Here is a 72,089-nt window from a genome sequence, read left to right as displayed (position 1 = left end):
GCGAGACTTACATTTTTGGCAAAACATATGCTTAAAGAGGAACTGCAGTCTACTCACATAATTTGTAATAAAAACATCTTTGTCATTCTAAAGCTTCCCTCCAACCACTTTGCATATTATTTTATATATACTGTGATTCTATACTTGCCAAATATGCTGCAGCAATCTCCCCCCACTGAGTCTAGCTGCAGCCATTTTAACTGTGGGCAGCTGACGCTGCTACCTGTTCACTTCCTGGATTTACACAGACACACAGAGGCACACCTCCAGCTCTTCAGCTCTCATTGGCCCTCGTATGACTTATCCCCCCTCTCTTCCTGTCAAGCACTCACAAGGGTGAGAGAAAGAGAGAGCTGTGCATGATGTCCATGATGTCCTAAGCCTAGGCTTTTTACCAGACAAGAAACAGGAAATGAGTGTATAAGGTATTTAATGTCAGAAAAAAACATGTTTTACTATCCAAAGTTAAAGCAGAAAAGGCAGAAGATTTACTAGTTGGAAAGATGAAAAAATGACTGAAGGCCCGCTTTAATGGTGATAAAATAACTCTTTGTTGGATAAATAGGATAAACAACTCCTTAAAATAGGCTTTCACCAGCTAAATGACCATTGCATGTTTAAATAGTGGCCCCAAAGCTGATTGACTGTTAGTGAATTAAATATTTTTAGGTGAAATTTATGTCATTTTTCCTGGAGTGTGCCAACAACACCTTTATTTTAGCTGTGACTCAGTTGAGAAACCTTACCTTTATTTTTTTACGTCATGAAGGACATGCATCATCTGTATAATCATGTACGGCAGCCTGGGTTGACATAATACGCCTGGATTACATTACCCTGTCAACATATAATCATTCACAGCCATAAACAAAAGACACTGCTCTATGTGACAAGATCAAGTTCTTTACCCGCTGTATTTTGTTACTTTTCTAATGGTGTTAATATTAACCTACTAGTTCTATCTTGATATATCCTTGCATAGGGAAAATGCAGATCTTTTGTGTCTTACAAATAGTTTCTCATGAAGTGCAATAAACAGTTTAAAAAACAAAAAAATAATTGATTATGCTTTCCCTTAATGTTTTCCAAGATTTGGAACGGAAATGTATCTTAGACGTTAGCGGAGTAAAAATTCCATTCTCACAGAAGAATGATGCCGCGTACACGCGACCATTTTTAATGGTCTAGAAAAAAACAACGTTTTTTTCAACCCGATAATTGTTAAACCGGCCTTGCCTACAAACGATTGTGAAAAAAAAATGCTCTAGCAAAGCGCGGTGACGTACAACACGTACGATGGCACTATAAAGGGGAAGTTCCATTCGGATGGCGCCACCCTTGGGGCTGCCTTTGCTGATTTTGTGTTAGTAAAAGTTTGGTGAGAGACGATTCGCGCTTTTCAGTCTGTTTCAGCGTGATGAATGTGCTATCTCCATTATGAACGCTAGTTTTACCAGAACGAGTGCTCCCATCTCATAACTTGCTTCTGAGCATGCTCGTTATTTTCACGTCGTTAAAGCCTACACACGACCATTTTTTACGACTTTAAAAACGACAACGTTAAAAAAGTAGCAAAAATTTAGAGCATGTTCTAAATTTTAAAATTCCCCCTTCCTGCTCATCGAGCCTTAAAGGGTGACTCCACTTTCGTGGGGAAATAAAATAGCAAATAAAAAAAAATAATATAGCGTGTACAATTGTGATACAAATCATATTGTAATTGAATGTTATTAAAAATTACCTTTCCTTTTTAATCTGCAGCCGCTGTATTTTGTTATAAATGCAATGTTGTTCTGTACGCAGAGTGTGTACTGAACACTCCCCAGAAACATAATTTCCTGCTTGTGTGATTGGCTCACAAATTTTCCCAGAAGTCTGCCTAAGATACAAGTTAGATTTCAGGCATTCCCTGCAACAAAAAATAAATACATTTTGGTGAGATATTTCCTTTAGGAACACATCTAAAGGGATGCAGACCCAGCAGCTTTCCTCATTGGTGCTCTGCAGCTGCACACCTGACTGATAATTATGAAACCACTCCCATTAGTCCTACTCCACACAGAGGCACAGACAAACACACACATGTTTCTTTAGAATAACAAAAGGTAGGAATCTGCAACAAAGGTTGTTATAATCCTTGCAGTATACATAGATCACCCAAGGGGGAATGTTTTTTTCTCAACAAAAGTGGAGTTATGGTTTAATGACACAGAAACATTTTTAATGGAGAGTACATATGCTTGAAGAGATGCATGCAGCAGTGTGGGCATGAACCCATGTACAAACTACGTGAGGGGAGGACTTAGTGATCCGGTTCCAGAAAAAATAAACCCCCAGCTGTGGCTTGATCAGGAAACAGCTAGATGGATCATGGTGATAATGAGTATGATGAGGAGCACTGCTTTCAGGAAGCAGAGTAATGTGGTAATTTCTGTATTATACCTTCTGCTAATGTGATTTATGTAATGGATTAAAACATCAAGATCTATAACAGGTTTGAATCATCAAAACAATTATCACTGGATGCATTCTTGCAAAGCCTGATGTCAAGTCTGCAAATTACTAACTGCATGCTGTGTTGCTGCACAGTAGGGGGGCAATTGTGGAGGTTATTATGTATACATCTTCTAGTGTTCTGCCTGGGTGATGTATTTTCCCTTATGCTTGGCTTTATGACTCTGCTAGTGCAACTTCTTGTTCCACTTGCTTAGGTTTCTGACACAGAAATGCCTACTTTTGTCTGGGATCCTATATGAGTTTTGTTGTTGGATGCTAGTCTCTCCATTCTCTGCAGGAGGGGACCACACTGACTTAATTTTAGTAAGTGTTTTCTTTTTTTTCAATTGGGCTTTGACCATTTTCATTGAATATTCTCCTTTTCTTCATGGTCCCTACTGACAAAAAGTTTTAAGCAATTTCTTGTCCATTTGCTCCTTGGGGGGCTTTAACCCTCAACCAATGCTCGTCTCCACACTAATTTTCCAAACTTTATCTGACTGGGCTAAAGTAAGAACCTGGGAAAAACTTAAACCCTCTAACTAAAGGTTAAAGGTTATAAAGGCTATAAAGCTATAAAAACTTAAAACCTCTAACTAAAAGTTAGAGGTTATAAAGGCTATAAAGATGTGAAAATATAACAAACACCGTAAAATGGGACTTTTGAGGCACAACAATTGTTTTTTTTAATACATATTAAAGTTTTTTTATTATTAGGCCTCATGCACACTGGATGTTAAAATAACATTATAAAAACGCCAGTAGCTTTGCAGTGAGTCCTCGTTTTTAAGCGTTTTTTTTTTGTGGTCAGAAAAACAGCTCTTGTACATGATTTTAGGGTGTTCAGACAACAGCCCATAAACTCCACTGCTGATAAAGGTCCAAAAACGTCCATGTTTGCATGAACACATAGGATAACACAGAGGGAAGTTTTTAAGGGGTGTTAAAAAAAACGCCCAAACTCTCAAAAACGTCCGTTTATGAGCTTCAGTGTGCATGGAGCCTTAAACACTTTTTAAAAAGTTGTCAATTGTTCACTTAATTGCTCACAATATTACACAAACAGATTTAAAATAATACACAGCAAAACCTAATCATATATTAACAGGACAGTGCATTTTTCAAGGTCAGATGATCCATTGCACAGTTATATAGCTCAACATGTTTCCTGGACATGACCCACTTCTTCAGGAGCCAAAAGTATAGCACATGTCCACAACATTCCAAACAAAACTAATATAGATTAGACCAAATTTTAAACATGACATTTATTAACCCAGAAGGTAGATCGGGTAAAGATAAAAGCCTGTCAGCGCGCCGTAGGAAGGCCTTTTTTTCCAGGTAAGTCTTTCATAATGTGCTAATATGCAAAGCATATTGGTCTGCTGTGGTACAATTAGAAATCCAGCCATTTTATAACCTAGAATCAATAATGGATCACATTTCATTACATTGAGTTACTTCCTAGGTCAATGTTGTTGTAAGACAATCCATGACCAGATTTTTACAGAAATACTACAAACTAATGTCTATCAAAAATGAACTAACAACAAGCAAAAATTCAGCTGTTGTCTTAGGAAAGGATTAAAAGTTTTAGCATCAGATATCTTAACCTGACGGATGTGAGTGTTCTCAGTCCAAACTTCTTTGGGAGAAAATTCAGCAGAGAAAAGCACACATTGACCTCTATCGAGATGGCATCATTCCAAATATGTGTCCAGTCTTCTGCATGAAGGTTTCCTTTATTTGAACAGAAAAAAATGATTAGCTTGAAAGATAAATTAAAGCTTAATAAAAGATGGAAAGATGTAATTCCATGATGAGCTCCAGTGCTCTGGTAAGTAGGCATTATTATACATTTTTAATAAACTATCCAACATGTTATCAAATCAGGGATCATGTGTATCATGTGCCCTACAAGCTATTATTTAAAGCTGCACTATTACAAAGGATTACAGTGGAGGATTAGGATTTTCTTTCAAACGGAAGGATACATATTGGAAAAAGACGTAATGTTGTTTAAGCAAGATTATACTATTTTCAATTGTATAACCATGATAAATATTTACGATTTTGGCAATTATTAAAAAAATTAACTGTCATTATTTGAGAAAAGAATGATGATTTTTTTTAAACCTGACTGATAATGTGCGCTAAAGGTTTTGTCGTTGCTGCATTCCAACACATGTAAGTGCAAAATACTGTTTAAACAAATCAAGTTATGTTTTACATTTTCCACACTGTCTGCTTTTCATTGGGAGTAGCAATTGCAACAAATCCCATAGGCCCAAGTGACTGGTCTGCAGTTGCTTCGTTCTGCTTGGTTCAGTACTTGCAATAAGTAGGTAGTCGACGGGCGCTGTGTTGCTTCTTCAGGCTAGTAGGAATTCATAAGAGAAAAAATGTTTCCCCTCTCTTGGGCTCCAAGCAACAGGCTTAACCACTGCGTATTTTGCCGCGAGTGTGTATCTTCTTTTTTTTTTTTTTAAGATTCTTCCCATTGCTGTCAATGGGCGAACGCCAATGTCGCCTGAAAAAAAGGGTCCGGGACTTTTTTTCAGGCGACAGGCATTCGGCGTCTATGAGATGTGAACCATCTCCATAGACAGCAATGGGAATTCTCCCCTCTAGCGGCAGAAGCGTCCGGCGTCGGGCGTTTTGTCGCATAGATGTGAATGGAGCCTTAAGGGCCAAGCCTCTTTCTGAGATTTGGTGTTTACAAGTTAAAAACAGTTTTGTTTGCTAGAAAATGACTTAGAACCCCCAAACATTATATATATTTTTTCTAACACCCTAGAGAATAAAATGGCGGTCGTTGCAATACTTTTTGTCACACCGTATTTGCGCAGCGGTCCTGACTGGCTTAGAGCCACAAGTGTTAGAGACCTCCCTTTATAGGAGGTCTCAGGAGCTGGTAAGGGGCCAATTTATTAGGTGGAGGTGATCTCTTTTCTATTGGCACTATTATTTTGGTGAAGTTATCCACTATAAGGGATCCTTTGGAAACCTTGTCACTATATAGGCTTGTTTTGCATATTATGCACATAGACTTTTCATCACATTTTCAAGCACAGTTTATTTTTGATTTATTTGTTGTGTTGTGTGTGTCTTACAAGATAATTGCTGCTTTATATGGTCACATTTATTTATGATATTAATCATACACTAGATGTGATAGAGCTGTATTACCTTTTTGAATTTGAACTCTTTTGCAACTCCCTATACTTTAAAAGCATTTAAAGTGACACTAAGGCTCCTTTCACACAGGACAAACTCCATTCCAATCAGCAGGGAATCCACTCACAGATCCCCTGGTGATCAGAGGAGAGAGGGTTGATGACAGGTCCATGTCCGCTTCGTTTATGCAGAGCCGACACGGACATGGCCCACTCTGCTTGGCGGTTGGGTGTTAAAGGACTCCGGAACGTGTAGCCGATCCGATCTGCCTACAGAGAGGAGACTGGATCCCCTTAGGTTTGTTTTTAGGAGACCGGATTGGAGGTAAATGAGTGTAAATGGATACAAGTCTGTTTACACCCACTGGTCCATAGGGATGAATGGACTGTCCGATTAGGTCCATCTAAATAAAACTGACCTGATTGGAACTATCATGTGAAAGGGGCCTATACACTGGTTTAAAAAAAAATCTATTTAAGTATGTATCAGTATGTATGTATCATAAACGTATTGCTTTCCGCCTCCTCCAAATAAATTTTTTTGATGCTACGATCCAACTTTTTTGGTAGAGGATGGCTACATTCTTTCTCCTTGGTTCCACTTTATGTAGGAACGTAGTCACATAGCAACACTCTCTTGCTCACTGTAGTGTGTATATAGCGGAGCAGATTACCACAACCAACTTGCACTGCGTATGCCAAACAAACGGAAGTGCAGGAAAAAAGGAGATATTCAGGAACTCATGGAGGACGTTACAAAGACGCAACAGTAAGAGACAATTTCAAGAAAAATTAATTACAGGGCCATTAAGTAGTGGATATCTATGGATTATTTTGGAGAGTGAGGCCCTGTACACACAATCGGATATCTGATGGAATCTAATCCGATGGATTTTTTTCGTTGGATATCCGATGTAGCTGACTTTCATCAGTCTTGCCTACACACCATCCGTCAAAAATCCAACGCGATGACGTAAAACAGTACGACGTGCTGAGAAAAATGAAGTTCAATGCTTCCGAGTAGGGATGAGCCGAACACCCCCCCGTTCGGTTCACACCAGAACCTTCGAACGGACCGACCGTTCGCGCAAACATTTAGAACCCTATTGACGTCTATGGGACTCGAACGTTCAAATTCAAAAGTGCTAATTGTAAAGCCTAATATACAAGTTATTGTCGTAAAACGTCTTTGAGAACCCGGGTCTTGCCCCAGGGAACATGTATCAATGGAAAAAAAGTTTTAAAAACGGTCGTTTTTTTCTGGAGCAGTGATTTTAATGATGCTTAAATAAAAAAATAAATGAAAAATTCCTTTAAATATTGTACCTGCTGGGTGTCTATAGTATGCCTGTGAAAAAGTGTTTGAGAACCCGGGTCTTGCCCCAGGGAACATGTATCAATGGAAAAAAAGTTTTAAAAACTGTCTTTTTTTCAGGAGCAGTGATTTTAATGATGCTTAATTAAAAAAAAATTAAAAAAAAAATTAAAATTCCTTTAAATATTGTACCTGCTGAGTGTCTATAGTATGCCTGTGAAGTGGCACATGTTTATAACTGTCCCTGCACAAAATGAGATTACTATAAGAAAAAAGTAATTTAAAACTGCTTGCGGCTTTAATGTAATGTCTGGTCCCTGCAATATGGATGACAATCATTGAGAAAAATAGCACAGACACAGACAGTACACACACCACGTAGCTTTAGGTGCACACTGCAGAGGACACGGGCAGTACACACTACGTAGCTTTAGGTGTAATCTGCAGAGGACACGGGCAGTACACACCACGTAGCTTTAGGTGCAAACTGCAGAGGACACGGGCAGTACACACCAAGTAGCTTTAGGTGCAAACTGCAGAGGACAAAGGCAGTACACACACTACGTAGCTTTAGGTGCAAACTGCAGAGGACAAAGGCAGTACACACACTCTGTAGCTTTAGGTGCAAACTGCAGAGGAAACAGGCAGTACACACACACTACGTAGCTTTAGGTGCAAACTGCAGAGGACACAGGCAGTACAAACCACCGCTACACACTACACAAGGCCGACCTGCAGGCGGCCTTTTATAGTGTGGGGCGTATACTAAACCCCCTGAGCCATAATTGCCCAAAGCCACCCTGGCTTTGGCCAATTATGGCTCTCCGTTTTTTGCAAACTGTGATTGGCCAAGCATGCGGGTCATAGTGCATGCTTGGCCAATCATCAGCCAGCAATGCACTGCGATGCTGCAGTGAATTATGGACTGTGAAACATAACTCGAATTTGGTGCGAATGGCCCAAAACATTGTAATTCGACGAACGATCGAACATACGATGTTCGAGTCGAACATGAGTTTGACTCGAATACGAAGCTCATCCCTACTTCCGAGCATGCGTCGACTTGATTCTGAGCATGCGTGGATTTTTGACCGATGGACTTCCACACAGACGATCGTTTTTTATCCACAGGAAAATTTTAAAACATGTTCTATTTTTTTTCACCGATGGAAAACAAACCGATGGGGCCCACACATGATCGGTTTGTCCGATGAAAACGGTCCATCGGTCTGTTTTCATCAGACAAACCAATTGTGTGTACAGGGCTTAAAGGTTTCATTTAGTGTCAGAGCCCCAGTATAAGAGTTTTTTGTTGTGCCCCTATTTGGGCTTTAGCTTTACTGCCAATTAAAAACAAGGTCCAGTAGGAAGGTACACAACTTCTGCAACATAGATATGTGTAAATCTTTTTTTCAATAAATATAAGATAATTTTCGATAAAATCTTTATTATTATGATATAAAATTCCCGAGGGGTTCACAAAATGTATTTCTTAGCTGTATCTACATAGAAAAATAGCACTGAAATTTCTGTTGGCATACATAAGAGACAAAATAAATACGAAAGAAGCAACAATGAGTAGTTATCTATGAAGTGGGGAAGGAACATTTGGAAGGATTATGTGAAACAGTATCTATTCCAGATGTTATATACATGTCATTAAAAGTCAAAGCTACTGACATGTAAATAACCAGGTGGAAAAAATGTGACTGAAATGTTAATTATCCAAAGTCCTTGACAAGGATGAATGTCATTACATAAATACTGTGTGGGGAACAATCTATTATACATATGCCTATGAACAATTATTCTGTAAACACTTGTCAGTTTAGCAGTATTTTTCGATGGAAACTTTGAGCACAGAAGATTCCTTCATAATATTGGGCATAGAGTGTGCCTTTTGTCTGTTAATATCAATCATACACACACAGTCAACTTCAAGCTGATGAATATAAACTGAGTGAATACTGGAAAATCTGCTCCTCCAAACGCCTGCCAGATGATTCAGTGTAATTGATTATATAGTTCCATCAGCAAATAGCAGCAGGGCCTCACAGACAGGAAGCCCTTGCTCCAAATATACATCTTCCTCATTAGGTTGGTGATGTCGTAGGGGTTCTCAACCCATAAACCTCTAAGCTATTAAAACCTGAATCCCCTTTGTATTCTTTTCGGCAACTGGTGGTCACCCAGGGTAGAGAGAGCCTGATCTCTCTCATATTCAATCTTTGTACTGCTTTTGAACATTCGATTATACTTTAATCTAGGGTGACCGGACATCCCCGGTTTCTGGGAACAGTCCCCAGAATGAGGACACTATCCCCGGACCAAGTCTGTCCCCGGTTTTGATTTGAATAGGGGCTGGTGCAATTTCAAAGACAGTCAGTGCAGAATAAAAAGAAAATCTGAATTACACGCCCCGTTTCGTCGCTCCTACTAGCTTAGGGGGTGTATTTTTTTCCATTATCTGTGCCCCTTTTTGATGATCATATGCTGGTTGGAGTGGAGGGAATATTTTTTTAGTTTCGGCTGCATGCCCATTCAGCTCCGCTCGCATGTTCTTCTGCCTTGGCTCAAGTCCCGGCCAGCCACCTGCTTGTTTATCTCCTTGCCTGGCGGAGTGATCTTCCTCCGCTCCCCACGCAGTAGTGACCAGGCCCCGGAGAGTAAAGCCTCATACACACGATCAGTCCAAACCGATGAAAACGGACTGAAGTTCAGTTTCATCGGTTCACCGATGAAGCAGACTGATGGTCTGATGTGCCTACACACCATCAGTTCAAAAACCGATTGAGTCCAACGCGGTGGCGTAAAACACAACGACGTACTGAAAAAAATGAAGTTCAATGCTTCCAAGCATGTGTCGACTTGATTCTGAGCATGCCCAGGTTTGGAACCGATGCTTTTGCATACTAACCATCAGTTTTGACCGGTCAGGCGTCCATCGGTCCAATTTTAAAGAAAGTTCTCTGTTTCTGGACTGAAGGACTACAGACCGATGGGGCGTACACACGGTCGGTTTGGACCGATGAAACTGAACTTCAGTCCGTTCTCATCGGTTTGGACTGATCGTGTGTACGAGCCCTAAGACTTGACAGGCTGTGAGGCAGGCAGCAGCGGCGACAGGCATTGAGTCGCTGATTGCCGCCATTACTAGTAAAAAATATATGTCCCCGAAATTCATTTTAAAAATCTGGTCACCTTACTTTAAGCTGTTACACTTTTTGTATCCCATCATATATGCTAATAGATTGTACAATCTTTAAAAATCTGTATCACTTTTCTCTACCCCAGGGTTTAGACATGCAGCAAGTTTGAAAAACAATCCACAGTTGGATCAATTTTCAGAGGCATTTGACAGGCAGTGAGTGTGTTGCATTGAATGCAGTTGAGGGGCAGTAATGGCACGGCCTTTTCGCTTAAATATAGGTGCTGTTGGACGGCAGTACAGCCTGCCAAATGGAACACAGGGAATATTTTTTTGGCCACAGTGGCAGTATGTGAACACCCCTATCTGCTGCCTTTGAAGCTTAAGGGAGAAAAACTGCCCCCTAGCCGAAAGTCTAAAGCTGGTTGAATGAAAAAATATGAATAGATTCTTCCATCCACACATTGATTGATCAGCAAATGCAGCCCATTGATTGCAGTTACTGAATAAGGCTGGGTTCACACTGATGCGACACGACAGCTGTCCTACTTTGGATCCGACTTTGCCCTGCGACTTGAAGCCGACATATGTCCGACTTTCAATGAATGGGGATCCAAGTCAATACCAGGCACTGTGTTTGGTATGTATCTTGAGGGGAAACTCCACGCCAAATTTTAAATAAAAAACAGGCATGGGTGGGGAACCCTTGGGTCTGGTATGGATTTTTAGGGGAACCCCCTACGCTGAAAAAAGGTTGTGGGGGTCCCCCCAAAATCCATACCAGACCCTTATCCGAGCATGCAGCCCAACCGGCCAGGAAAGGGTGTGGGGACGAGCTAGCGCCCCCCCCTCCTGAACCGTACCAGGCCCCCCACCCCAAAGCACCTTGTCCCCATGTTGATGAGGACAAGGGCCTCTTCCCGACAACCCTGGCCGTTGGTTGTTGGGGTCTGCGTACGGGGGGCTTATCAGAATCCGGGAGCCCCCTTTAATAAGGGGGCCCCAGATCCCGGCCCCCCACCCTATGTGAATGAGTATGGGATACATTGTACCCCTACCCATTCACCTGGGGGGGGAAAAAGTGTCAATAAAAAAAAACAATAGACAGGTCTTTAAAGTCATTTATTGGCAGCTCCGGGGGTCTTCTTCCGACTTCGGGGGTATTCTTCTGACTTTGGGGGTCTCCTTGGCCTCTTTTCCCGCTCTCCAGTTCTTCTCCCGCTCTCCGGTGCCTTCTGCCGGGCTCCTCCTCTATAAGCCCCCCGCAGACCCTGAAAACCAACAGCCAGGGTTGAGGGAAGAGGTCCTTGTCCTCAACAACATGGGGACAATGTGCTTTGGGGTGGGGGGGGGGCGCTCGTCCCCACCCCCTTTCCTGGCCGGCCTGGTATGCTCATGGAGGGGGAACCATGACGTTTTTTTATTTAAAATTTGGCGTGGAGTTCCCCCTCAAGATCAGCAGAGCACAAGTCTCATGCCAAAGTCGGAGCATGCAAGACAGCATTCCGACTTTGATCCGACTTCAATGATATTCAATGGGCTGAAGTAGGATCAAAGTCGGACCAAAGTAGCACAGGGAGCATTTTCAAAGACGGATCGACATGTGTTGGAACAGTTAAGACAGCTCCCATAGGGAAACATTAATTTTCACACATCATGCGACATGAGCTCCCAATGTCGGAGCGTTTGTCGCACCAGTGTGAACCCGGCCTAAGAAACATTTTCCAACGAGCCCAATTTACAGAAGTCAATCATTAAATTGACTTTCATTGAGTGGGATCAGCCACACAAGAATTTAAATTTGGCTGGTCTCTACTAAATTAGGCAAATCTCGATCCATCTATGGCCAGCATGGTGCATTTTTGATTTCACAGACATCAATAGAACTACAGTTGTGCTCATAAGTTTATATACCCTGGCAGAATTTATGATTTCTTGCCCATTTTTCAGAGAATATGAATAACACAAAAACTTTTCTTTCACTCGTGGTTAGTATTTGTTTGAAGTCAACTGTGTTTACTCTTTTTAAATCATAATGGCAACAGAAACTAGCCAAATGACCCTGATCTAAAGTTTACATACCCCAGTTCTTAATACAGTGTATTGCCCACTTTACCATCAATGGCAGCTTGAAATATTTTGTTGTATTTGTGGATGAGGCTCTTTATTTTCTCAGATGTTAAAGCTGCCCATTCCTCTTGGCAAAAAGCCTCCAGTTCCTGTAAATTCTTGGGCTGTCTTGCATGAACTGCACATTTGAGATCTCCCCAGAGTGGCTCAATGATATTGAGGTCAGGAGACAGAGATGGCCACTCCAGAACCTTCACTTTATTCTGCTGTAGCCAATGACAGGTCAAACTTGGCCTTGTGTTTTGGATCATTGTCATGTTGAAATGTCCAAGTACATCCCATGCGCAGCTTCCTGGCTGATGAATGCAAATGTTCCTCCGGTATTTTTTGATAACATACTGCATTCATCTTGCCATCAATTTTGACCAAATTTCCTGTGCCTTTGTAACTCACACATCTCCAAAACATTAGCGATCCACCTCCGTGTTTCACAGTAGGAATGGTGTACTTTTTATCTAAGGCCTTATTGACTCCTCTCCAAATAAAGCGTTTATGGTTGTGGACAAAAAGCTAAATTTTAGGCTCATTGCTCCAAATGACTTTGTGACAGAAGGTTTGAGGCTTGTCTCTGTGCTGTTTGGTGTATTGTAAGTGGGATATTTTGTGGCATTTGCGTAGTAATGGCTTTCTTCTGGCCACTCGACCATGCAGCCCATCTTTCTTCAAGTGCGTCCTTATTGTGCATCCTGAAACAGCCACACAACATGTTTTCAGAGAGTCCTGTATTTCACCTGAAGTTATTTGTGGGTTTTCTTTGTATCCCAAACAATTTTCCTGGCAGTTGTGGCTGAAATTTTAGTTGGTCTACCTGACCGTGGTTTAGTTTCAACAGAACCCCGCAATTTTTCATTTCTTGGTTAGAGTTTGAACACTTTTAATTAGCATTCTCAATTCCTTGGATATCATTGTATATCTCTTTCCTGTTTTATACAGTTCAACTACCTGTTCCTGCAGATTCTTTTTTTTTATAAATTCTTTATTTTTACATATAGAAATATATCACATCAATTATATTTCTTGTCCTTATCGTAGTTAGTACTATTTTACATACTCATTATCTTATCTTAGAAAATGGTTCAGTAATCTTCTAATAGAAATCTATAACAAAATAAACACTGTTTCCCTTTTTCCTTTCCAAGAAAGAGTCTTTGTTCTATCTCTACAGGCAGATAGATACACAAAAAGCAAAAAGACAAAAAAGAAGAAAAAAGTGACGGAGAGAAAAAAAACAAAAAAAATGAGTTATTTTCTCTCTCACCCCATGTTCCCCCTCCCCCCTGAGCGAGCCCAGGTCAGCCGCACTCTACTGTCCAATCAATAACTTTGCCAGTATCTATCCAAGGATCCTCTATCGTTAAACAATTTGGAGGGTCTGTTCCCTATATTGTACATAGGGAGTCCAGATCTTCCGATATTTCTCTTCTTGCTCTTTCAATGTCATAGTCAGATCTTCCATTTGTTGGATTTCTGTTATCCTTGCCATCCAGTGTGATCTAGTTGGAGAGGTACTACTTTTCCACAGCGCTGGAATACAGCGGTAAGCAGATGTTTTAACAATGAATTTTTGTATTTTTCATTTGGCAATGGGGTGTCATGTAAAAGAAAGGCTGCCACATTCTCTCCAAGAGACACCCCTGTAATCGTTTCCACAGTTTCCTGCACCATCCTACAAAATTCCCTCAACATTGGGCATTCCCAGAAAATATGTATCATTCCTGCAGATTTTTTGAGGATTCTTTTTGCTTTCCCCATGACTCAGAATCCAGAAACTTCAGTGCAGCACTGGATGAAAGATGCAAGGGTCTGTCAGGAGTCCAGAACGACATTGACCTTTTATACACACACATTAAGTACAAGCAAACAGATCACAGGTGAGGATGGTTACCTTTAATAGCCATTCAAACCCCTTTGTGTCAACTTGTGTGCATGTTATCAGGCCAAAATCACCAGGGTATGTAAACTTTTGATCAGGGTCATTTGGGTAGTTACCATTACTACATGAGGTTTCCCCTTACTACATGAAGTGTAGGCACAACAAGAATTGAGAGCAAATCTGTCTTAGACAGTTGTCTCAGTTGGAAGATCCACCCCCAACTGTATTCCTGTTCTGGTGACAACTGAAAATAATGAATTTTCCATCACTTTCAACTTAGGTTGAATTAAACCAGACCCCTTTAAGCCATGTCCACTGCTTTGTAAAATGTAGCCATGGGTACCATTCACAAAAGCATTGCAGTTTATGTCTGCTCAAGGTTCCCAAGGTTTTCTACAACCAAAACAATGGCCCTGGAAGTTATATTGGGTTATCAGATGCTGTTCACACTGCCCTCCTACCTTCTAAACCTGTCAAAATTACAGGAACTAAACAGCAAGCATGTAATATGTATGAGTAACTTTTAAATAGGTCTTTAACTTGAGCCTTATTGTGTTAGGCTAGATGAAAGATCTACTAGCATAGCTCTTAGATAAAATCTCATACCAATATTCCTTTTATTAAGCTTTCAACATTTAAAGTTATTTAGTAGTTCATGTGATAATAGAACCTTTGTTCACTTGGCAGGGATTTCCCCATTACTATATTTACTTATACGATGAACAAAGCAATCGTAAATCATTTTCCATGCCACAATGAAGTGATAGCATAATTAACTGGTGATGTCATCTATGAACTTTTCTTTTTGATACGAACAATTAAAAGGAGAACAGAGGGCAAGCTGCCAACCATATCTTGCAGTAGAGTAAAATGAGAGAGACCGCAAAAAAACAATATAGGGTCACACATTGCTTTTGGTTGTATTCAATTACATACTTGAGGTTGCATCATTAGTAATTTGAGATTGGCTAACATGGATGGATTGTACAATAACAATTGAAGGATTCGGGGTAGACATCACCTAAAGTGATATTAAACCCAAACATTTATTATATTGCAGTTTACCAATCCATAAATGTTTTGGCTGCATCTGTTTTCTTTTTTCAGTTTGTTTTCACCTAGTGATCCAGCCAGTATCATACTTCTTATCTTAAGCCTCGTACACACGATCGGATTTTCCGCAGACAAAGCCTTGGACTTTTGTCCGAAGAGCGTTGGCCAGGAACTTGTCTTGCATACAAATGACACACATGAACGTAGTGACGTACTACGTGTTTTTTTAGCTCTTTAGCGCCACCATTTGGGCACCATCTGCTAATGCTGTGTTTGGGGAGCATTGCTTCCGAGCATGCGTGTTTGTACTTTGGACTTTTGTCTGACGGACTTGTGTACACACAATCGGAAAAATCTTGGTGTCCGCAGAAAATTTTAAAGCCTGCCATCCAACATTTGTCCGCAGAAAATCCAACAATTGTCCGATGGAGCGTGCAAACGGTTGGATTTTAGGCCAACAGTCTGTCAACACACAATTCCGTTGGAAAATCCAATCGTGTGTACGAGGCTTTAGGGTGACTACTCTATCTTTGGAGGAGCAATGTAGACACCCTTGGACAGCAGCATTGTCTGGAGAGGGTAGTGGTAGGTGATCTAGTGAATCACAGCTGTGGGGTATCCAGGGGGCAGAAGACTGAAAGTTTCAACAAGCAAAGCAGCCATTAGCAAGGAACCCCCAATCATCGGTACATCCCTTGTGAAAATTCACTAAAATATTTTTCCACTAAACCTAAGCTTCATAGCTCTGCTCATTACCTTTTAATTTCCTTTTTTCGCCCACACATGGTGTAATTTACCTGTTACCACGTCCACACCAGGGGTGTACACGGGTTTTGTAAATGTATCCCTAGATATAATTTTTTAATTTCCAAAATGCATTCTAGAGGCATTCTCTCTCTCAAGTTTGCTACACAAATTTGCTAAAAGTCCAAGATTTTTTATTTATTTATACATTTTTTAACCCTGGGACTGATTGGGGTTGATTTACTAAAATAGACTGTGCACCTTGAAAGCATATTTTCCCCAGAAATTTGTCAAATCTCCATCATCCTTTTACAAAGTGTTCATTTACAAAGTGAAGCTGCACCACATTCACTAAGCTTTGAGGAAAATTAGTGCAACTGCCCTTGCAAAGTGCACAGTCTATTTGCCTTTAGTAAATCAACCCCATTGTGTGATTATAGCAGGCAAACCCTTCTACTTATCCGTCTGTGGAAGTTACAACAATGGCAAGTCTTTACAGTTATGCCGGCCATACGTGGATCAAAAATCAACCGGTTCAGCAAGGATCAGCGGAGATTCAATCCATATCTGTTCAATCCATTCATTGACTTGGGTACAACAAGCCTGTCAGATTTGTCTACATGCAATTACTGTCAGTGGCTATAGCCGCTAGCAATGATTGTGTTCTTCTGGCTGGGAAGGCCCCCCTGCCAGCAGAACACAATTGCGCTGCAGGAGGCACTCCTTCATCAACACTGACTGTGTTAATTGGGGAATCAAGTGATTTTCTTTCCTTCCACCCGAAAGAGTAATCTATGGGCTGCTTTACAGAATACAAATGGGTAAAGTTCTAAAAATAGGTTTACTAACTTTCTTGTAAAGTGTAAAACTTGGCAGCAGATGGCCATTTTCATAAAGTGGAACTATAGGCCCGTCCCTGAGATCCCTCCATTGGCTGCCCATAAAGGACCGAGTCACTTTCAAGGCCTTATGCATAACGCACAAATGTGTACACGGAAGCGCGCCCCTATATTTAAGTGAGAAAATAAAACAACAAAACCCAAATCGAGCTCTTAGATCAACTAACCAAAAAACTATTACAAATTCCCAAAGCCCGATATAAGACCAAAGGAGAACGTTGTTTTTCAGTTTAAGGACCTCGACTGTGGAACGCTTTACCAACTAATATCCGAATGGAAATTGATCACCTGGCCTTCAGAAAAAAACTAAAGACCCATCTATTCTGAGGGTTAAACTGAAGGAAAATGGATGCCAAGGCGATTCAGTTCGCATTTGTAGCACTATATAAGTAATTCACTCACTCAAAATTAAGGATGGGCAAACAGACAGGAAATTTAATGCAGAAGAGACATGCTTTGCCTCTTCTTAAAGTTACTTACGCACCTGCCTGCTCTTGTACAGCGAACAGTGCAAGCGCAGCTTAACGTCCAAATTCAGTAATGCTAAATCTAACTGAACTCCAGTGAATGCGCTGGAGTGATGTCATCCCTGCTCAGCTAATAACAGTGGCCAGTAATGGAGACCTGGAAGCCGACCGCCCAAAAATCTCAACGGTCGGACAGGAAGCTCCGGGACGCCGCTTCACTGGAGCCGAGGTAAGCATAGTTCTGGATTAACAAAAGTGGAGTTTCTAAAAGGTGATATATCAGTAGTGTTGTATTTGGAACACCTTTGTTTTTATCCCTCCTCCTTACCTGTTATGTCTTTTTAGTACTTACCAGCCCATTGGATTCTGTGCTGTCCTGCTGAGATCAAGCCAAGGTCCCTTGCCATCATCTTGGTTCTCCTTAGGGACTGCAAGCTGGCAGCCTATTCCAGGAAGCTGACCATCAATGACACATCAGCTCTGCCCATGGCAGTTAATATTGCAAAGAAGGGGAGGAGTGATGGGACCCCAAGTCACTCAGGGGAGTGCAGGTCTGCAGAATTCCATAATTTGTAAGTATTCAAAATACAAATGTATTAAAGATGTATGGAGCTTACCATTACTGGCCTCCTTTAAAAAGTTAGCTGCCTAGACCTAGAACTGTACAAGAGTGTCAAAAAAAGTGTCATCAGTCTAAAGACCAATCATGTCTGTAACAAGTCAAAAACTCTGAAAATATTAAAGCCAAAAGCACCAGCATGACAATCAGAGAGCTAAAGTTGGCCAAAGATGTGCATTTTTTTCTATTTTGATTTTGCCGGCAGGCTGATTGAAAACAAAACAAAAACAAATGGGGGTGCCCCCATTCACACAAGCAAGGTGGATAGAGGGATTCTCCCTGCTGTGGTATTGTATTTTAACAGCTGTCAGAATACACTGATGTAGGCCCCGATTGTATGAATGTTTTCCATTAGTCCAGTTTGAGAGAATTCCATCATTGGATCAAATTCTTTCCAACGGGAACAGTCATACATGGATTGGAAATTGGCAGGTTCCTGCTGAACCCGTTGAATTTTGATCCATGTATGTCCAGCTTAACTCTCTCAAAAGAAGAGATCAGAGATGGCAGCCTACATTGTTCTGATGATAGGTGTACTTTCAAAATGAGTCTAAAGTAGCATGAGTCAAAGAACATGTTAGCACATGATACCAGTGTGAAAGGCTCTAGAAGCATATAAGATGGAAAGAAAAGCCCATGTCTTCATCCAGTCTTGTTCCTGTTCTGTTAATGAACATCTGCCAAAAGTGGCCCCCAGGCTTTTTACTCCTATCTCCCTGAATGCCAGGCCTTTTTTCCTCCCTGAGCTGCAACAGACATTCCCTCCTGCATCACAGCACCCCAGTGATCCCTGGTCTTCGCAGGATCTGGTCAGCTGTAGCCAGCATCGGTGCAAGCTGGGAGCTGTCCTGCAGCAAACGCCTTCACCTCTTGCAGGTGCCTTTGGCAAATTCTAGGCACCTCAAGCACATTTTTGCTAAATGTGCAGATATCCTGATCCCTGTGCTTCCTGTGACATGAGTCTCTGGTGTCAGACCCCTTTCACATTGGCACCTCCGTGAAGCGGAATCTGCTTGTTTAGCGGGGGATCTCTTTGCTGATCCTCGCTGAGCAGGCAGATGACAAGTTCCTGTCTGCTCTGCATAGCGGAGACACAGTCTTGCTCTCTTCTATGGAGCAATCAGATGGAAATGGATGCCAATTAAAATGATATCATATCACTTTTTGGTAGCTTCGCAGAATGGTAACATTTAAAGTAAATATTAGGAGAGCTTTATTCCTATTTGACATTGCATGGCAATGCATGCAGGGAAAAAGCAGTTTGTGTACTGACAGGAAGTGTCGTGATGTCACTTGTGACATCACATCCCTTCAAGTCTAAACAGTGTGGAAGGAATGTGTTTAAAGTAATTTGCTACAGGTTCTCCTCGCTGTGTGTAGAGATCAGAAAGGCGAATTTCAGCCCCTGAATAGAGACCCCTCTGTTTGGTTCTAACCAGAACTCCCAAACAGAGAAAAAGTTCTGACCCAAACGGTGAACCGTATTAAAGTCTATGGGACCCGAACCTGAAAACTAAAAAAAATGGGTGGAACTCCGCTTTACCAGCCAGATATTCACTGCACACAGCTTTACCCAATCAGGGCTTAGAAGGCACTGTGCAATGGATACAACAAATGATGAGACACCCCTTCAGTATTGTTATGTCATGCATTGAAAATACAGCGGGGAAAAATTATTATTTGATCCCGTGCAGAATTTGTAAGTTTGCCCACTTTAAGAAATAAAGAGTCTATCATTTTTTATTATAGGTGTATTTTAAATAATAGAGACAGAATATCAACCAAAAATCCAGAAAAAACACACGATACAAATGTTATAAATTGAGCTGTAGTTCAATAAGTAAAATAAGTATTTGATCCCCTACCAACCAACAATAATTCTGGCTCCCACATACTTGCTACAGTATGTTCTCATGTGGTACACAGATTAGTCCTGTCAATTTAAGAAGGTGCTCCAAAGGAAAACCTATGTGTATAAAAAACACCTGTCCACAGAATCTCTTTCTTCCATTCAAACCTCACCATCATGGGCAAGACCTAAGAGCTGTCAAAGGACATCAGGGACTAGATTGTAGACCTGCACAAGGCTACAAAGACCATCAGCAGCGTTTTAAATTTATGCATGAGGCTCAATTGCATGAAAAGGTGATCTGGGCGGCATAAAAGTTGTTTATATCTCTCAGATAAACTTCAGCAGTCTAAAACAAATATAAACTCAGGAGTGCAAGTGTGAATGAGGCCTAAGAATTTAGCATCGTACTAAAAGGTCATACTGTGCGTCACAGTGTCATTTATATTTGTTTTTACAAATTTGAATTACAGGCCAGCCAAAGAACAAAAACAAGTAGCCATGTAACAGTCATACATAAGCAGCCCCCCGTTCTTAAAAATAAGCAAGAAAGTTATTATTGCATTGTAGAGGTCAGTTACATTATAAAATAGGTACAATTAAAACATACATAATAAATAGTAAAAGTATCTCAAACATGAACTCAGTAGAAACAAGGCACATTGTTTCTATTACAAATGTGTACATCTTTTATTTCTTAGAAGCTGGTAAAAAAAAAAAATCAAGAAGAAATTCACTAAGCGGCAGTGGGTGGAGCATGAGTGAGGTAAGTAGGGTGTGCAAAAAAACACTGAACCTCTTTTTTTTTTAATCAATGTAGAGGCTTCAAGCTCCTAGTGAACCTGGGTGCTGGGAGACACGGGCCGATGGAATATGGGAACCGTTCAGACACCTATTAAGTGGAATTACCCTTTAAAAATGCCTCACTCATCCAGTGTGGTTTGTTCTACTTCCTGCTCTATCTGATGCAGTAATATTCATCAAGCTGTTCACTGGAATCATTACGCAGTGGTTGGTAGTCTCCACGGTTCTCTTGTGTATCACTGTACTGATCAAAATCTGGAGTACAATGTCCTGGAACAATATCTGCTAGAGTGTCCAAGTAGCTTCCCACCGATATCTCATCCATCCCATCACTGTAGCCATGCAAACTGGTATAACTTCCGTGTAATGAGGTGTCTCGGCTTTCCAATAGACTGCAGAGACTCCCGCTCAAGCTGCTTCCCTGGCTGGTGATGAGATCCTTCTCCTCCATCATCCATTTGATAGATTCAATGTTTTCATTGATAATGAGCAGCTGTCTCATCAGTTTAACATCAGTAGCTCGGAGATAGATCTGATGTGACAAAAAAAGTATATCTTAATTAGTATGCAAGTCAATTTACATTTGAAAATATTTTCCTGCAGAATTTTATTTCCCATTAACCATGTAAGGACCAGGCCTATTCTTCAAACTTGTTGTTTACAAGTTAAAATCAAGTTTTGTTTTGCTAGAAAATTACTTAGAATCCCAAACATTATATATATATATATATATATATATATATATATATATATATATATATATATATATATATACACAGTACAGTATATATAAATAAATAAACACCCTAGAGAATAAAATGGCGGTCATTGCAATACTTTGTCACACCGTCTTAGGCCCTTTTCACACTACAAAATAAATCCGTTTTAATAATCCGTTTTAAAATCCGTCAGATAATGTAAAAAAACTGAAGTTATACGTCCTTTATAAAATATCATTAAAGTCTATGGGATTTTTTTATGTTCCGTAAAGATCCGTAATAGTCCGTTATAACATACGGACGTTAGTTATAACGGAATATGTGACGGGTCTGGCACTATTTTTTGTCAATTTTTTGTCCGTTGCAAGTAACGGATATATTAACGTCCGTTATATTTTAACATTGAAGTCTATGGCACATGGACGTTAGTAAATGTCTCCGTAAATGTCCGTTATGTTAACGGACGTTAATTTTACTGAGCATGGATATTCAGGGGAACCCCGCTGTCAATTTAAAACAAAAATGACGTGCAGTTCCCGGTACATATCCATAACCAGACCCTTCAGGTCTGGTATGGATATTCAGGGGAACCCCGCCGTCAATTTAAAACAAAAGTGACGTGCGGTTCCCGGTAAATATCCATAACCAGATCCTTCAGGTCTGGTATGGATATTCAGGGGAACCCCGCCGTCAATTTAAAACAAAAATGACGTGCGGTTCCCCCTAAATATCCATAACCAGACCCATTATCCGAGCACGTTGACCTGTCCGGCCGCAGAAAAGAGGGGGGGACAGAGTGCGGCCCCCCCTCTCTCCTGAACCGCACCAGGCCACATGCCCTCAACATGGGGAGGATGTCCCCATGTTGATGGGGACAAGGGTCTCATCCCCACAACCCTTGCCCGGTGGTTGTGGGGGTCTGCGGGCGGGAGGTTTATCAGAATCTGGAAGACCCCTTTAACAAAGGGGACCCCCAGATCCTGACCCCCCCCTGTGTGAAATGGTAATGGGGTACACTGTACCTCTACCATTTCACGAAGGAAGTAAAAAGTATTGTAAAAAAAACACACTGACACAAAAGAATAAAGTCCTTTATTAAAAAAAAAAAAAAACTCCAGCGCTGAAAAATCCACTTGTTCCCGGCTTCCTGCGTTGTCCTGATCCAGCGACGGGTGCGGGTGATCTCCCGCGATGAGAAGATCCAGCGTCGGGTGATCTCCGCTCCGGCGATGTGAAGATCCATCCATCCGGCGCAGCAGCATCCCGGACCTCCTCTCACCGCTGGGCACAGCCCAGCGAATGAGCGGCTGAAGCTGTGACATTTCTTATATAGAGGAGGCAGAGCCACCCGTCACGTGACCCTGCCCCCTCTGACGTACCTCTGCTACGTCACTGGGGAAGACCAAGAAGAGGAAAGACCTTTCCTCTTCTTGGTCTTCCCCAGTGACGTAGCAGAGGTACGTCAGAGGGGGCAGGGTCACGTGACGGGTGGCTCTGCCTCCTCTATATAAGAAATGTCACAGCTTCAGCCGCTCATTCGCTGGGCTGTGCCCAGCGGTGAGAGGAGGTCCGGGATGCTGCTGCGCCGGATGGATGGATCTTCACATCGCCGGAGCGGAGATCACCCGACGCTGGATCTTTTCATCGCGGGAGATCACCCGCACCCGTCGCTGGATCAGGACAACGCAGGAAGCCGGGAACGAGTGGATTTTTCAGCGCTGGAGTTTTTTTTTTTTTTTTTTTAATAAAGGACTTTATTCTTTTGTGTCAGTGTGTTTTTTTTACAATACTTTTTACTTCCTTCGTGAAATGGTAGAGGCACAGTGTCCCCCATTACCATTTCACACAGGGGGGGGTCAGGATCTGGGGGTCCCCTTTGTTAAAGGGGTCTTCCAGATTCTGATAAACCTCCCGCCCGCAGACCCCCACAACCACCGGGCAAGGGTTGTGGGGATGAGACCCTTGTCCCCATCAACATGGGGACATCCTCCCCATGTTGAGGGCATGTGGCCTGGTGCGGTTCAGGAGAGAGGGGGGGCCGCACTCTGTCCCCCCCTCTTTTCTGCGGCCGGCTAGGTCAACGTGCTCGGATAATGGGTCTGGTTATGCATATTTAGGGGGAACCGCACGTCATTTTTGTTTTAAATTGACGGCGGGGTTCCCCTGAATATCCATACCAGACCTGAAGGGTCTGGTTATGGATATTTACCGGGAACCGCACGTCATTTTTGTTTTAAATTGACGGCGGGGTTCCCCTGAATATCCATACCAGACCTGAAGGGTCTGGTTATGGATATTTACCGGGAACCGCACGTCATTTTTGTTTTAAATTGACGGCGGGGTTCCCCTGAATATCCATACGACTTCTGGAGCTGGACTTCAAGAAAGGGTGAAATGTTTTTTATTAACGGACGTTAGAAAGGAATGATATAACGGATGTATACGGATATATACGGATAAACATTATCCGTTTTCAATAAAGGAAGAATGGTAAAATATTTATCCGTATGTATCCGTTATTAAATCCGTTAATAAACGTCCGTTAATAGGTGTAATACGGATATTATAAAACGGGCATACAATCCATAGTGTGAAAGAAGCCTTACAAGCACAGTTTTTTTGGAAAAAAATACACTTTTTTGAACAAAGTTAGCCCAAGTTTATATTGTGAAAGATGATGTTACGCCAAGTAAATTGATACCCAACATGTCACGCTTCAAAGTTGCGCCCGCTCTTGGAATGGCGACAAACGGTGCACGTTTAGGAAATATTTACAGTACCTATGGGTAAGCCTAGAATAATGCCGCGTACACACGATCAGTCCATCCGATGAAAATGGACCGATGGACCGTTTTCATCGGTTAACCGGTGAAGCTGACTGATGGTCCGTCGCGCCTACACACCATCGGTTAAAAAAGCGATCGTGTCAGAAAGCGGTGACGTAAAAACACAAGGACGTGCTGAAAAAAACTAAGCTCAATGCTTCCAAGCATGCTTAGACTTGATTCTGAACATGCGTGGATTTTTAAACCGATGGTTGTGCCTACTAACGATCGGTTTTGTCCTATCGGTTAGGAATCCATTGGTTAATTTTAAAACAAGTTGCCCTTTTTTTACCGATGGCCAACTAACCGATGACGCCCACACATGATCGGTTTTGACCGATGAAAACGGTCCATCAGACCATTCTCATCGGTTTAACCGATCGTGTGTACGCGGCATAAGGCTTACCTATAGGTACAACCTCTTTAAACCTGTGTTAATTTCATATACGGTATATATATATATATATATATATATATATATATATATATCTATATATATACACATATATATATAAAAACACACACACACACTGTGTGTGTGCGCGCATGTGTATAATTGTATATATATATATTTATATATATATATATATATTTTTTTTTTTTGTTACTTATTAATAGCAAAATATCTGCTTTGAACTGAAATGTCATAATCGTTTTAGATTATTGAACAAAATACTGAAAGTTAGCCTACCATACGCTGCACACAATCCTGCAGTTATGGCACATTTTCTGCATTTGTAGCATTGTTAGGAGTAACTGGTCCTTAAAAATTAAGCTTAGTTAAAAAAAATTGATGGGCACTTTTGACTATGCCTGCCCTATCCGCCCCACTCCCTCCATTCATAGAATGCAGCAGTGGCGGATTCAACAAACTGGGGGGAGCGCAAACAAACTGAAAAATATTGGGGAAAAAAAACAACAGCCTCACCGTGCCCGTCAAATGCAGACACTTGTGCCCGTCAAATGCAGACACTTGTGTCTGTCAAATGCAGACACTTGTGCCCGTCAAATGCAGACACTTGTGCCCGTCTGTGCAGTGATCATCAGCTGGGAACCAGAATGGGTCCACACATCACATTTGGGGAGGTTTAATAAAACTGGTGCACACAGAATGTGGTGCGGTTATGCATAGTAACCAATCAGTTCAAGATTTTGTCAAAGCTTAACGGAACAGATTGAAGTTAGTTGATTGGTTATTATGCACATCTGCACCAGATTCTGTGTGCACCAGTTTTAGTAAAGTAATCTGCCTTGTGCTTATGCTTCAATAGCATATAAGGGTTCTTTTACACCAGCCGTGCTGGGACTGCACTGGGTACCCATGCTCTGGGCAGTCCCAATGCAAGACAAGGTAAAAAGCCTTGCAGTCTATGAGGCCAGTTCACACCACGCACTGTGGTGGTGTGCTCTACAAAAAAATACGGCATGCATGGACAATGAAGGACAGCTGAAAACTATGTGGTTGTATCATATGTGTGCACATCCTATTGCATGTGTGCTGTTGGGGAACATTAAAACATACTGTATAGCATCATTAGTAAATTGGCACATTTACTGTAAGCCATAGTCACATTGTCCGCGCTGTATTGTCTATAGTACGTCAGTGAATATTGTTCTAAATGAAATCAGAGAGAACGTTTGTTTTTTGACATTCCACTCCACTAACTTGTAAATGCAGCTGGAGATCAGGTAATCAGCGATTATGAAACTAATCCTGAAGAAAACTATTTTTCAATTATGGTATCTTCAAGGTAATGAAAATCTGCATGTAGTCATTAAGGCTGAATACAGAATGGCTCAAGTGTTGGCAAACATTATTAAAGCAGCAGCAGCCACTGGGAATCGCAGTGCTTGTTCTAACATGCTTTAATTGCTGAGCAAAACCCTACAGATCTCTCACCAGTTAAAGATGTTGAGATTAAGGATACGGTAATTACAGTACACTCATTTTATATAACCTCCGTGCAGAAACAATTATTTCCCAAAGTAATTCTAGATGTGTCTTGCCATATATTTATAGACACGCCATTTTTTTTCTGTAAGTACATGGCTTTTCGTAGTTCCCAAAACAGAAGACTTTACAAAGAACAGGTCCTTGTTGTATATGTTCAATTATGCCAATAACCACAAATCTACAGCTGCTCGTAGGTCAAGAATGGATACATTTCTTACATAAACGGATGAAGAATGGGCATTTCTGAGAATATGAGGACATTTCCAAATAGACTTTGGCTAGATTCCGAGGATCTTATTTTGTCTTCGTATCTGCTAAGGAATGTGACTAAACCTGATTATGTTAAAAATAAGGATCCAAATTTAGATGCGTGATGCTAAGTTTTTCTTTAAAGTGGAATTCCACCATAAAAATCAAAATTTGCCTATGATTAGTATGTCAAATAACGTTAACTTTTATATTATGCATTTTCTGAATTACTGATTGTCTAGATTAGTAGTTTTAGCTAGACAATCAACAGTCTCCTGTTCTGTACTGACAACGGTCTGCTTGTTGAGCTAAATGTGGCAGGTTACAGGCACTTTAAAAGCAGAACTTTAACCAACCCCCCTAAAAATATTTGATGATGTGTTCTGCACAGGAAGGATACTTACCCATCCAGTGGATGCAGCATTGTCCTGTGGCCAAGCCCATTCTCTGTAGCCAGCACTTGGGTCCTGTGTCGCCATCTTATTCTGGGATGTCATCGGGAGGTACAGGCACCTCTCCTGATGATGTGCCACTAGGCTCGCTCCCTCCTGCTTTAGTGAATTGATGCTCCCGATGCCTCTCGAGATATCTACGTCACGAATTCTGAGAGGCACCGGGGAGTGCTGACGTCATTAGCCTAGGCGAATGACAGAAGAGGGGTTGGAAGAAATCAGTCTAGATCAGGGGTGTCAAACTCAATTTCATCGCGGGCCACATCAACATTATGATTGCCCTCAAAAGGGCCGGTTGTATCTGTAAGATTAGTTGTCCAGCGCATCCCCTCCCCTTAACATTGGATGTCAAGAGCCCCCCCACCATCAGAAGTTGAGTCCCCCACCCTCCCTTACATCACAGTGCACCCCCTTTCCTTATGCTGCTTCTGGGAAGAAGCTGGATGCATTTATTGAAAGCAGAAAGTAAGGGTCTGGAGTAGGACCAGAGGAGGGCTTGAGTTCTCCTGCAGCTGCAGGAGAGGTGTGAGGGCCACATTAAATGGCCTGGTGGGCCGGATTCGGCCCGCGGGCCTTGTGTTTGACACCTGTGGTCTAGATAATAAGTAAAAAAAGAAAACGTATTGGCTTTGCAAAGTGGGGGGGGGGGCATGATATAGAGGGGGAAACTAGTCAGGAAGAGTGAAGTTCTGCTTTAAACCTTTTTTAAACCTTTGTCAGCCTCTGTGTAATAAATTCAGCAAAGCTCTGAGGAGCCCTGCACTTATCCCACCCAGCCGTACCTGCCCAGCATCGCCCCCATCCCACCCAACCATCGGGCTATGAAAATGCTGCAAAACAGGCAGAGGGGTACACCGGAAGTGATGGCACTAGCTATGATTGTTCACACCTGCCAGATAGGTATGTCACTTTTGGTAGTGATGGGCCTAGGGAGGCAGAGAACATCTGCAACAACCACAGTAATCTACTAAACCTCAAAGCTTTGCGATCACGGGGAACTTTTTAACAGAAAAAAATAAAGTACAAAGAACCATATTTAAAAAATTTGAACCATGCAGATTTAATACTATCAGGATTAATGGTTGTTTCAGCTAAAATAGAGCCTCTCCTTCTATTTGAAATATTTTAGTCACACTGAACCATTTATTAAGGATTTGTCATAATACTATGACAAGTATGTACTAAAAAATAGACATTGGCGACTGAAGTTTGGCTCCAACATATACTGTCATTAAATAATCAGCTTACATTATCCTCAAATATTGGGAATGAGTAAGATAAGATGATTGATGACGATGGGTGGAGCAGGGAAGGAAAAAAAGTAGTTACGGGGGAGTCAGTTTTAATCATCTTGTAAGTGGATTCCTGCCTTTCCCACGTAAGGTATTATTATATTTGGGGAATGCATTTTCTAAATCAGTCTGAAGAATGTAGATAGATTTCACACTACTAAGAACTTGTCTGTAACTGAGACAGTAACCCAACTTCACTCCTAGATGCAGTCAGTGGGGCTCTTCACGCTATTCCCAATACTTATTATAACATTTGGATGTAGGCACCAACTGGGGGGAAACTACTACTTGAATTTATCTGTTCCTGAGCACCGCAAACCAATAATGCTAATAAATGTATTTTTAATATTTAAAGCAAACTCACCCATCCATGCCTCCATGCTTTCAAATCACTTTGAAAAACACCCCCGCCCCTGCATTTTTAGCCAAGGCCAGCTTGAGTAATCGTAGATAATTTATGTAGTATTTACGCCCTGGAATCTATCTGCCCTTAACTCAGGCATGCAGGGCGTGCTCAGCTGAGAAAACCCCTCCTCCAGATTAAAAGGAAAAAAAAAGTGCCCATGAAGACTGATGGGATGTATGAGGCCTCGTACACACGACCGAGTTTCTCGGCAAAAAACAGCAAGAAACTTGCTGGGATTTATTTTTTTTGCCGAGGAAACCGTTCGTGTGTACATTTTTCGACGAGGAAATTGTCGAGGATCCCGTCGAGCCAAAAAGAGAGCATGTCTTCTTTTTCCTCGACGGGAATGGAGAAACTTGCCTTGTCGAGTTCCTCGACAGCCTAACAAGGAACTCGACGAGGAAAACGATGTGTTTCACCCGTCGAGTTCCTCGGTCGTGTGTACGAGGCTTTACATAATTTTGGCCTAGACCAGAAACCAGAAAGCAAAAACAAAATAAAAATGGTTTAAACAAGTAAATATAATATACATTCCTATCTATTTACTAATGCTAGCAGTAAAAGGAAGAAACATAATGTTGATTCAGAGAGTAGAGTTCTGATTTACGAAAACCCTGATGTTTTTTAAAACTATCTACAACTTAATAATGTACCATAGGTCTAACAAGTTTAGTGGTGGTTTCCTGAGACTTGAAAACTATTTCAGGAGTTCCTCCATGGTAAATAAGTCTGATCTAAAAGGTATTGGCAGCAAAGGCACATATTTTTACAGCTTAGAGTAAACGTCTAGTTCTGATCGTGTTCATAGACTTGTTCTTCAAGTAATTTGACGCAGACAGTGTTTTTTGTCTAGAGGAATCAAAACTATATTTTTGTTTAGCTAAAAATACTGTTATTCTAGTCACGGTTCTAAAAAGGTGTCTGGTTTCTATTTTACGTGTGAACTCTTATAATAGGGCCATGTTTAGATAAGAGTATTACTTGTTAAAATCGTCAGACACAGCTGCTTACTAAAATCTGAAATGCTTGCAAAGCTTTGTCAGAGCTGGGTAGGAAAATACAGTAAACAGTGTACATCTAATAAAATACTGAAAGGATCCAGGGCTTCCACTACTTGGTATAAAACATGGCAGTTCCTTCTGCCAGCCCCTAGGTCACTACTGCGTCCTGTAGTGAGGAAGGAGCCGACAGAAGGACCATAGTGACTGGAAGAAAGAGCGAAAAGATCCCTGGTGCCGCACATCCATGGAGCCCTATGGTGGTATCAGAGAGACAACCTCAGCCTGGGCTCCCGCCAGACCATACCCCCGACGTGTTTCGCTCTGCTCCCTGTGAGCCCCATGACTAAGCTCTGGGGGTGGGAAACCAGGTTGAGGTTGTCTCTCTCATACTACCATAGGACGTGAATGTGCAGCACCATGGATCTTTCCTTTCTTTCCCGTGACTACAGAAGCTGGGACGAGCTTTATCCCTTGCTGGCACTCCTGCAGTGGTTTGCAGCATCACCCACACTACTCCCCATAGTGATCAAGCCTGAGCAGCACACTAAACAAACGGTGGGTCACAAAAGAACCATAGTGCATGGTGGCTGTGCTTACACCCAACAGTCATGGCTTTCTCGAAGGATCTAAAAATAAAAATAGTCGATTCTTACACTGAAGGTAGAAGCTAATAAAATATAACTCTTGCAATCTCCATTACCCTAAGGCCCCTTTCACACTAGGCGGACTCCGTCTCAGTGGAGTCCACCAGCTCCTGCCAACTCAGCAGGAGATCTCGCCGTGGATCTCCGCTGAGCCGGCGGATGACAAGTCCCTCTCTGCTCACTGAGCGAGGAAGGGCTTGTGCAGCGCCGTTGTCTCCTATGGAGAGATCTTATGAAAACGGACAGCGTGTTTACATCAGATCTCACCCGATCCGCCATGGACGGATGCGACGTATAGCCATCCGTTCGATTTTACTGGATTGGATGTCAGCGGACATGTCTCCGCTGACATCCGACGCTCCATAGAGATGTATGGAGCGGCCGTTTAGGTCTGCCGACAAATATGACAGGCGGACCTGAACGGTCCGACCATGTGAAAGGGGCCTTAATGTTATCATAAACTTAAATTGAGATTAGTTGTTGAAATGTAAAAGATTTAGAGATAGTTTTTGGTCTTCCAGAAGTACTGCTGTAGTACTGGTGCATCAGTCCACTGTGCAGCACTGCTTGCACAAATAAAATCCACATCAGAAGGAACTCCAACCTGAAATCTTGCAAATGTCAATATCTATAGTATGCAACAACACACTTAAGGCTCTTTCAAGTGGACTGGAGGACAGTAAAAACAGGCAGCTGAGCTATGGTTTTACGGCCCCTGCCTGCTCAACTAAATTCTAGCCATGCTGTTTACATGTCACGGTCAATGCTTTGCTTTGTCGCTGCAGAAATTTGAACTCAGCCTTCAGAATTTGGTGGAGGCACTACCTGGTCAAACTCGTCTATTGAATTTATTGGAAGCGCACCGCAACCGAGAACCAAACCCTTGTAATATTTTAATACCATTTCCACCACCCCCCTGGGAAAAAATAAATAAATAAGCAGACATTTAGGAGGCGACAGGATTGCCACCTGAATGTCTGCCAGACGCTGCGTCACCGCTCCATGTGGATTGCTTTTTCAGAGGGCGTTAAGCACTGGCACCAATCTAAAAGAGCCCTAAGATAGGCCAGATATTTTGCAATCAAGTGCAATCATCTGATGGGATGAAAACCGAACTCCTTTGCTGCAACTGCCAAAGATATTTGAGAGGTGACAAATGGAGAAGCATTTGTAGAAAATAATACCTGCTAAAGAAAGCCTGCACACGTGTAGACAATATTAATGGACGTGCTGAACTTTCAGGTTGATTTTTTTTTTTTATTCTTTATTTTCAGTTTTTCAAGGGTTGAGGTTGATTTATTAAAAAGCAAAAAGACTGTTCACTTTGCAAGAGTATTTTCCCCAGAGCTTAATGAATGAAGTGAAGCTCTGCTGACTTCCATCATCCCATCACGAGCAAGTGAAAATGCGTTTGTATTTGTTTTAGGCCTTGTACACACGAGCAGACATGTCCGATGAAAACGGTCCACGGACCGTTTTCATCGGACATGTCTTCTGGGAGCTTTTGGTCTGATGTGTGTACACACCATCAGACCAAAATCCCCGCGGACAGAGAACGCGGTGACGTAGAAGACACTGACGTTCTCTGACACGGAAGTTCAATGCTTCCTCGCATGCGTCGAATCAATTCGACGCATGCGCGGGATTTCGGGCCGCTGGTTATACGTCATAACCAGCGGACATGTCCGATGAGTCGTACTAACCATCGGACATGTCCGACGGACAGGTTTCCAGCGGACAAGTTTCTTAGCATGCTAAGAAACTTTTGTCCGCTGGAAACCTGTCCGCTAGGCCAGGAAACCTGTCCGCTAGGCCGTACACACGGTCGGACATGTCCGCGGAAACTGGTCCGCGGACCAGTTTCAGCGGACATGTTCGGTCGTGTGTACGAGGCCTCACTCTTATTTTCCTTGCATGTGATTGGGTATCCTTTGCAAAGTGAAATTGCACTTCGTACAGCAAGCTCTAGGGATAATTCCCTTGCAGAGCCTATTTGCTTTTGGTAAACCAACTTTCATAAGTTGACAGAACATTCCAGCTTTGAAGGAGAAGTATGGCCAAAGCTTGTTTGGCTTTACTTCTTCTGTAGGCCTCAGGAGTGCACTTAGTTCTGTGTTGCTGTGACCCAGATTCAGCTGAGAGTGAATATAGATTAAAAATATATATATTTTTGCAGCAGAATCGGATCAATGCTGCAGCCATCTAGAAGAGTATAATTTGTTTTACATTTTGGATTTGGTTATTCCCACGCTTCTTTTGATACCATGGTCAGAGTCCCTCCTGATAGAGAAATATGATCTCAACACTAGCACAAAGGAATCTCCACTTCCCATAGATAGTCCTTTTTTCTTACCATACTAAAGCCTGTCATTGCAAGCATAATTGTGCCCATAAAATATTAAATATATCATCATCAAAAGATGAGCTATGATGTCCTGTTGAGAGAGCAAATGCAGGGACACCCTGGGCCAGATTCAGAAAGAGATACGACGGTGTATCTCCTGATACGCCGTCGTATCTCTGAGTGCGCTCGGTTGTATCTATGCGCCTGATTCAGAGAATCAGTTACGCATAGATATCCCTAAGATCCGACAGGTGTAAGTGTCTTACATCGTCGTATCTTAGGCTGCATTATCAGGCTGGCCGCTAGGTGGCGCTTCCGTTTGTTTACGCGGGGAATATCCAAATTACTATTTACATCGATTCAGAAACGTTGTTTGCGTTCGGCTTTTTCCGGCGTAAAGTTACCCCTGCTATATGAGGGGTATGTGCAGCGTATCCTATGTTAAGTATGGCCGTCGTTCCCGCGCCGAGTTTTGAAATTTTTACGTTGTTTGCGTAAGTCGTTCGCGAATACGGCTGGATGTAATTTACGTTCACGTCGAAAGCAATGACGTTATGCAGCGGATTTTCGAGCATGCGCACTGGGATGTTTTCACGAACAGCGCATGCGCCGTTAAAAAAAAACGTAAAATATGCGGGGTCAAGACAAATTTAAATAAAACATGCCCCCAACATCCCCATTTGAATTAGGCAGGCTTACGCCGGCCCACATACGTTACGCCGCCGTAACTTAGGGCGCAAGTTCTTTCTGAATACGGAATATCTTTCTAAGATACGTTACGCCGACCGAAAAGATACACCATTGTATTTGAATCCGGCCCCCTGTTTTTTAAGTTTAAAGACCAAGGTGGTTTGAGAAATTGTCAGAACCTCGACTTCTGAACTAAGCATCAATAGGCCCCATTACATGTCAGAGCCATTGCTGTAAAATGTCACCTGCTCACTTCTGCCACAAACTAAATTCCACTTTACTCTTAAGCCTCGTACACACGACCGAGAAACTCGACGGGCGAAACACATCGTTTTCCTCGTCGAGTTCCTTGTTAGGCTGTCGAGAAACTCGACAAGCCAATTTTCTCCATTCCCGTCAAGGAAATAGAGAACATGTTCTCTTTTTGGCTCGTCGAGTTTCTCGACAGTTTCCTCGACGAAAATGTACACACGACCGGTTTCCTTGGCAAAAAAATATCTCCCAGCAAGTTTCTTGCTGGTTTTTGCCGAGAAACTCTGTCGTGTACACGGCCATAAGCTTCGTACACACTACCGGTTTTCACGGCAGGAAAACTGCCAAGAGAGCTTTTGGCCGGGAATCCCGACCGTGTGTATGCTCCCTAGTAGTTTTCCTGACAGGAAAACTGCTGGAAAAAAATAGAGAACCTGCTCTCTATTTTCCAGTCGGGGTTCCCGGCAGAGTGTTTCCTGACGAGAAAACCGGCTGTCTGTATGTTTACCTGAAGGGGAAATAAACCACACATGCTCGATAACAATTAGACGCATGCGCGGTACCATAGAACGTAATTTAGCCGGTGATCTGCCGAGCTGGTTCCAGCTATCGATATGGTTCCGTGTGCAGTGCGCAGGCACAAGCTGAGCCGACAGAAACCACAGAGCAGGAACAGCTGTTCGTGAGCTGTAGATGCAGCAAGGGGGCAGGAAGGGGCGGAATGTGATATTGAACAAGCGCTGTTCCATAGGACACGAGTCTCCTTGGCTCCGCCCCCTTTTCCAGGGTGAAGTGCGGCATGGCATGTCCTCCAGCCCTTTGTGTCCGCTCTGTGTCTACCCCTGTCTCCGCCCCACTGTGAGCGAGCGCCGAGCATTAACTGCTGACGATCAGCTGTTGAGTTTGGCTATTTTCGTGGGCTGTTACTGCGCATGAGCAGAGTCTGCGCAGGCGGTTCCGGAACCTATCCGATGGCGGAACCAGATCGATAAGACACCGGCTCGTCATAGTCTTTGACGTTTCCACGTTCTTGCCATTCAAAAGAACGGCGGGTCTTTTGTGTGGCCGTGTGTATACATGGCTTTTCAATGCAAGCTTGGCCGTGTGTACAGGGCTTAACACTGCATAGAGCGGTGCATGAACTAGGTTAAAGATGATGAACTGCCATACAATACAAGTTATCCAATCGCCAATTCATACTAAAGCTGGCCATACATGGGTCAAATTCTGAACTAATTTTCTTTTGAAAATCAGAAATTTTGTGCATTTTGTGATCCGATGATGCCACTATTGATTACGAAATTCGACCAACCGAGTCTTCAATTTCACCTCATGCTGCTACAGAAAAAAAAAATTGTGACCAGATCTTCTTTTCAATTCAGGTCACAGCTCATGCACCTTTCATTTTTGATTATATTTCTCGCACAATTCTCCCATCATCGATTCTAAATTTTGTAGTTTTTCCAAAAAATTCCAACATGCCCAATCACTTAAATTCGATGGCCGCAGCACGAAAATTGCCCATTGCACTAATGGTGCGAAATTCAAAAGAAATGTCTTAAGCCTCGTACACACGACCGAGGAACTCGACGGGCGAAACACATCGTTTTCCTCGTCGAGTTCCTTGTCAGGCTGTCGAGGAACTCGACAAGGCAAGTTTCTCCATTCCCGTCGAGGAAATAGAGAACATGCTCTCTTTTTGGCTCGTCAAATTTCTCGACAGTTTCCTCGATGAAAATGTACACAAGTTTCTTGCTGGTTTTTGCAGAGAAACTCGGTCGTGTGTACGAGGCCTGAGTTGCAATTTTTGTAAGACAATTCTTTTGGAGTTCGACCCGTGTATGGCCTGCTTTAGACAAAGAAAGCAGAATGTATAGTAATTGTATACTTCGTTCCTGAGTGTATGCACATGAATGCATAACGTACAGTTCTTCAGCAACTTCCTGATAAGGATTACAGCTTGCTGAAAAAGTTGGTGAACTCTAAAAAATGGATACGCGAGATACCAGACAACAGGCAGGAGAACTTGCTCTGACATCAAAAGATACTGTTCAGCCTTTGAAGTGCCTTTTCTTGGTATGAAATTGGGTGTATGTCATTATACAGGTATTAACCTTCCTGGCGGTGTTCCCGAGACTGACTCGGGGTTAGATTTTCCTGCTGCGATCGGTAACCCCGAGTCAGTCTCGGGCTTGCCTCGCTAGATCCACAGGCACTTTTTACTTACCTTGTCCCTGGATCCAGCGATGCCACCGCGCTGTGTGAGCGAGCGGGACCTCGCTCGATTCACATAGTGCCTCCGTGTGACGCCGATCTCCGTTCCCTGCGACGTTACGACGCACGGGGACGGAGAACGGCGCCAAATTCAAAAATGTAAACAAACACATTACATACAGTATACTGTAATCTTATAGATTACAGTACTGTATGTAAAAAAAAAACACACCCCCCCTGTCCCTAGTGGTCTGTCCTGTGTCCTGCATGTCATTTTATATAATAAAAACCTTTTTTTCTCCCTGCAAACTGTAGATTGTCCATAGCAACCAAAAGTGTCCCTTTATGTCAAAAATAGTTTTAGATCAGCTAAAAAACAGCGATAATAAATTATAATCACTTGCAGAATTGTGCGATAGCGATTTGCGGGGAAATTCGTCATAAAAAAAAAAAAATGACAGCAACAATTCTGCAACTGAGCAAATTTCAGTGATTTTAATTTGATTACATTATTGAATAATTTTTATTATAATTATATTATTATTTGTTATAATTATTTATAATTATTTATTATATTATAATTTATAATTTTGTTTTTAAAAAAATGTCATACCCGGGATGCCTATTAGAATCTTGTTTGGTCAGATTTAAGTGAGTTATTTCTAAAAATTACAGACCTACAATATAAAACGCCAAATTTCCTTGCAAATAATGGTACCGCTTTCAGCATGTTTTTTCGGAAAGAATCATACCGCCAGGGAGGTTAAGCTAGCTCAGTAAAATGTAACAGCAGTATGAGAAAACACTCAGGCCTCGTACACACGGCCGAGGAACTCGACGTGCCAAACACGTCGAGTTCCTCGGCCAGTTCAGCCCTGAAGCCGCCGAGGACCTCGGCGGGAGGAGAGCTCCCATAGAACAACGAGGAAATAGAGAACATGTTCTCTATTTCCTCGCCGAGGTCCTCGTCGGCTTCCTCGGCCGAAAGTGTACACACGGCCAGTTTCCTCGGCAGAATTCAGCCAGAAACTCGGTCGGAAGCTGAATTCTGCCGAGGAAACTGGTCGTGTGTACGGGGCCTAAGACTCGGAAAACACTGGCTTTTATTATTTATGTGTTGTCCGCTAGTGGTATAGTTAGACTCTACAACAACATGAAAGTGCTAGTCATTCAACATTAACATCCTGAAAGAGGAGAAGATGCTAAAAAAGACAGGCTTACCTGGAGGAAAAGTGAGTCACGCAATAAAACATAAGCTATTATCTGAAATCCAGCTTATGAATTCATTGTATAAATAACAGAGTTATATAAGATGACTTCTTACAGGATAAAGTAATCCATGGTTATAGTGTTTTATGGTTAGTATAAACAACCTACTATAATCACTTCGTATGTCCTATGTATTAAAAGCTTTGCATCTTTTAAGGATTGCTCATAAACTAAATGTAGATCATAACTTTAAATAAGAAATGCTAATAAATTCTTTATGCTCTTGTTTTATTTTATTTAAAAACAAAGCCAACAAATTTTGCAGCACCTTGCAAAGTATGCGGGCCATTCACATCAGATTCTAGGCTCAATTCACTAGCCTAATGTTCTTTGACAATACGTTCGTTATTTTTTAGCCATTTGGCCGTTATGGTTAGGTCTCATTGGCTGTAACTGCTGAAAATAATGGTCACTGTGGCAAATTACCATAGCTAAAATACACTGAATTGGGTCTACTGCTGGGTTGCCAACTTTCAGTAAATTTACGAACAGTTTGTAAAATCTGTACTTTTTGCATCTGTCCTTGAATGTCCATTACAGACATGTAGGCTACATGTCCGTAACTGACATTCATGGACAGATGCAACAATTATGGATTTTACAAACGGTTCGTAAATTTTCTGAAAGTTGGCAACCCTGGTCTACTGTCTCTAAGTGAGCTTTCAGACTAATGTTATTATCACAAACATTTAGATCAGTAGAAGTAGCATTAGTATCAACTTGAGATGTATATGGGCCTCAACTTCAGCTCCGACATCACTAAGGGGATGAACATAAAAGTCTATACATGTAACGCTACAGTAGACTGTTAAAGACTGCAAACATACTACAGTGGTTGGGGACCAGAAACTGTAGCAAGAGACAGCTAGAGAACACCGACATTACAAGCCCGTGCTCCCAATATGACTGCTGGGGTACAGGAGACACCTGGAACACCCAAATGAAATGCAAGAATGTCTACATTGATATACAGCCCGATGTGTGTGTGACAGCACTGGACCAATAGAAGTGAAAGTTGGTTTCAACACATCTACCATAAAGTGTTTTTTTTTCCTTCCAACTAAGCAGATCCATGGTTGAAACATAGTATAGGTCGACCTTGTTCTGATCCTAGGTCACTATTTCTCTGAGGCCCCGTACACACGTCTGAGGAACTCGACGGGCAAAACACATCGTTTTGCTCGTCGAGTTCCTTGTGAAGAAGCCGATGATCTCAGCGAGCCAAGTTTCCTCATTGAACAACGAGGAAATAGAGAACATGTTCTCTATTTGGCTCGACGAGTTCCTTGTCGGCTTCCTCGGCCGAAAGTGTACACACGGCCGGGTTTCTCGGCAGAATACAGCTCCGATCGAGTTTCTGGCTGAATTCTGCCGAGAAACTCGGTCGTGTGTACGGGGCCTCATAGCAACAAACTAAATGCTTTCCAGATGGCAATTCTTGGATCAGACAGCTGCCTTTATTGCCAACAGGAGACATTAGCCTTCATCAAGCCTTAAAACAGGTCCCCAGTGCACTCTTGTGTGATTTTAATAACATTGAATACTCAAGCCCTGAAGAAGGAGGGGCCTTTTCCATCCTGAAATTTGTTGGCTGTACTTAAAGTTGGTGCCAACGGGAGATGTAATGCCTTGTACACACGACATACCAAAACCCAACATTTTTCCTGACGTGATTCCTCTCAAGCCTGCCTTGCATACACACGTTCAGTCAAAAAAAAGCGTGGTGTCGTCCAACACGTACAACGGCACTATAAAGGGGACGTTCCATTCAAATGGCGCCACGCTGCTTTTTCTGATCTTCGTGTTAGTAAAAGTTAGGTGAGAGGTGATTCGCGCTTTTCAGCCTTGTGCTTTTCAGTCCATTACAGCGTGACGAATGTGCTATCCCCATTACGAACGCTAGTTTTACCAGAACGAGCGCTCTCGTCTCATACTTGATTCTGAGCATGCGCGTTATTTTTTCCCTTGGAAAAGCATACACAGGAGCGGTTTTCGCAACAAGAAAAAAGACTGATGGGAAAAAAATAGAGCAGATTCAAATTTTTTTGCGGACAGTTTTCTAGTCGGGGAAAACTGCTATGGAGCATACCAATCTAAAAAATGCCAGTTTTCTCGTCGGGAAAACCGGTCGTGTACGAGGCATTAGGCCCCTTTCACACGGGGCGGATCAGTAATGATCCACCCCGTGAACCTCCGCTTGCTCAGCAGGGATCGCTCCGTTGATCCCCGCTGAGCCGGCGTGCAGGGACCGCCCTGTCTTTTCTCCGCTCTCCCCTATGGGGGGATCGGATGAACACAGACCGTCTGTCCATGTTTACCCGATCCGATCCGCCAGACGAATGGAAAAGTAGTTTTTTCCTCCGTTTCTTCCACACTTTGGCAGATCGGAGCGGGTCGGATGTCAGCGGGCATGTCACCACTGACATCCGTGGCTCCATAGGGGAGCACGGAGTGCCCGTTCAGGTCTGCCTAAGAAACTGGCAGGCGGACCTGAATGAGCCGCCCGTGTGAAAGAGCCCTTAGTCTTCATCAAGTCCTAACACAAGCTTCTAAAAATGTGTTTTTTGTTTTTGTCCCTGTCCAAGATAGACAGCATTTTCATCCTGTCTTGTCCTGACAGGAAGTATGGGGGAATCTCCCCAAAAGGAACTTGGACAGAAATAAAAAATTTACATAGGCTTCAACTCTCCCCATTTTTTCCAAAGCAAAATAAGCAAATTTGGCTGGAGTTGCTTTTTAACACAGTTCCTTTGGTTTGTACAGTCCTAAGCGGATGTACACAAGTCTTTATCCTGATGTTCACTTACAGACTCTGCCAAGTAAGTTACAACATTTTAAATTACCCTTCAGGTGTGTGCCACTTAGTTTAGGGTAACCGCTGTGTTGTTAACCATGCCGCGTACACACGATCGAAAATTCCGACAAGAAAACCGTGGATTTTTTTCTGACTGAATTTTGGCTCAAACTTGTGTTGCATACACACGGTCACACAAAATTCCAACCGCCAAGAACATAGTGACGTAAAACACTACAATGAGCCGAGAAAAATGAAGTTCAATGATTCCGAGCATGCGTCGAATTGATTCAGAGCATGCATGTTTTTTTGCGTGTCAGAATTGCATACAGTTGATAAGAATTTCCGACAAGAACTTTTCCCATTGGAAAATTTGAGAACCAGCTCTCAAAATGTTTGCCATCGGAAATTCTGACAGAAAAAGTCAGATGGGGCCTACATACGGTCGGAATTTCCGACCAAAAGCTCACAAAAGCTTTTCTTGACGGAAACTCCGATTATGTGAATGCGGCATCAGTGTTACTTGGGATGGAAATTTTATGTAAACACTGTTATTACTGACATTTGCTGGGGGGAAGCATTTTACAGTTTAATTCCTGGCCCAAGCAATTCTCATGGTCACTGCCAGGGACTTAAGATGGCAGTCTGTTCGAATAACGTACATCTTTCATTTCAAATTCTGGCTGTTGACCACCAGAAATGTATAAAAATAGAGTACTTGGGGAGATATCAAAATGAAGGTGATAAAACACACACAAATTTCCAGGGACTCACAGTCCTTTTACTTATACATAAACATGCATACCTCCAAGATGCACATGCATGTGTAACACATATTGGGTATCGCCATGCATAATGGAGTGGGAAGAATAATATGAGAGCCATTATGTATAGGTACTTCTAATTTGACGAGAATGTAAAGGTTTTAAAGGTCCGCTTTACTTTGGATTGATGCACAGCAACGAGCAGGATCAAAAGGCGTTATTGAACTAAATATTGGCTATGGAGCAGCCTCCTGCTGTGTGCTGTCAATCAAAAGTAAAGTGGACCTGATATGGCACTAGGCTCTTCGTGCCCCATCTGCCCAACCCTAGCACACAACTCTTCAGCCCAGTGTGATGGGGAGGGAGGGCACGAATGAGTGCACTGAGGAAGGAGTGTTGTGTGTGCATCACACTGCTTCCCATTTTTAACTTTATTTTAAATGTGACTATGTCACACTTCATTCATGTATTTGCATCACAGTGTGGATACATGTGGTGATGACCACTGCATTGCGGAAAAATGTAGACACGTTGCATGTTTCTGCTCCGCATTGCACATCACACCAGCATTGTGGGTACATAGAAGACATGTGTTTTCTATGAGCCCAAACACTGACCTTCCTTTATCCTGTGCAGCTGCTACTGTAAATGAAGAGATTGACCATGGTTATATGTAGGGTTGTACCAATACTAAGCATTTGCACTCGTACTCGTGCAAATGCTCCGATACCTGAAACCGATACCTTTAGGGTGCGATTTGAGCCCATACAGAAATTAATAACCTCAAATCGCACTGCAAACAATCACATGCAATTTGAACAGGAATGCAGTGAAATTCCTGTCCGAATTACATGCGGTTTCTCCCACCATGTGAACCCAGGTGTGTCAAAGTGACTTCAGCCTGAGTTCACACAGGAGCAGTGGTGGAAACTGAATGCGATGCAGACAGGAATTGCACCGCATTCCTGTTCAAATTGCACGCAAATCTTTGCAGTGCGATTTGAGCCCACTTCATTTACATAGGCTCAAATCGCACCTCACAAAGGTATCGGCGAGTACTTGACTGAAAGCATCGGTACCCGACTCACCAGTAAAAAAAACTATATTGGTGCAACACTAGTTATACGTAGAATATATATATTAGAATTCAGTAAAAAGTGATACATTTCTGCTGTATCACTAGCTCTCTTTTGAGGTCTTGAGACACATAATGTATACTCCACTGTCGCAGAGTTAACTGAAACTTTGCATAAAAGGCTGGAATGTGGTATTAGCTGGAATAACCTTGATGTGTAAGTTAACTGAAAAGTAATCAAACTGTCAAATGTTTGTTTAAGTAAAACAGGTTCCTGGATGAGCTTTTAACCCTGAAAGTTAGACAGCTAGGTCAGTGCATGTTTCGAAAGCACACTTTGAGACAATTTGTTAGTTTTGGTTTACTGCACCTTGAGCATTATTATTGTTGTTTGCACAGCCTACTTTAGGGGTAATGGGGTTCTCATTTTTTCATGGTCTGTAGCTACGTTGAACACATTTCCTGATGGCAACTGGGCAGGCTAGCACCTCTAGCGCATGTGATGCACGCTCCAGCCACTGGTCTATCTAAGGCCCCGTACACACGACCGAGTTTCTCGGCAGAATTCAGCCAGAAACTCGATCGGAGCCGTATTCTGCCGAGAAACCCAGTCGTCTGTACACTTTCGGCCGAGGAAACCGACGAGGAACATGTTCTCTATTGCCTCGTTAGTCAATGAGGAAACTTGGCTCACCGAGATCCTTGGCGGCTTCACAAGGAACTCGACGAGCAAAACGATGTGTTTTGCCCATCGAGTTTCTCGGACGTGTGTACGGGGCCTTAGACAGTGGTCCATGGGGTCTTTTACTCAGGCACTCAGTAGTCCATGGGGTCTTGTACTTCACCTCTGAGGTTGTTGGTATCTGAACTCAATAACCATCTGTCTAGCCCTGCCTGTGTGTGTCATTTGGCACCAGGCCCACATACTATCTCCTGCTGGCGGCTGCACTGCACTGCATGCTGCTTGTTTGCTGTGGGTATGCAGTAGCAGAGGCATCCCTGACACAACCAAGACTTTGTACAAGCAACTTAAAAGCACCATTACATAGTGACACATCTTGTCTTTCCTCTCCTATGGTGGGATGCAATCGGCCATTTTGGTCTTGTAGCATGGCTCTGAGTTGGTGGCAGAAAGAATTTTGAAGAGCCTTCCCCAAAAATGACACAGGCCTCAGATTAGAGGCAGAAGGTCATTGACGTTATCTCCAAAAATGTATCTCTTGTGTTTTCTGTGCTGCTCTACCTCTAGCAATACTACCGTTGTTTGTCAAAATGGCCAGTGGCAGAATTGCTAAGAAGTTGGCCATTGTCCCTATGGAATAGCTCCCCCTGTAGCTGGGGCAGAGAGATATTGCTCAGATTGCTAAAGTTTTTGTGGGGGGGGGGGGGGCGGGTAGAGCGGGATACAATTTTTACCCTTTGGAGGTACCATTCCCAATGTGACACATCTCGAAAATACAAACTTTAAATGGGACTTTACATGTACCTCCTATGGTATAATTAACACATTTTTTTAAACAAATCTTTGTATCTATCTGCGACTTTCTGAATAACAAATTTTATGTTTTTATACATAGATTTTGTATCTGTTCATTACACCCTAGGAGGTAAATATAAAGTTTGTATTTTCGAGATGCTCAGATTGCTAGTGATCAATATTTAGCAGCATATTTGTGCCAGTAACTTCTCACTGCATGTGGCTATAGTTGGAGCAATGACTAAACATTTGAATGTGCTGCCTTGCCTCCTAAAAATGCAGGGCAAATGTCCCTGCTCCATTTTTGAAAATTGCAGCCTGCACAGGAACTGCAAGTGCAATGCGGTTCCCAGTGTGGAAAGTGGCTGCTGCGATTTCCAGTGTGTACAGGTATCATTAGGATTATTGGTACCCACACATGCATCTTCTGTGGGTTTTTTTCTGTGCGAGTGGCTGCGGCAACAGGTGCGGACCTGCAGCAGGAACCACTCACACAAGTGTGAACCAGGCCTTAAGGCCATAGGTGCATTTGTAAGGAATTTGCGGCGCATTTACATGATTAGATGTGTTTGGGGGAGAGGTAAAGCTAGCTGATTGCTACCTGCTGGATACCTTTTGGAGTGATGCATCGCAAAAAACTGCAAACTTGATCATGGGAACTACATCGTTAGTGGCAATGGACAAAATTAATGCAGAACGTTGACAAGTGTTCATGAAGCTTTAAATACGTGGATGCAATGCCTGCTCTTGATGTAAACTTAGTGTACCCGGGAACATAGATTGTGAAGACCAACGAGAGAGTGGGGTCACAGTCACGTCATCAGCTCCCAGAGGTGACTTTAGGGGAGATGATGGACAGCAGACAACGGATGCTCCATAGCAAAGCCTATGGGTGACAACACCACACAGGTATTGCAGCCATTGTCACTGCTCGCTCCTCTCCCATGAAGTTGGTCACTGGGGAGATCACTTGACTGGACTGAAGCACCCTCAGAATAAGCAAGTATAAAGTAAGCATCTTGCTTCTATAATAGTTAGAATAGAATTTGTATGGGGGTGGGAGTAGTTTTAAAATGAGTAATCACCTGGACTTCCACTTTGATGTCTCTAATCAGTAGTGCAAAAAAGGCGGGGGCTGTATCCTGGGGGAACACAGAGAGGCAACCTTTGGGGCACAGATACCATCTCAACCATGGAAACATCAACAGTGCAATACCTCTTAACTACAAGCAATACTTTGGATACCCACCAGGATCACTGGGGTTTCCCAATAAACATGATCCAAGCCTCCTATTTTCTCCTCCTCCCCCAGGTTGCTGTATCAGTGATCTTAATGCATATTAGATATGTGTGCTTATGAGTGCCCAATGTGTTCGCCGTAGGGGGGGGGGGGGACTTACCTTTTGGTGCCCCTGGCTTGTTGTTGCTGCAAATTATTGCCTATCCTGGATGATAAGTAAACTCCTCCTGAAGAAGCGGTTTTCACTGCGAAACATGTAGAGGACTATACATCAAAATCTACTAAATTTGGTATCCTCATCATCTATTGGGGATAACTTGTTACTACTTAGAACCAACAAGCACAAATGCACAGATGTACTGCTGTTTCTGTTCAAATATATGAATATGTACAATGTTTTTAAATGAATTTGTATAAATAAATTGTTCTATATTTTGATAAAAAACATTGTTAATTTTTGGGCACTGAGGTAGCCTTTTTTTTGCCAAGGATATGATTGGGGTAGTCCCTGGCTTTCTTTTTCAATACTACTAATTTAAGGATGATGGTACCCCTATCTACCATACCCTTTGTGAGGCACACTCTTGATAAGTAGTGCAAAGAGAGTCTCTTTTCAGCCAAGCAATTATTTATTTCAGTAATTTGAGCCTACATAACTATCTGTAAAATGATCAAATCCCAGGTGCATATGGCAACACTGATTTCCCAAAGCAGTATAAACAATACTAGTAATAATGGCACACTTCATTAGGACGGCATGGATAATTTAACCGTTATTATTTCCTGGGTTATTTTTAGACTTTTCCATTATTTTTATTTTCACAGCAGGTGGTAGGGAAATGGTGGACACACACAATGACAATAGAGTCATGGAAAATAATAGAGTAATATGATAAGCTCCATGATGAGAAAACATTGCACCGGTCTAGATAACTTCCCTGGTAAATAATGATCTTCCTAGTTGATGATCACATAATGTAAACATAAGGACTGATCTGTCGCAAGAGTTTTCTAGCTATCTCTCACATGCTTAGCAATGACAATTTGGTAACACCTAAAATAGATGTAAACTCAATCATTAAAAACACCATATTACAATAAGCTATGAGTGAGTGAGAAACTTGTAAAGCGCAACACATGCGAACTGAATCGCCTCTGGGCTATCCCATGCAATTGATTTTTTTATATTTACATGTTTTTATTCAACCTGCAGTTTTCATTAAAAGTGATTATAAAAGGTAATTAAAATAAGATTGGGAAATAAATTAATATATACAGTATATATATATATATATATATATATATATATATATATATATATATATATATATATATATATATATGCAATGGAATTGCAGAGTGGCCCTGAACATCCTCTTCTTGGATCCCCTGTCAGGGATCCTGGCCCCTCCCCTCTGTCCAGTGCGCTCGCACCCGAACCCCCCTGCTGTGTCCATTGACGCAGACAGCAGAACTTGTCACTGGCATTGGTTAACAGCAATGGGAATCCCGGTGCCTTAACAAAGCCTGCAAGACCCAGCAGTAAGGGGAGAAAAGAGCTGCAGACGTGCACAGTGTTGGATCGGATGAGGGCTCAGGTAAGTGGGGGGGGGGGGAGGTTTGTGTCCCCTTGTGCTGCCAGGGTTGAGATCCCAGGGAGAGGTCTCAAGCCTGCAGGGTTGAGTTGCTGTGCTGAGCCATTTGTTGCTGCTGCTGTTACTATTTGTTGCTGCTGCAGAGATCCCAGAACTATGTGGCTGCTGCAGAGATCCCAGAACTATATAGCTGCGGTTACTATTTTTTGCTGCTGCAGAGATCCCAGAACTATGTGGCTGCTGTTACTATTTGTTGCTGCTGCAGAGAGCCCAGAACTATGTGGCTGCTGTTACTATTTGTTGCCGCTGCAGAGAGCCCAGAACTATGTGGCTGCTGCAGAGAGCCCAGAACTATGTGGCTGCTGCCGAGAGCCCAGAACTATGTGGCTGCTGCCGAGAGCCCAGAACTATGTGGCTGCTGCCGAGAGCCCAGAACTATGTGGCTGCTGCCGAGAGCCCAGAACTATGTGGCTGCTGCTACTATTTGTTGCCGCTGCCGAGAGCCCAGAACTATGTGGCTGCTGCCGAGAGCCCAGAACTATGTGGCTGCTGCTACTATTTGTTGCCGCTGCCGAGAGCCCAGAACTATGTGGCTGCTGCCGAGAGCCCAGAACTATGTGGCTGCTGCCGAGAGCCCAGAACTATGTGGCTGCTGCCGAGAGCCCAGAACTATGTGGCTGCTGTTACTATTTGTTGCTGCTGCCGAGAGCCCAGAACTATGTGGCTGCTGCCGAGAGCCCAGAACTATGTGGCTGCTGCTACTATTTGTTGCCGCTGCCGAGAGCCCAGAACTATGTGGCTGCTGCCGAGAGCCCAGAACTATGTGGCTGCTGTTACTATTTGTTGCTGCTGCCGAGAGCCCAGAACTATGTGGCTGCTGCCGAGAGCCCAGAACTATGTGGCTGCTGTTACTATTTGTTGCTGCTGCAGAGAGCCCAGAACTATGTGGCTGCTGCCGAGAGCCCAGAACTATGTGGCTGCTGTTACTATTTGTTGCTGCTGCCGAGAGCCCAGAACTATGTGGCTGCTGCCGAGAGCCCAGAACTATGTGGCTGCTGCTACTATTTGTTGCCGCTGCCGAGAGCCCAGAACTATGTGGCTGCTGCCGAGAGCCCAGAACTATGTGGCTGCTGTTGCTATTTGTTGCTGCTGCCGAGAGCCCAGAACTATGTGGCTGCTGCCGAGAGCCCAGAACTATGTGGCTGCTGCTACTATTTGTTGCCGCTGCCGAGAGCCCAGAACTATGTGGCTGCTGCCGAGAGCCCAGAACTATGTGGCTGCTGCCGAGAGCCCAGAACTATGTGGCTGCTGCCGAGAGCCCAGAACTATGTGGCTGCTGCTACTATTTGTTGCCGCTGCCGAGAGCCCAGAACTATGTGGCTGCTGCCGAGAGCCCAGAACTATGTGGCTGCTGCCGAGAGCCCAGAACTATGTGGCTGCTGCTACTATTTGTTGCCGCTGCCGAGAGCCCAGAACTATGTGGCTGCTGCCGAGAGCCCAGAACTATGTGGCTGCTGCCGAGAGCCCAGAACTATGTGGCTGCTGCCGAGAGCCCAGAACTATGTGGCTGCTGCCGAGAGCCCAGAACTATGTGGCTGCTGCCGAGAGCCCAGAACTATGTGGCTGCTGTTACTATTTGTTGCTGCTGCCGAGAGCCCAGAACTATGTGGCTGCTGCCGAGAGCCCAGAACTATGTGGCTGCTGCTACTATTTGTTGCCGCTGCCGAGAGCCCAGAACTATGTGGCTGCTGCCGAGAGCCCAGAACTATGTGGCTGCTGTTACTATTTGTTGCTGCTGCCGAGAGCCCAGAACTATGTGGCTGCTGCCGAGAGCCCAGAACTATGTGGCTGCTGCTACTATTTGTTGCCGCTGCCGAGAGCCCAGAACTATGTGGCTGCTGCCGAGAGCCCAGAACTATGTGGCTGCTGCCGAGAGCCCAGAACTATGTGGCTGCTGCTGAGAGCCCAGAACTATGTGGCTGCTGTTATTATTTCTTGCTGCTGCTGAGAGCCCAAGAGTTGAGCTGCACATGGGGTCGAGTGGTAAGTCCAAAGCTGCAATTCCGGTATTCTGCTGTCAAACTTGCTACTGTTCTAGAAGGTGCTTCAGAATCTCTAGGGGAGGCAAAAGGCTTATTGGACCCTGGGGTGCTTATTTGGCTGCCATTGTCAGTAGAGTTTTCCCCCCAGAGGAGAGCAAGTGCTCCACTGTGAGTCAAGGGACCCCAAGCGCCACCAGACTGAACTGTAGCTATACTCCACTGGCCATGGCCTAGGGTGGAGATTTAGGTCTTTTCCTATTTATAAAGATAAGGAAAGGCATCACCTATTCTGGATACTTGGCCTGGGTCAGTGACTCAAAATGTTATAAACACACTGGTTAAGCATAACAGCCAAGCAACTACCATTTTCAGAATCTGAAGTCCTCAATACTTCCTAAGGACAGGCATACGTATATGTAATTCCATCTCTCGTATAGCCTACCAACAATGGCCAGCCCTGTTCAAGCTAAAAAGCAAATAAATGTCCTTCTTTTGTCTTCAGATGCTCTACATTCTCAGCCAGGCAGACACACCCAACACCAGGTAAGGCTGCCAACTCATTCCTTTCATTGCTGACACATTTGATTTATATAAGTTCTGTTCCTGTATAAACATTGGTTAAAAAAGGATACCTGTCACGTAGAGGCTGCCATTACTGACCTCTTTTCGAAAATGCTGGTTGCTTGGCTTGGGGGGCCTCGTTTGTGTGGATGGAGTATTTTTATTTTTTGTGCCCAGCTTTAGAAACTACAGAATCCAAAGCATGTAGTATTTTTAAAAGAAGGTCAACAATGACAGACAATCACATCTGCGTTATGGCCCGACAGTGTGCGTCCAAGGCCAAACACTCACAGGTGATGGCTTCAATGCGATTACAAGCGGCTGCAATCTACTTGCTTTTACAGGTGCATGCTGTCGGGCCAAAATGTAAGTGTGAATGTGGCCATAAGAACTGTCTACTCACTCTACTGTTTACCACTTGCCGATCAGCCGCCGTCATACTGCAGCAGGTTGGCTCGTTCCTGCAAAAAGCCGTAGGTGTACATTGGCTCCTTTTAGAGCTATAGTACGGCACGGCAGGGGAGCCAATGCACATGGCCGGCGGTCGCGATGTCTGCCGGCAATCTGCGTTCGCTCCACAGAGAGCCAGAACAGGGATTTGTCAATGTAAACAAACAGATCCCAGTTCTGACAGGGGAGTGGAGAGAGATCTGCTGTTCCTAGTGATCAGGAACAGCGATCTATCTCCTCCTCCAGTCAGTCCCCTCCTCCCCCCACAGTTGGAAACACCTCCCAGGGAACACATATAACTCCCTGATCACCACTAGTGTTAACCCCTTTCCTGCCAGTTTCATTTATACAGTAATCAGTGCATTTTTATAGCACTGATCGCTATATAAACGTCACTGGTCCCAAAAAAAGTGTCCGATCTGTCCGCCACAATCCCACTAAAAATCGCTGATCACCGCCATTACTAGTAAAGAAAAAAAATATATATATATATATATATAAAAAAAAGTGCCATAAATCTATCCCCTATATTCTGTAGACGTTATAACTTTTGCGCAATCGATATGCTTATTGCGATTTTTTTTTTTACCAAACATATGTAGAAGAATAAATATTGGCCTAAACTGAGGAACTAATTCTTATTTTTTTTTTTATTGGGGGAATTTAATAAATCCAAAAGTATTTATTTATTTTTTTAAATTGGCAGTCTTTTTTTTGTTTATAGCGCAAAAAAATAAAAGTTGCAGAGGTGATCAAATACCACCAAAAGGCCTGGTCATTAAGGAGAAAAAATCTTCCGGTCCTTAAGTAGCTAAGAGGAGCTCCAGTCTCCCCCCAATTTTTTTTTAAAAAGCCGGCAGCAACAAATAACTGACTTTTAATATAAGGACACTTACTTGTCCAGGGATCGAGCGATGTCATCACCTGAGTCGATTCCTCAATCGGCTTCCGGTGCAGGTGCCAGCATCTCAAGTAAGAGAAACTGGAAATGAAGCCTTGCGGCTTCACAGCCGGTTTCTTACTGCGCATGCACGACCCATGAAATGAATGGTCCCGCAGTCTTCTGGGACATGTGATGTGTCCCAGAAGACTGCGGGAGGGTCAAACTTCTGGTTCAAAACTCTGCGGCGCATCTGACCGGATGTGGGAGCTGGTACCTGTCAAAAGTAGGTACCCGCTCCCCCCCAAAAAGTCTAATGTGACAATGGAAGGGGGGGGGGGTGCAAACAAGCGGACTTCCCATTTTTGGGTGAAGTTCTGCTTTAAGTACTGATTTCTGCAAATGTTTTATCACCCAGTGTATAAGTGAATATACATGCCATCCGTCTTCCTGGGCTGCAAGTAAAGAATGTGAATGTACAACAAACAACCCCAATGGTATTTACTTAAACCAAACACACATTTGTGCATTCCTGTGTTGTATTCTGTGTCCACTCATTTCCTCGTGCAGAAGAGTTACAGAACAGTTTACTTTTGTGCAGTTGGAAGCAATTGTGCCCATTTTACACAAATCATTCCTTCAGGTGTGTCATGTACATGTCACCCATACGTGTAATAAGAAAGTACACTACGAACGTACATTTTCCAGTTACGCACATATAGCAGAGGAATGAAAGTCACATGGAAGTGATTAATGCTTTTTCCCCATCCCCAAACCATCGCACAAAACTATACCACAGACTTCTACTTCAAAATAAAAATTATGCTAAGGCGTTAACATTTGTTTTAACCCTTAGGCGAGAAGGGTTAAAAAAAACAAGTAAGTGAAATTATGCATTAACAAATCATATCATATTTTATTAGATGCCATTAGTAGGGTTGTCACGTACTCGCCGATACCGATTACTGACTTTTTTTAATGTCATGTGACAGTGGCACGTGTCAGTTTTTTTTTTTACAAATTATTATTTTTTCCAATTTTTTTTTTTTTACAATGCGTTCTTTTTGGGGGGGTGTGTCAGTGTGTTTTTTTATTATAAATGTTATTATTTTTTACAATTCATTTTTTTATTATTTATTGCAATTTTTTATTTTTATCAGCCCTGTTGGGGGGCTTTGTCGAGATATCAGGGGTCTTAACAGACCGCTGACATCTCCCCTTTGAGACAGAGAAAGGGACTGAGGATAGAGATTCCCCAGTCCCTTTCTCCACTGCACTGAAAATGAATGGAGAGAAGACAGCGGCTCCTCTCCATTCATAAACTGAGACATTGTAATCACAGGTTACGATGTTTCAGTTATATGAATGGACAGAGTCAATGATCACTGACTCTGTTCATTCGCAAAAGGAAGGAGCTGGGTTTACCGGCTCTCCATCCTGACAGTTCGAGGACAGAGGGGCCGGAGGACATGAAGGGGGACGCGGAGGGGACAGCAGCACAGAGCACTTAGGAAGTTAGGAGGACATGGAGCACGGAGGGGGACACGGAGCAGAATGGAGGGGACAGCAGCACGGAGCACTTAGGAGGACATGGAGCACGGAGGGGGACACGGAGCAGAACGGAGGGGACAGCAGCACGGGGCACTTAGGAGGACATGGAGCACGGAGGGGGACACGGAGCAGAACGGAGGGGACAGCAGCACGGGGCACTTAGGAGGACATGGAGCACGGAGGGGGACACGGAGCAGAACGGAGGGGACAGCAGCACGGGGCACTTAGGAGGACATGGAGCACGGAGGGGGACACGGAGCAGAATGGAGGGGACAGCAGCACGGAGCACTTAGGAGGACATGGAGCACGGAGGGGGACACGGAGCAGAACGGAGGGGACAGCAGCACGGGGCACTTAGGAGGACATGGAGCACGGAGGGGGACACGGAGCAGAACGGAGGGGACAGCAGCACGGGGCACTTAGGAGGACATGGAGCACGGAGGGGGACACGGAGCAGAACGGAGGGGACAGCAGCACGGGGCACTTAGGAGGACATGGAGCACGGAGGGGGACACGAAGCAGAACGGAGGGGACAGCAGCACGGGGCACTTAGGAGGACATGGAGCACGGAGGGGGACACGGAGCAGAACGGAGGGGACAGCAGCACGGGGCACTTAGGAGGACATGGAGCACGGAGGGGGACACGGAGCAGAACGGAGGGGACAGCAGCACGGGGCACTTAGGAGGACATGGAGCACGGAGGGGGACACGGAGCAGAACGGAGGGGACAGCAGCACGGGGCACTTAGGAGGACATGGAGCACGGAGGGGGACACGGAGCAGAACGGAGGGGACAGCAGCACGGGGCACTTAGGAGGACATGGAGCACGGAGGGGGACACGGAGCAGAACGGAGGGGACAGCAGCACGGGGCACTTAGGAGGACATGGAGCACGGAGGGGGACACGGAGCAGAACGGAGGGGACAGCAGCACGGGGCACTTAGGAGGACATGGAGCACGGAGGGGGACACTGAGCAGAACGGAGGGGACAGCAGCACAGAGCACTTAGGAGGACATGGAGCATGGAGGGGAACAGCAGCAGAACGAAGGGGGGCCTGGAGGAGGATACAGGACAGTCAACAGTGATCGGTGCGGCGGGGGGAGTTGCAAACACTGATCACCCTGTTGAAATCTATACAGGGTAATCGGTGCTTGTAACTCCCCCCACCGCACTGATCACCCTGACTGTCCAGGTATCGGGTGAAGCATCGGAGCATTTGCCCGAGTACATGTACTTGGGCAAATGCTCGGTATCGGTACCCGGTATCGAGACAACCCTAGCCATTAGCCTGTATTTCTAAATATGGTTCTGTGCCAGCTACTGGTAATCCACTGTACAACAGCACTCAGATAGGAAGCGGAGGTACGCTGACTCGCTGGCAAGAAAAGTAATAAATTAAAGAGCAAGCAGAGATAACCTAATCAGTCTGTTGCTGCTCCTTGGCTGTCCAATTACAAACTGGGGTTGGGAGATGACCCAGTTGTGTTGCTTAACTGTAGTAGGCAAGGGTCGGGTACAACTAGAGCTGCACGATTAATCGTTAAGAATTGAAATTGCAATCTTTTTACCTTCCCGATCTTCAAAACAGCATGTCACGATCTTCCTAACAAGTGCAGAGAGTTCTCACAGCTAAGGGGAAAAAAAATCCAGGCAGCCTGCCAAGTTTTATTACAACAGGCTAATAAGTAGAAACAAAGTATCTCTTCATTCTTTTATCAAAATAAAAGAACTCCAGAGTGTAGATCAGGGGTCTCCAAACTTTCTAAACAAAAACCCAGTTTACTGTCCTTCAGATTTTAGGGGGGCCGGACTGTGGCTAGCGGGAATAGAATTTTTTTCTGGCATCAGTGGGAGTAAACAGTGCCCCATCTTTGGTATTAGGGGGAAGAATAGTGCACCATTGTTGGTGTCTGTGGGAGAATTAGGACCCCATTGTTGATATTAGTGGCAAGAATTATGCCTCATTTTTGGTGTTAGAGGACAGAATGGTGTCTCATATTAGTGTGATGATTAGTGCCCCAAGGGTCGGATAAAGGCAACAGAAGGGCCACAGTTTGATATAGATAAAGGAAGTTTAACCATTTAAAGACCAAACCTTTTCTGACATTTTTTCTGCTAGACAATTACTTGAAACACCCAAACATGATATATATATATATATATATATATATATATATATATATATATATATATATATATATATATATATATATATATAAATATTTTAGCAGAGACCCTAGAGAATAAAATGGTGGTCGTTGCAATATTTTATGTCACACCGTATTTGCGCAGCGTTTTTTTAAACACAATTGTTTTTGAAAAAAGACACTTTAAATAATTTTAAAAAATTTACAGTAAAGTTGTTTTTTGTATAATGTGAAAGAAGATGTTACACCACAAGAATTGTGATCTTTCTTCTGAGCAAAAAATTGCAATTCTCATTTTATTTAGAATCGTGCAGCTCTAGTCACAAGCCTGGCTGTACTGCATAGCAGGGCTGTGTAAATCACAAATGGTTTGGTGGGTAACAAAGCTCCTACATAAGTATTTCAACTTTAATGGAAACTATCCTATTGTATGTGTGTGTGGAAACCCTAAAAATGAACTTCGAGTGATATTAAAAGGCAAGTTTTTTTTTAATAACAAACATATAATACTTACCTGCTCTGCGCAGTGGTTTTGCAACCCTGATCCTCCTCTTCTCAGGTCCCCCACTGGCGCTCCTAGCCCTCCCCCTCATGCCAAGCACCTCCACAGCAAACAGTTTGCTGTGGCGGCACCCGAGCAGGCTCGCTTCTGAGCCACTTCTCTGCGTGTCCATTCCACTCTTCCCATTGGTTTACCAGCTGAGATTGACAATGGTCCCCACTGCTGTCTCAGCCAATGAGGAGGGAGAGTCCCTGGAGAGCCATAGATCTTGTGCACATTGCTGAATCACGATGGGCCTAAGGTAAGTATTGGGGGGGCTGCTACACACAGAAGGTTTTTTATCTTCATGTATAAAGATAAAAAAAACTTAAACCTTTAGAACCACTTTCTCCTATTTGCTCCCTTTTGGTCTGTGAAATACTACATTAGGTCTCATGCACACAGGACGTAAAAAATACTGGGGTAGATTCAGGTAGATTTGCGCAGTTTATACGTAGGCGCAGGGCACCGTTTTTGCCCTGCGCCCCCGCAAATTATCTGCGCTACCCTTGATTCACGGAGCAGTAGCTCCGTAAATTGCGTGGGCGCTCCGGCAAAATGCCCGGCATAAGCGCGCGCAATTTAAATGATCCCGTAGGGGGCGTGGATCATTTAAATTAGGCGCGTTCCCGCACCGAGCGTAGTGCGCATGCTCCGTCGGGAAACTTTCCTGACGTGCATTGCGGTAAATGACGTCGCAAGGACGTCATTTGCTTTAAAGTGAACGCGAAATTTGAAATTTGAAATTTACGTAAGTGAATCGTGAATGCCGCTGGACGCCATTCACGATTCACTTACGCAAACGACGTAAATTTCAAATTTCGCAAAGCAGGAACGACGGGTATACGTAGCATTGGCTGCCCCTGCTAATAGCAGGGGCAGCCTTACGCAAAAACAGACGTACGCAAACGAAGTAAACTGCGTACGCAGGGCTCGCGTAGGGTTGTGAATCGGCGTTAGTATGCAATTTGCATACTATACGCTGACCACAACGGGAACGCCACCTAGCGGCCTGCGTAAGAATGCAGCCTAAGATATGACGGCATAAGGAGTCATTTCTTAGGCTGCAGTCGGCGTAACGAGGTTCCTGAATAAGGAGCATTCGTAACGCCGGCACTGGTAAGCAATTGCGCTGCGTAACTATGGTTACGCAGACGCAATTGCTCTTTGAATCTACCCCACTGCTTTTACAGGCATTTGCTCTGCGCTCAGAGCCGACCCTTTTTTGAAGCCTATTACAGTCCTCTGGCTCTAATCATGTGCTTCAAAAAAAAAAAACTCCCCTCCGTATTGGAATTCGTGGTCCGGTGCCGGAGGACGGACACATGGATAGTGGAGGCGGTGGCTGTGCGCCCTCTATGGACAGGCTGCAACTGCTGTAATCAGATCTTTATGTAAACCTATGTGGCCATGCACAAATAGATGTTTACAGGTATATTAGAAGATGAGCGTTTACAGGATAGAAAAAAAAAAAAAAGAAAACGCATTTTTTAAGCTTATTTTTTCTTGCCAGGAGCGAATGCGTCCAGGGGAGGAAAAAACAAATATTATTGTGTGACATGTAGTCACTATGCCCTGTGAGTAGGCCCTGCTGTGTCATTTCACTGAGCCTGTCTTTTGATCTACAGAGGGGCTGAGGAGGAGGAGGAGTTTCAGGAGGTAGAGTCTGTTTGAGAATCGCTACTTTTTGGAATTAAGGTACCTTGGGACATGTAGTCCTTAGAAATTAGAAGGCTTAGCCTATCAGCATTTACATTTTGTTGTGGGTGGTTTTACGCCATTTGTGTCCCAATTAAGAGAATTATCTCACAATGCACAGACGTGCTTTGCCTCAAGCTGTACCGCTCTACAAAGCAAAATCCATTGGCAAGGTGCCTTGGGGTACCTTTAAGAATGAATGGCGCTGTATTGCACCAAAGCATGCAACGTTACCACAGCACGATTGCGTGAAGGATAGGCAGTGGAAGCATTTCCTTGTACAATACAGTGGTTACACAAAACTATGGGCATCAGGATAAAAAAGATTCAATTTACTGGGGACTCAGACAGCAATAAGAAGGGGTTTGTAATCTTCAAGCAGTATTAAACATTATATTGCAGCTTACCAATTCTTAGAGGTGATGGCTGCATTCGTTTTCTTTTTTAGGTTTTCCTTGTTCTATTTTCATCTGGTGATCTGGTCAGTAAGTCTGTTGTTTTTCAAAAGTACAAGCTCTCTTCTAGATATAGAAGCGATTGTAAAGTCTTGTTTTTTTTCCCCCCCATAAAAATAATAAACATGTTATGCCCTGTGTATTTGGTTTTGCACAGAGCAGCTCAGATCCTCCTCTTCTCAGGTCCCACTTCTGTGATCCTGGCCTCTCCCTTCTGTTCAGTGCCCCCACAGTAAGCGGCTTGTTGTGGGGGCACCCGAGTCCTGACACAGTCCCGTCCCTCTCTCCCCTGATTGGCTAGCTGACTTAGATTGACAGCAGCAAGAGCCAATGGTGCCAGTGCTGTGACTGCCAATCAGGAAGGAGAGGCCCCAGTCACTTGTGGACATCGCTGGACAGAGAGGGACCTCAGGTAAGTGTTGTGGGGGGTTGCTGCACACAGAAGGCTTTTTATCTTAATGCAGTAAGATAAAGAAAAACTTCTGACTTCACAACCACTTTAAGTTACAGGGATAGGACAAACCATTTACCACTGGCAGGGTGCTTACAATGATCATCTTGTATTTACTTTTGTAAAACCTTTATCTTAAAATGAAGAAAACTGTTTGCTGTAACTGCATATACAGCGTTAGCTGGAGTTCAGCTTCAATTTGTTAGTGTAGCTAAATCTGCCAATACATCTAACAATCCCCTACCTCCAGAGTGACAATGCTGCTGACTGCTGTGTCCCCTGTTCTCCTTCATCCAGAGTGCAGGCACACTAATAAAGGAGGTGTGTTACTGGCCAGATCAAAAAGGTGAAAACAAGCCTAAAAAATAAAAACAAATACAACCACCGCATCTAGTGATTGGTAAGCTGCAATATATTACATTTTGGGTTTGGGGTTGAAGCCCTGGTTCACACCAGTGCTGCTACAAAGTCGTGCTATTTGAGCGCAACGTCAAAGACATCTATCGGTGCGATTTCATGTGCATCTTTGCGACTTCATTTAGGAGATGTTGATGCAAGTCGCACTGAAATAGTGCAAGAACCCTTTTTTAAAGTTGCTGCGTCTTGAGCAGTTCCATTGCTGCAAATGGGGTGCGACTTGTCATGCCGCATTGGTGTGAACCACGGCTCATGCTGCTTTAAACCCCCAAAAAAAAACCTTAGGCTTTAAGTTGTAGATAGAGTGGGGGATGGCTACACCATCAAATATTTATTATGCCCTGTATCCCAGTTGGGATGACTTCCTGTCCCTGTGTCACCAGTACAAGATAGGAAAATATTGGAGATCTTTGTAACCATATTGCTACACTTAGAGGCTCCTCTCTTCTTTTTTATACTCAGTTGACGCTACTCTTATATCAAGACATCGCTTGTATATCAAGGCAACATTTATTAAAACATTTTGCTCATCTTGCAAAATGCTCTCAAACCAAGTTCCTCTCAAACCAAGTTCCTCTCAAACCAAGTTCCTCTCAAACCAAGTTCCTCTCAAACCAAAGTTTTACTGTACACAGAAAGCCATTGAAAGCTCACCTTTTCCCAATCTACTAAAAAGGTGTTTTTGTTGCTTTCATTGGAGAGATTTCACAGCAATTTGTGCCCCTATGATTCTCTATCACAGGGACAGGAAGTGAGGGGAATTTCTAGAATGGGTACACAGACAACAGCAAACACTTGGAGGTTTTAACCCTTTTACTATCCACACAAAACTGGCACTTGTCAGATTTTTTGCCACTTTAACAACGCCGCGGGCTTTAGCCCCCCCAACGCCGATGACTGTGTGGGGGAAGTCTGCGTAACCTCAGAATACAATCATGGGGGCTCAACCTGTGGCCCTCCAGCTGTTACAAGTCCCATGAGGCATTGCGAGGCTGACAGTTACAAGTATGAGAATGTGTCTATAGGGGAATTGAGTCCACCAGCTCCTCCCTGCAGCACAATGTACTTTTTTTGAAAAGTACACAAAAGTACTTCAACAACTCACTGGAGTTCATTTACTAAAACTGAAAAGCTTCCAGGTTTTTTTTTTTTTTTTGTCAAATCTTCATTGAACAAGCTGGAGTTAGAAGCTGATTGGCTATCATGCCCAACTGCACCAGAATTTAGTAAATCAACCCCACTGAGCCCAGGTTCAGACTAGTGCGATTTCAGACATTGCTTGTGATTCGCACCCGCACCGCAGGTGCGATCACAGGCGATGTCTGAGCAATGCGGTACAGTTGGCTGAACTGGCATTGGTTTTTGCATAGAAAAATGTGCAGGGACTTGTTTTTCCCCGTGCTAGAATCGGATCGCATGGGTGTTCTCATCTATGCGATCAGATTCCTGTACGAACCCACAGTTTGCACTGCGATCTGTGAACCGCTCTGGGGTGTCATTACCAAATGTATTGACACCCGCAGCGGATCGCAGAGGGCGGTGTGAACTGCCTGCGGGAGAGAAGCGATGTGGGAACCGGCGCTGTAATCGCACTGGTTTCTGCATCGCACTAGTCCAGGTCATAGGCTGAAATCCATTCTTGCTCATGCGTTTAAAAATGCGTTATGCTGCATCTGGCGTGCCCTTCAACCTGGACCCCCCCCCCCCGTGACACTAAATGCGTTATGCTGCATCTGGCGTGCACTTTACCCTGGACCCCCCGTGACACTAAATGCGTTATGCTGCATCTGGCGTGCCCTTTACCCTGGACCCCCCCCCCCCCCCCCCCCCCGTGACACTAAATGCATTATGCTGCATCTGGCGTGCCCTTTACCCTGGACCCCCCCCCCCCCCCCCCCCCGTGACACTAAATGCATTATGCTGCATCTGGCGTGCCCCTTAACCCTGGACCCCCCCCGTGACACTAAATGCGTTATGCTGCATCTGGCGTGTCCTTTAACCCTGGACCCCCCCGTGACACTAAATGCGTTATGCTGCATCTGGTGTGCCCCTTAACCCTGGACCCCCCGTGACACTAAATGTGTTATGCTGCATCTGGTGTGCCCCTTAACCCTGGACCCCCCCGTGACACTAAATGCATTGTGCTGCATCTGGCTAGCCCTTTAACCTTGGATCCCCCCGTGACATTAAATGCGTTATGCTGCATCTGGTATCCCCCTTAACCCTGGACCCCCCGTGACACTAAATGCATTATGTTGCATCTGGCGTGCCCTTTAACCCTGGACCCCCCCCCCCCCCTTGACACTAAATGCATTATGCTGCATCTGGCGTGCCCTTTAACCCTGGACCCCCCCCCCGTGACACTAAATGCATTATGCTGCATCTGGCGTGCCCTTTAACCCTGGACCCCCCCCTCCCGTGACACTAAATGCGTTATGCTGCATCTGGCGTGCCCCTTATCCCTGGACCCCCCTGTGACACTAAATGCTTTGTGCTGCATCTGGCGTGCCCTTTAACCCTGGACCCCCCCGTGACACTTGGCTGAGAACGATCTGACATGTCCATGTGACAGCTCCCCACCCCCCCATCTCAGAGTCAGTAAGCCAGGAGCACCTGTTGCTCTGGATCCACAGCTGTGCGCCCCATCCTCCATACATGCAGGGAATGTGGCGGACACAGCTGTCAGCGGTGACACTTACCATGTCCTGTCTGAGAAGTTGGATCTTGGTCTCCAGCCTGTCCAGGGTGCTGGTCTGGGGCAAGGTGCCAGGCAGGGTGTGTTGGGGGAAGCCATCGGTGGTGTTGGGGGGCTCCTCTCTCAGGGATCTGGCCAGGCTCTCGGGTACCTTGCGCCCCAGTTTGATCTCTATATCTCTCAGGTCCAGACTGGATGGGTCAGCCATGGGAGAAGCTAGGAGAAGAAAGTCCAAAAGTCACCAATCCTCAGTACTAAGGTGATCTACATAGAAATAAGGCAGGAAGGCTGACAAGTCCAAACTTCTTCATCGGGGTGTGTGCTCCTGTAATTAGGATGACTGCTCACTCCTTGCTACACCCATGTATGTTCCCTGCAGCCAGCCTTGCTTGTGTTTGATGATCCTCACCCCTGGTCTCACCCCCTGGTCTCACCACCCTGATCGGAGTCACCTCTCATCGCTCCATCCTAATCATTGTCTTCTCACATCTGCTCAAACTTTCCACCGTACTGCCAACAGGACCTGAGCTGACACAGCCCTTCTACCGTAATCCTTCATACACAAGGGAATCCCCCGCTCCTCCAGCCCCATACAAGCCTCCTCCACACTGCCAGCTGCGCGCCTCTTAGGTTACAGCGACCGCAGCCAGCCCAGACAATACTTGTATGGCGGAGTAAGGGAGGCTCGTGGATAACCTTGCTTAGAAGGAACCTGATGGGTGATGTCATCCTTCTCATCACATAGTATTATGGCTTCATTGCATTCTTTATTTCAAGGCTCTGCTTTATCCTGTATAATAGAAATATGCTATATTATTATTGAATTTTTTAATTTTTAGGAAAGTGACATCCCCTTTAACAGTTAAATGTCACTTTCCTGGAAAAAAAAAAATTCTAGCAAGTAAAAAAAATAATAATATAGCATATTAATATTATACATGATTTATATAGCGCCAACAGTTTGCACAGCGCTTTACAACATGGGAGCAAGACAGTACAGTTACAGTCCGTGCCGGGACAAGGTCATCAAGCGCCCAGGGCAAGGATGCCAAACTGCGCCCCCTTTCCCTTAAGCTGCATTCACACCTGAGCGTAGATCGTTCGGTCGTTTTTTCCGTCGTTTTTTTTTCCCGGCGTTTTATCACGCGTATTCATGCTTATTTGCTCGTTTGCATACAGCGTCGTCCGATGTTTTTGTACTTCGACGTTTTTTATTTTAGCCAATAGGAAAAATTATCATTTTTTCATCACTTGTTGCTATGTTGGTAGATTTTTTTAATCTTCTGCCTGGGTGAAAAGTTCTATTGATTAAAGCGACGAAACGCCCGTAGCAAACGCTCGTTGTCGCGCAAGTCGCTTGAATCAAGCTTTTTCATTACTTTCTATGGGAAATGGAAACGCTCAAATACGCCCAAACCGCCCAATTCGCGCGACAAAAAAGGGTCCGGAACTTGTTTGAGCTTTAGTCATTTGGCGTCAGGCATATCGGCGTGCATATGTGAACCATCTCCATAGGGTATAATGTATTTTTCCCCTCTAGCGTATTTGAGCATCGCGCTTCAGGTGACAAAACGCTCAGGTGTGAATGCAGCCTTAGGGTTAGGGTCGGGGTGTCCCCCCATCCCTGCAATAAACCATTGCCCCCCCCCCGTCACCTCCCCCCCCCCCGTTGTTTTCTGGGAACATTCGGCTCCCAGAACACAGCGGGAGTCAATCGGCAGGTGTAGCGCATGCGCCATAGGGAACCAGGCAGTGAAGCCGGAGCGCTTCACTTCCTGGTTCCCTCACCAAGGATGGCGGGGGGGCAGCAGAGTGACAAACGATCGCTCGTCCTCTGCTGCGGACGGCGCTGGACTCCAGGACAGGTAAGTGTCCTAATATTAAAAGTCAGCAGCTGCAGTATTTGTAGCTGCTGGCTTTTAATATTTTTTTTTAATGGCACATCCGCTTTAACTACTTCACCCCCGGAGGATTTGGCTGCCCAATGACCGGGCCATTTTTTGCGATATGGCACTCCATCGCTTTAACTGACAATTGCGCGCTCGTGCGACATTGTACCCAAACAAAATTGACGTCCTTTTTTTCCCCTCACAAATAGAGCTTTCCTTTGGTGGTATTTGGTCACCTCTGTGGTTTTTATTTTTTGTGCTATAATAAATATCTCCAAAAAATAAATAAAAAAATGTTTTTTCTCCTCAGTTTAGGCCGATATGTATTCTTCTACATGTTTTTGGGGGAAAAAAAAATTGCAATAAGCGTATATAGGGGATAGTTTTATGGCATTTTTATTATAATTTTTTTTTTTTTACTAGTAATGGCGGCGATCTGCGATTTTTTATCGTGACTGCGATATTGCAATGGACACATCGGATTATTTTGACACTGTTTTGGGACCATTGTCATTTATACAGTGTCAGTGCTATAAAAATGCACTGATTACTGTGTAAATGACACTGGCAGGAAAGGGGTTAACCATGTTTTTAACTTTTACCTATGGGTAAGTCTATAATAAGGCTTACCTGTAGTTACAAAAAATATCTTCTAAACCTGTATGGATTAGGAGATATTTCCCTCGCAATGAGCCGCTCACGGCAGCGGCGCATGCGCACAGGGGATTTTCGGCTGAATGCCCGGCAGACTCCTAAACTTGCCGAAAAAAAAGTCTCCCACGCGCACGCGCGGGAGTGACGACATCGGGGCCTCAGCCACTCACAGAGCTGGAGCCGCAATACCGGGAAGACACGCCAAAAGATGGTAAAAGATGGGGCAAACTGATAGCAATTGATGGGCACACACTGGCAGCAATCGATGGGCACACACTGGCAGCAATTGATGGGCACACACTGGCAGCAATTGATGGGCACACTGGCAGCAATTGATGGGGCACACTGGCAGCAATTGATGGGGCACACTGGCAGCAATTGATGGGGCACACTGGCAGCAATTGATGGGCACACACTTGCAGCAATTGATGGGCACACACTTGCAGCACCTGATGGGGCACACACTGGCAGCAATTGATGGAGCACACACTGGCAGCAATTGTTGGGCCACACACTGAAAGCAATTGATGGGGCACACTGGCAGCAACTGATGGGCACAGTGGCGGCAATTGATGGGTACAGTAGCTGCGTTTGATGGCACAGTGGAGTCAATTTATAGGTACAGTGGCTGCGTTTGATGGGCACAGTGGCTGTGCTTGATGGGCACAGTGGCTGCGTTTAATGGGCACAGTGGCTGCAATTGATGTTTTTTTTTTTTCAGTTTGTTTGTGCCCCCCCAAAAAATTTGAGTATCAGCCGCCACTGGTATTTGATACAGTGCAGGCATAAAAAAAAATCGCTACTTTACAGGCATGCTAAGGACACCCCCTAGGCATGACATTTAAAGGAATATTTCACTTTAATTTTTTCACTTTAAGAATGCTTAAAATCACTGCTCCAGAACAAACAGCCGTTTTAAAAACGATTTTTTGCATTGATACATGTCCCCTGGGGCAGCACCGAGGTCCCCAAACACTTTGTATGGCAACAACTTGCATAAAAGCCTTTTAAATTAGCACTTTTGATTTTTCACATTCGTGTCCCATAGACTTTAACGGGGTTCAAACGTTCGCACAAACTTTTTGTCTGTTCGCAGGTTCTGGTGTAAACCAAATTGGGGGGTGTTTGGCTCATCCCTAGTTTCTGTTATAAAATTTTGTAAACAGAAAATGTTCTCCTTTGCTGATGTGCACTGAAGAGGCTGTAATGATGGGCACGAATAGACAGAACTGGTAAAGTGGCACTGATGGGCACTAATAGACAGCATGATGGGCACTGATAGGGTGCACTGGTCGGCACTGATGAGGACGCATTGATGACTGAGGCTGTACTGATATGCGGCACTGATGGATACTAATAGGCAGCACTAAAGAGAACTGATAGGTGGCGCTGATTGGCGGCACTGATGAGGGGGCACTGATTGGCATCACTGATCGGGACTGATTGACAGCACTGATCGGCATCACTGATGGACACTGATAGGCAGCACTGATGGGCACTGTTGAAGCTGCATTGGTTATCAGGATACTGATGATCAGCAGTGTTGCCAACCCCCTGAAGTGAAATTTACTGGCAGGTCGCCAAAATTTACAAACAGCACTTATTTTTTACTGGCAAAAATCATGACATTTTTTGACAGAGCCACATTTTTTACTGACACTGCAAAAAAGTACCTACAATTACAGTTTTCAGTGCTAAACAGTGCAAATAACGATATCTAAGCTATAAACATATACTGTAGCTAGTGCTATTAACAATGTGTTTAAATCAGAGTTCCAGCCTTTTAGTGTTTATTAAAAGTCAGCAGCTACAAAAAGTGTAGCTGCTGACATTTAATAAACAGACACTTGCCTGCTCCACGGTCCAGCGACGCGGGCCGCCCCGGACCTCCACGCCTCTTATTCCCCCCCCCCCCGCTCCAGCTTGCGCCTCCATTCATAGTGTGGGCACCCGGCCGTGACAGCTTTCGGCTTCACGACTGGGCACTCGTATTGCGCATGCGCGAGTCGTGCTGCGCTTTATGAGTGGACAGGCGATCTCCTGGGACCTGTCACGTGTCCCTGGAGATCGCCTACAGAAGTCGCCAAGGCGGTCCCTGGGCGGAAGGAGGAAGTGAGACAGTAAGTCCCACTCCTACCAAAGCCCCCCCCCCCCCCCCCAAAAAAAATTACATGCCAAATGTGGCATGTAAGGGGGTGAGGAGTGCTTAAAGCGGAATTTGCACTTTTGGGTGGAACTCCGCTTTAAGTTGAACAAAAAAGTCAAAAACCAACTTTGTCCATTTACATGAAAGTCTGGTTACGATAACCCAGCCAGCACAGATTCCCCCCTTACATCAGAGTCTCCAGGATTTCCCCTTACAGTGCAAGGGAACTCTTATGCAGAGCTTTTTTTCTCAGAAAATAGGTGCAGGAACTCAACTACGACCCCGTTCAGATTTCACAAACAGTAGAAGGGTCTTAAAGGGGCATTAAATACCAGGATTGCATTACATACAGAGTGCAGAGTTTAGGGGGGTTACACACAGAGTGCAGAACTGTCACTTGAAAACACAGAAACCAGACTTCTGTGTTTACAAGTGATTGTGGTGAGCAGGCATCAAAGGATCTGAGCCAAAGGTGGTGGAACTGAGTTCCCCCAAGTTCCCCCTGAAAAAAAGCCCTGCTCTTATGTAAAGGGGAGTCCACTGCGTTCCCTTTACATCAGAGTTCCCACTTACATCAGGGTCTGCAGCATTGTCTTTGCACTGAAAGGGGGTGGGGGGGGGGGGGGGAATCCTGCAGACTCTTGTGTAAAGGGGAATGCCAGGAACTCTGATATGGGGGCACTCTGGTGACTAGAGACCACCTTCCGCAGAGTTAATACACTAAGGTAAGGGGGGAGGGGGTAACTAAGTCAGTGGAGAACCTTTGTATCAGTGCCCCCTTACATCAAGCCCCCCCCCCCCCAGACTGGCCTGGCGGCGCTGTCACTGACCTCCTCTCAGGTACACAGTGCAGGGCTCAGTCAGACTACTCTAGCTTGGCAGCTCTGGTTTTATACTATAGTCTCCTCTCCACAGCCCACGCGTCTGAGTCCTCCCATGATCCCCATCCTGGCGTCATTCCCACTTTTGACTCCCCCTCAGAACCTGCAGACATGATACAAGGGATGGTGTCAGGTACCTGATAGGAGACTGAGTTGATGAGGTCGGCCTCTCTTATATCTTCTGTCCTGGCTCCGCTGAGGATGAGACGGATGAGACAGAGGAGACCCAAGGACAAGAGGGACACGAGTGCCTGATGTGGAAGATCCCGGGCCGGCAGCTTGACAGCGTTCTGCCGACTGGAGCAGGCTGTGATGTGCACAACAGGAACAGGAGACAGCCAGACAGGCAACCGAGGTTTAGCAGAAGCCAGGAACATAGGCAGTAGCAGGGTTTCAGGAATAGGGTCATCAACAGGTGGGCAGCACGGAAACAAATCATAAACAGAGCCAGAGTCAGGAACGGAGCCGGGTCAGAGGTGGGTTGCAGCACAGGAACAGAATATGGAGCCAAGGTCAAGAACAAGCCGGGTCATAAACTAGGAGAGCACACAGGATCAGATCAGGATACAGGACAAAGCTGAAGATTAGGCAGAAAAGACTTGGAGGCTAGACTCCCTTTAAATAGGCCATCTGGCGCCAAGAGAAATTAATCCTGTGCGCCTTGCGCAAACGCGATTGCGGACTCCTGCGCGCATGTGCAGGCGCACAAGCTTAGCCGTTCTATGGGAAAACCTATGTGCTTGTGCACACCTATGCGCCAGATGTATCACGGGGATTCCCTGACATTGCCCCCTCCTTAGGGGCAGCCTCCGGATTTTCAGTAATGATCCGCCCCGTGAACCTCCGCTTGCTTAGCAGGGATCGCTCCGTTGATCCCCGTTGAGCCGGTGGATGACAGGACGGTCCCCGCACACTGTGCAGGGACCGCCCTGTCTTTTCTCCGCTCTCCCCTATGGGGGGATCGGATGATCCTCGACTCCATAGAGGAGCACGGAGCGCCTGTTCAGGTCCGCAAAAAAAACTGTCAGGCAGACCTGAACGGGCCGCCCGTGTGAAAGAGCCCTAAGAGTTGATTATTAGTGTTAAGAAAGTTCAGCTGGTACAGTAGATTCCATGGGTACATCAGGTAGGACATATCCATATGTTTGTGCTTTTGTTGTAAGTTATAGAGCTACACACCCTACCAGTGGGAAACACAAATGGGCTTCCAGATATTTGTGGTGCTTTGATTTTTTGGTTTTCTGTACGAGTTCAGTTACTTATCAGATATGATTACCGCTATACAATGCTGTTTGCTTATAGCAGCTGCCATCCCTGTAAAGTGAACCTGTCAGATACCTAATGCAGCAGCTGTTACCTTCATGAGTACACAGTGATTACAGCACTAAAGATCATACAGCTGTTGTCTTCTTTCCACTTTCATTCATCTTGAAAAAAAGAAGCTGTCATTAAGTTAAATACCCACCTGCTGAGAGATTTCATGGTCTGATTTACAAGCTGCATACTAATTTTAATGCAGTCAACTCACTTACAGGTACTTCACTGTCCTAGAATTAGCATGTGGCTTGTGAGTTAGGCCTCGTACACACGACCGAGGAACTCGTCGTAAATGAAACATCGTTTTCCTCGACGAGTTCCTTGTCAGGCTTGTCGAGAATCTTGACAAGCTTTCTTTGCGTACACACTGTCAAGACAAAATCTCGTCGTTCTCAAACGCGGTGACGTAAAACACGTACAACGGCACTAAAAAGGGGAAGTTTGATTCCACTGGCGCCACCCTTCTGAGCATTTGCGGGTTTCTAAGCATACACACGAACGTGTTTCTCGTCGAAAACCATATGAAAAACATACACACGACCGTTTTCCTCGGCAAAAAAGCTCTGCCACCAAGTTTCTTGATGGATTCTGTCGAGGAAAACGGTTGTGTGTACGAGGCCTCAGACAAGGGCGGACTTTTTAAAGATGATATTAACCAGTTAGCAACCGCCCTATAGACGAAATACGTCTACAAGGCGGTTGCTTAACTCTAGGAGGGCGTCAATGTACGTCCTCCTAGAATCGCGCTCCCGCGCGCCCTGTGGGGCGCGCACACGGGAGTCTCCGTGACCGCCGGGTCCTCCGGACCCGGCTGATCACGGATCACGGTAAATCGCCGCTGATAGCGGCGGTTTACCACGTGATCGCTCCGTCCAATGACGGAGCGATCACTAGTAAACAAACCGGCGTCATGTGATGACGCCGGTTCCTCCCTCTCCTCTCTGTACCGAACGGTACAGTGTGAGAGAGGAGAGGGGAGAGAGCGGAAGCAGCAGCAGCTGCTGCTGCTGCTGCGGGCTGGATCTGTGACACATGTAGTCACAGATCCAGCCATCTATCCCTCCCTGTGCAATACTCTGCAGTACCAGCCATACTCTGCAATGCCCCCACACTCTGCAATGCCCCCACACTCTGCAATGCCCCCACACTGTGCAATACCCCAAAATACTCTGCAATGCCCCCACACTCTGCAATGCCCCCACACTCTGCAATACCCCAAAATACTCTGCAATACCCCAAAATACTCTGCAATGCCCGCAATACTCCGCAATGCCCCGCAATACTCCGCAATGCCCCACAATACCCCACAATACTCCGCAATACCCCGCAATACTCCGCAATACCCCGCAATACTCCGCAATACCCCGCAATACCCCGCAATACCCCGCAATACCCCGCAATACTCCGCAATACCCCACAATACCCCGCAATACTCCGCAATACCCTGCAATACCCCACAATACTCCGCAATACCCCACAATACTCCGCAATACCCCACAATACCCCACAATACTCCGCAATACCCTGCAACGTCGTCTATGGGGATTTTTAAGTAGCGAAGTTTGGCGCCATTCCACGAGCGTGTGCAATTTTGAAGGGTGACATGTTGGGTATCTATTTACTCGGCGTAACTTCATCTTTCACATTTATGCAAAAGAATGAAGAAAAAATACTAAAGAGGAGAGGGGAGAGAGCGGAAGCAGCAGCAGCTGCTGCTGCTGCTGCGGGCTGGATCTGTGACACATGTAGTCACAGATCCAGCCATCTATCCCTCCCTGTGCAATACTCTGCAGTACCAGCCATACTCTGCAATGCCCCCACACTCTGCAATGCCCCCACACTCTGCAATGCCCCCACACTGTGCAATACCCCAAAATACTCTGCAATGCCCCCACACTCTGCAATGCCCCCACACTGTGCAATACCCCAAAATACTCTGCAATACCCCAAAATACTCTGCAATGCCCGCAATACTCCGCAATGCCCCACAATACCCCACAATACCCCACAATACTCCGCAATACCCCGCAATACTCCGCAATACCCCGCAATACTCCGCAATACCCCGCAATACTCCGCAATACCCCGCAATACCCCGCAATACCCCACAATACCCCACAATACCCCACAATACCCCACAATACCCCACAATACTCCGCAATACCCTGCAATACCCCACAATACTCCGCAATACCCCACAATACTCCGCAATACCCCACAATACCCCACAATACTCCGCAATACCCTGCAACGTCGTCTATGGGGATTTTTAAGTAGCGAAGTTTGGCGCCATTCCACGAGCGTGTGCAATTTTGAAGGGTGACATGTTGGGTATCTATTTACTCGGCGTAACTTCATCTTTCACATTTATGCAAAAGAATGAAGAAAAAATACTAAATTTGCCAAATTTTATAACAGAAACAAAGAAAAATTATTTTTTTTTACAGAATTTTCAGTCTTTTTTCTTTTATAGCGCAAAAAATAAAAAACCCAACGGTGATTAAATACCACCAAAAGAAAGCTCTATTTGTGTGAAAAAAAGGACAAAAATTTCATTTGGGTACAGTGTTGTATGACTGAGTAATTGTCATTCAAATTGTGAGAGCACCGAAAGCTGAAAATTGGTCTGGTTATTAAGGGGGTTTACGTGCCCAGTGGTCAAGTGGTTAAGCTTGACAAATTCATATATGCCTACCAGTATTTGAATGCTCTCAGGCCTTCTACTAACTGCATCATATAATTTGTAATCATTACCAGTCCAAGACTAAAAGGGACAGTGTTAGCACTACGGCTAAATTCAAGGCAGAGTATTAAAATAGTCCAGGTCATGCTGTATTTAAAAAATTATTATGGACAAAGCTTTTTTGGTCATACATCTCTTGTGGGTCAAAGAGTGGACTTAAATTTTCTCCCCTGTGATCTAAAGTCAGCTAACAATGGGCTAAAGTCTGTTGTCGGCTGACATCACAGAGCCATTCCAGAGTCTCTGGAACAATTCTGCCCATATTGTCAGGATCCACTCAGCTGCCTGATTGACAATTAGCTAAAGCTCTCAGTGGCCAGGTGTGCCCGCCCCCCTTCCAGTCCCACACTCCAGTAAGCACTGTAGGGGCAGAGCAGAGAGCGGTGACTGACAGTCACCACTCTCAATTTTTAGCAGGCCAAGAACTGAGCAATGAGTGGTCATGCAATCTCTCAGGCCCCGTACTCACGACCAAACATGTCTGCTGAAACTGGTCCGCAGACCAGTTTCAGCAGACATGTTTGGCCGTGTGTTGGCCCGAGCGGACCATTTTGGGACGGATCAGACAGGTTTCCAGCGGACAACTGTTTCCCGGACTTGTTTTAAAACAGTCCGCTGGAAACCTGTCCGCCCAGACATGTACGGTCGTCTGTACAGACCTACCGTACATGTCCTGCCGCCCGCATCCCTCGCATGCGTCGAATGACTTCGACGCATGCGTGGAAGCATTTTTAAGGCGGCCCGCCCACGTCGCCGCGTCATTGTCGCGGCGACACCGCGTCATCGACGCGGCGACCCCGCGGACACGCCCCGCGTAATGTTTACGCACGGGCTTCTGTTCGATGGTGTGTATAGCCATCGAACAGAAGTCCCCGGGCAGTCCCCGGCCAGACATGTCCGATGGAAACGGTCTGCAGACCGTTTTCATCGGACATGTCCTGCCGTGAGTACTCGGCCTCAGTCTTAGGCCCCGTACACACGACCGAACATGTCTGCTAAAACTGGTCCGCGGACCAGTTTCAGCAGACATGTTCGGTCGTGTGTACGGCCGACCGGACAAATGTCCAGCGGATCGGACAGGTTTCCAGCGGACAAATGTTTCTTAGCATGCTAAGAAACATGTCCGCTGGAAGCCTGTCCGTCGGACATGTTCGGTCGTCTGTACGACTTACCGGACATGTCCGCTCGGCCGAAAGCCCTCGCATGCGTCAAAGTGATTCGACGCATGCGTGGAAGCATTGACCTTCCAGGGTCGCGCACGTCGCCGCGTCATCGTCGCGGCCACGTCGCGACACGTCACCGCGTTTGTTTTCCGCAGGGATTTTGGTCTGATGGTGTGTACAGCCATCAGACCAAAATCCGGCAGCGGACATGTCCGATGAAAACGGTCCGCAAACCGTTTTCATCGGACAGATCCGCTGGTGTGTACGAGGCCTTAGAGTGGGCATGGGACAGCTGCAGCATTAAGGTGAGTTTAAAGGTTTATTTAAAAAAAATCAAAACATTTTATTGTTTAGTATTGGCTACAGAAGGAAATAGTTATAACACATATCGCTTTCTTTTTTTCTGCTTTCTGTGTCCCATCGGGAGATTTGTCTTCTTCATTTCTTGTCACAAAGATATAATAAGAAATAGGAAGAAATCACTGTATACTGGGTGTAAATGTCCTCTTAGACAGTTGCAACCGTTCCCATTGAAAGAATACCCTTTTATTCCTTTTCCTTGTTTCTGTTTGGCCTATTTAATATTATTATTAATATTGAATTACTGTAATATTAAAGTGGAGGTTCACCCAAAAAACAAATTTTGAACATTAGATTGAGGCTCATTTTGGGAAGCAGAATCGGGTGTTTTTTTTAAATCAATGCAGTACTTACCGTTTTAGAGATAGATATTCTCCGCGGCTTCCGGGTATGGTCTGCGGGACTGGGCGTTCCTATTTGATTGACAGGCTTCTGACCGTCGCATACAGCGCGTCGCGAGTTGCCGAAAGTAGCCGAACATCGGTGCGCAGGCGCCGTATAGAGCCGCACCGACGTCCGGCTTCTTTCGGTAACTCTTGACGCGCTGTATGCGACGGTCAGAAGCCTGTCAATCAAATAGGAACGCCCAGTCCCACAGACCATACCCGGAAGCCGCGGAGAATATCTATCTCTAAGGCCGGGTACTCACGAGCAAACATGTACGGTGAAACCGGTCCGTCGGACCGTTTTCACCGTACATGCCTGCCAGAGGGCTTCTGTATGATGGTTGTACTAACCATCGTACAGAAGTCCGCGCGTAAACACTACGCGGGGCTTTTCCGCCTCGTCGCCGCTACGATGACGTGGCGATGACGCAGCGACGTGGGCGGGCCTGCCATTTAAAGGCTTCCACGCATGCGTCAAAGTCATTCGACGCATTTGAGGGACGGCGGGCGCTCGGACATGTACGGTAGGTCTGTACTGACGACCGTACATGTCCGAGCGGGCAGGATTCCAGCAGACGGTTTTAAAACACGTCCAGGAATATTTGCCCGCTGGGAAAAGGCCCGGCGGGCAAATGTTTGCTGGAATTCGGCCCGCTCGCGCCTACACACGACCGAACATGTATGCTGAAACTGGCCCGCGGACCAGTTTCAGCATACATGTTTGGTCGTGTGTACGGGGCCTAAAACGGTAAGTACTGCATTGATTTAAAAAAAAAACACCCGATTGTGCTTCCCACAATTAGCCTCAATCTAATGTTAAAAAAAAATTCCGG

The 72,089-nt window shown here is 44.5% G+C and overlaps 1 protein-coding gene across 1 annotated transcript; it reads right to left on the bottom strand.

Moving 5' to 3' along the window:
• Positions 1-20,199: 20,199 nt before the first annotated feature.
• Positions 20,200-60,338, bottom strand: LURAP1L (leucine rich adaptor protein 1 like). The gene is made up of 2 exons (XM_040358394.1): positions 59,722-60,338; positions 20,200-21,105 (listed from the first exon to the last, which is right to left on the bottom strand). Exons 1-2 carry the CDS (start codon positions 59,923-59,925, stop codon positions 20,728-20,730), a joined length of 582 nt encoding a protein of 193 aa, XP_040214328.1. The 5' UTR covers positions 59,926-60,338; the 3' UTR covers positions 20,200-20,727.
• Between the last annotated feature and the right edge of the window lie 11,751 nt (positions 60,339-72,089).

Source organism: Rana temporaria, chromosome 1, assembly GCF_905171775.1.
Source record: "Rana temporaria chromosome 1, aRanTem1.1, whole genome shotgun sequence".
Taxonomy (NCBI): Eukaryota; Metazoa; Chordata; class Amphibia; order Anura; family Ranidae; genus Rana; species Rana temporaria.
This window is presented reverse-complemented; position numbering and strand designations above follow the sequence as displayed.

Bases quoted from the DNA above. Each gene is read 5' to 3' on its own strand.
- LURAP1L (XM_040358394.1), bottom strand. From the start codon at position 59,925: ATGGCTGACCCATCCAGTCTGGACCTGAGAGATATAGAGATCAAACTG. The intron at 21,106-59,721 runs GTAAGTGTCACC...TTGTCACATCAG, and splicing joins AACTTCTCAGACAGGACATG to ATCTATCTCCGAGCTACTGA.